This window comes from Camelus ferus, chromosome 30 (genome assembly GCF_009834535.1).
Source record: "Camelus ferus isolate YT-003-E chromosome 30, BCGSAC_Cfer_1.0, whole genome shotgun sequence".
Classification (NCBI taxonomy): Eukaryota; Metazoa; Chordata; class Mammalia; order Artiodactyla; family Camelidae; genus Camelus; species Camelus ferus.
Window position 1 is genome coordinate 20755726 of NC_045725.1, and position 61491 is coordinate 20817216.

The 61491-nt window shown below is 38.6% G+C and overlaps 1 protein-coding gene across 3 annotated transcripts; it reads right to left on the reverse strand.

The window, feature by feature from the left end:
• Positions 1-32814: 32814 nt before the first annotated feature.
• TXNL1 (thioredoxin like 1) lies at positions 32815-60635 on the reverse strand. Of its 3 annotated transcripts, XM_014557672.2 has the most exons (9): positions 60257-60513; positions 53242-53338; positions 51111-51284; positions 46307-46429; positions 44705-44774; positions 42660-42832; positions 40514-40618; positions 35762-35804; positions 32990-34346 (listed from the first exon to the last, which is right to left on the reverse strand). In XM_014557672.2, exons 1-8 carry the CDS (start codon positions 60352-60354, stop codon positions 35766-35768), a joined length of 879 nt encoding a protein of 292 aa, XP_014413158.1. In that variant the 5' UTR covers positions 60355-60513; the 3' UTR covers positions 32990-34346; positions 35762-35765. The 3 variants fall into 3 exon arrangements, with proteins under 3 accessions (XP_006182830.1, XP_014413158.1, XP_032326445.1); XM_006182768.3 differs by lacking the exon at positions 35762-35804 and having other exon boundaries at positions 32815-34346; positions 60257-60635; XM_032470554.1 differs by lacking the exons at positions 32990-34346; positions 35762-35804 and adding an exon at positions 35826-36726.
• Between the last annotated feature and the right edge of the window lie 856 nt (positions 60636-61491).

The window sequence follows — 61491 nt, forward strand, 5'->3', positions numbered from 1 at the left end:
AAAATGATCACCATGATAAGTCTAGTTATGATCTGTCACCATGCAAAGATATTAATTACACTGTTATTGACTATATTCCCCCACGCTGTACACTTCATACCCATGACTCACGTATTTTGTAACTGGAAGTTTGTACCTCTTAATCCCCCTCACCTATTTCTCTCACGTCCCCATCTTCCTCCCCTCTGGCAACCACTTGTTTGTTCTCTGTATCTATGACTCTGTTTCTGTTTTAGGTTTGCTCATTTGTTTTGGTTTTTAGATTCCACATATAAGTGAAATCATATGGTATTTGTCTTTCTCTGTCTGACTTATTTCACTTAGCAAAATACCCTCTGGGTCCATCCATGTTGTCACAAATGGCAAGATTTCATTCCTTTTTATGACTGAGTAATTGTGTGTGTGTGTGTGTGTGTGTGTGTATATATTTTTTTTTCTTCTTTTATCCATTCATCTATCGATGGGCACTTAGATTGCTTCCATATCTTGGCTATTGTAAATTACGCTACAATGAACATAGGAGTGCAGATATCTTTTTTAATTAACGGTTGTGTTTCCTTCGGATAAATACCCAGAAGCGGTATTTCTAGATCCTATAGAAGTTCTATTTTTAATTTTTTGAGGATTCTCCATACTGTTTTCCATAGTGGCTGTGCCAATTTAAAACTAAGTTTTAAAACATGTCCCAGACGACAGACCCCTCAAAGACACTCCTCAAAATACATTTAATACAGTCGAACCTTTAATAATTATTAAAGGTATTAGTGTAGAGGGCTGCTGTAACTGCGGACCTTAAACAACAGAAATTTATTTTTTTACAGCTCTGGAGGCTGGAAGTCCAAGATCAAGGTGTCAGCAGGTTTGGGTTCTTCCAAGGCCTCTCTCCTTGGGTTGCAGACGGCTGTTTCCTCCATATGTCTTCACATGGTCTTCTGTTTGTGCATTTCCGTGTTCAGACTTCCTCTTCTTGTAGGGACACCAATCACACTGGATTAGGGCCATGTGATCTGTGGAGGTCAAAGGCTGCCCACTCACTGGAGAGCTGAGCTCTGTGACCCAGCGGACATTAGGAAACCACCAAATGTCTATGAATGTGAATGGATAAACAAGCTGCAGTGTGTTCACAGCACAGGATCCACTTAAACAGCCACTGAAGTGAATCAACATGAGTAAATCTCATATGAGAATGTTGAGTGAAAAAAAGAAGTTGCCAAATAATAGATATAGTTAAACACGGGGTCAAAACTGAAAACCACAGACAGCTTAGATTTTTGTAGGTACGGCCTGTATTTGTTTTATTCCTCCAAAAAACAAGTGATGCAAATTGGCCTAATGCTGAGATTTTCATAAATCAAAGGTTAATATTCTATACTTGTCTTTGTAATATTTCATGATAATAAAAAGAGATAAAATGAAGTGTTTTTTAACATCACACACACGCACACAAAGCACAAGAGTCCTATTCCTTTGAATCCACTAGTTCTTCATTGATTCTTTAAATGTTTTTAGGCAGTTTCTCCGTACAGATCAGGGGCCACACATGGGGTTGGGCACATGTGTGTTCTTTATCTCATTTCATCCACAGGTCAGCTCCTCCAGGCTGTGTTTCCAGAGTACACTGTCTCCCTCCCCTGCCTGCACACCGCACACACCTACCCTTTCTCTCCTATTCAACAGCTGAATGTCTGCCGAAGACAGATGATGTCTTTGTGTTTGAGTAACAGAAAACTAGGACTGTTGGGCTCATAAAAAGATAATTAAGTCTTTAACCATTATTGAATGTGGCAGGGGGGAAAAAACACAGAGCACTTACCCCGCCTTCACAGAGGCCACACTGGCAGAATGAACAATTCTAGGAAACCTTAGGCCAGACAGGGATGGATTTAGACATTTTTACCTCTCCAGGCTTCCATAAGGATAGAACACTTTTCAGTCTTGTAGTTTTATATCAACACATTCCCAAATTTTCCAAAGGGAAAGTGTCTCTAATGAGGGGCCCTTTCCAAGTGACTAAGACAAAATGTGGGACTCTGGGACTGAAACTCAAGACCTGCATTATTGGACCCTTTAGTCCTTTGCTTCATACAACCTAAGCCGGGTCCACACTAAACACTGGCTTCCCAGACACTCCCTCCACTCTCCCTCCCGCTGCCCTTTCTCACGCTGTTCCCTCAGTCAATCCCCCCCTTCTGCCCAGCCTTCTCCCACACCTCAAGTGGTACAATCAGGAGCAGCTCAAATGTCCCTTTCTTTTCAAAACCTTCCCCACTAGAAGTAACACTGAACTCTGGTTGCATTCTGCCTCTACATCTTCCGTGAATCCACAAACAGATTTTGCTATGTATTACGGTTACTCATTTTATATTTTTTTATTTTTTTATCTTACTGAAAAGAAGGGTAGTGATGTCTTATTCATTTTTTGATCATTCACATTACCTAAAACAGAGCATATAGTACATGCTTAATACATGTTTGCTAAATGAATAAATATTTCGATCTTAACACATCTGTATTTCAAGCTATCTCATCTTCACTTTAGCAGTTGGGAGATGTTGGCCAATCTGCTATACAGGGAATCAGGATAAACCACTTGCTTTCTGGTGACCTAAATAGACCTAATTATAGAAATCAAAGGACAAAGACGATGGAATTGTTAACATATTCTCTTGACCAGTAGTTCTCAACCCTGGCTGCATTTATAATCACTTGGGAGCTTTGAAAAAAATACCAGTATCCAGATCTCTTTGAAGCAGTTAATCTGGGATGAGGCCTGGTATCTGGAATTCCAGAAGTTCCCCGGGGAATTCTATTGTGTAGACAGGCCTGGGGACCAGCGCCCTGCAGAACCGGGCTGAGGTCTGGGAGTACCAGCTTTGAAAGGGAAGTTGAACAATGTAACAAGCAAAGGGGATGGCAACCCTATTTGCATCAAAGACCACAAACTGCTTAAGCACCACCTTCCCAGCAGTTTTTATTCAAACGATGGATGAGCTCATTCAAAGCACATCTTATCTATTTGTTAAAGCATTTACAGGATTCTCTTAAATGCAGAGGCAACTTCCACTTTTCCACTTCCCCTTGTCCTGTCAGCAGTTACTGCCTGAATTTGAAAGTCATAAAACTCCTTTCCTTAAATAAATGTTTTAAAAGTTCTATAAACTATGTATCTTCTAAAAGAATACTGAGTGCTGGACCATGTAGCTATAGGCAAATACGGATACAAAATCAAGTCCAGTGAAGAGAGTAGAATATAAAATAGTACTAAATGCAACTGTATGCAAAGTAATGCAACTCTTGGGTACTTTAATGGAATTTTTCATCAAACAGGTACAACAGACAATGAAGGTTCAAAATTATCTTAAAAGCATTATCTAACTCATTTTCCATAAGGTTGACTTGACCCGAATTAGGACATATTTCATCAGTGTTTTTTACGTTTTCCAAGCAAAAGCTACGCCGCTATTCTGTATTTCTTTCTCAGTTGCTCTATTTTGGGGATCTCCTGACTTAAGGTCTTTAGAAGGTTTTAGTTCAGTGACTTTTTTGTTTTGTTTTTTGGTTTTTGTTCGTTTGTTTGTTTGTTTATCTTTCCTTGAAAGCAGCCCCTCTCTCTTTAGTGATACCACATAATTAGACAATCCTGGAACTACATTAACTACATTCTCCCTCATCTGTCAGCCTGGAAATTTAATTCCTCACAAACTGAGCATTTTTGTCAATTCATCATGGTGAGATGACACACACTTTGCCTTAAAAATAAGTTCTTTAACCTTGAAAACAATTTTGTTAACCTCTCATTTTCAGAAGTTGGACTAACAGTGTGGAGAGGATATTACCACTGAGAGACCCCAGGGTGCCAAGGAGAAGGAGGTGTGAGGTGATGATGTGCTATCAGGGAGGAGGGAGAAAAATGCAGGGTAATTACCCCCACCCTTTACCCCATGACCCTGGTAGTATGTACATCCCACATGGCAGCTCAGGCTTTCTTATTTTTATAGAGCTAAATATTAGGGGTTCTGATGCCAACAAAGGTGATATTCCCCACCTGTCCTACAGACAGATGCCTCAGTGTTATCCTGGACAGACCTGTACTTGTAAAACAAAACAAAACAAAAAAGGTGGGGGGGGCAGGAGATGGTAAACAGCTGAAGAGGATTTGCTTAGATGATCAGTAGGGCCTGGATTTGTTTTTTGGGGTTTTTTTTTTTTTCAGTTTCCAGTTTTATTAGGCAGAATTGATACAATTTGACTGCAAATATACAATATATTGCATGTAAATACATATACACAATATACTGCACATATTTTTAAAATTTACACATACCGTACGGTTCATTGTTTTTCTAAGAACGTTTAGAGCTTTAGCTTTTTAAACTTACATAGTTATCAAACGAATAAAGCTAGTCACAAAATAAGAATTAATTCAAAAAGATACATACACCCTGCTATTAACAGCAACATTTATAGTTGCCAAGATACGGAAGCATCCTAAGGGCACATTAACAGATGAATGGACAAGAAGACGCAGCACAGGTATGCAGTGGAATACAACTCACCCACCAGAAAGAAAGACATGTTGCCATTTGCGGCCAGTAGGGCCTGGGTTTTGACGTTGGTTAGATACACAAAGACTATTAGAATCAGGGCGCACAGGTTCAAACCCCAGCTCCTCCAAGTACCAGTACCACAAGTATTAACCTCTCTGAGTCGCAGTTTACTCATTTACAAACCGGCGGCAGTGATGACTTTCTCATAGGATGGACCAGAGGTCTGCGTGAGAAAATGTGAACAAAGCACCTCCTACCTGCGCTCCACAAACGGACGTTCCCTCCCCGGACACCCGGCATCTGCTCCCAGGCGGGCGCTCAGGCCCCACGCTTCTCCGGACCTGACTCCACCCCCAGCTCCAGGGCGGTCATGTGACCCAGCCCTAAGCCAATCGGCACAGTGCACTCTCCACGCTGCCTGCGATTGGCTCAAGGAGGAGCATGTGACCCAGCTGAGCTCCCGGAAAGCTTAGGCCCCGGCTTTTGCTGCTGGAGGAAAGTAAGCGCTCCACACAGAGAGGAATCCGAACTGATAAAGGCCCGGAGGTAGAGGCCGCTATTGCACTGACACGGGGAGTCCAAGAATGAAGGAATCGCGGAGGAGAGCAGAATGGAGAGATGGAAAGACCCATAACTATTATTGAGGCCGTGGACACACTTATTCCTGTGGCCAGGCTGTCCTGACCTTTCCAGAAGGGAGCCTACAAATTCCTTTCCTTCCTTCGGCCACTTGGGGCTGGGTTTTTCTGGCACTTGCAACTCTAGGAGCCCTAACTGATCTATCTTACCATCTCCTGCTCCTCTAAGACGATGTGTTCCCAAATTTCAGTACTTGTGTGCAAAACAAAAGGAGTTTTTCTCTTTCTCTTCCCTCTTCCCGGCAACAGAGTAGCAACCTGGAAACAGCTTGCCAAGTGGCTCCAACTTCCCTTCCCAAACAAGCACCTCGGGGTCCCGTTGGAAGCGAGTACATCAAGCGTTAAAAAAAAAAAAAGGAAAGAAAGAAAGAAAACCCAAAACAGCCACCTGCTTTTCTCTTCATCACTCTCCTCTTCACGGTTCCTTAGTGCACCCCTCCCCCTCCAGTTTCCGCGCCAATGACGGTCCCCATATGGACACGCTGCTTCTCTGCCGGTCCTTCCTTCTCGGTCTCTTCATCCTGCAGTCTATGGCCTGAGTTGCTACTGCCATACGTTTCCTGTCCTCCTCCATATTTCAGGGCCGGAAAACGCTTGTTAAACATTTGCTCCCAACACCTACCAGTGGATCTTCTTCTATTAAGGCGGGAGCTCTGTGTGGTGGCGAGATGGTTTCAGTCAACCTTGAATTTATAAATAGCTAACACTTCAATTGGTTGTGAGCCTGGCAGAACGGATAACATATGCATGCCCCCCATTTGAGTGGGCCCAGCTTATGTTATGTTGAGCAATTTTTTTTCCTAAAAATGAATAAAAATTAAATTATGACAAAATGCCTTGATTCCCTATTATTCATCTCAGATGCTAGTTTTTAATCATGCACTTGAATCAAAATCCCCTAATTTGAAGACTAATAGCAATTCTCTTTCCATAAAAGGGAGCTGCAAAATATACGAGTGCCCTGTGCTCCGTTACAATGTAATAAAACTGTAGCTTAGGTTTGCTTCCCCCCCCCCCGAAACCTTGAAATAAAAACAAAACGACCAAACATAAAGCAAAATGAATCCTCAAGAACTGAGAAAATTTTTACCAAATTTATTTTTGCTTTACTTTCCTTAAAAATATCATAAATCCTTTGGAAAGTCTCACCAACCTTGCTGTAATCCCTTTTAATTAGGAACCAAAAGGAACTGAACAAATAAGATTCACCAATCCACCAATCCACCTCACCTTATCTGTCCGATTTAACCTCCTCTCAAGAAAAAACAAAAAAATTCGTAACTCCTAGGACTAGCCAAAGTGACTGGCATTGGCTTTTTCCTCTACTCTCTGCCCCTCCAGGACATGAGGAAGAGACAGCATCAGAGAAACAAAGACAGAAAGAGAGAATGAAGGAGTTGTGACCACAGGCCTGGATAATCTGCTCAGTTTCCAAACTGAAAAATCGGTTCCCAGACAGGTGACCCAGCTGAACTGAGTGGTTGATTAGCCTGAAAAAGAACATGCACACAGACCTCGGGGGAAGCCACCAGTTAGCCAAAAAGTTTCTGAGCCAACAGGGGGAAGATTCACCACCAAGGGGAAAAATTTTCCCTTAAAAAAAAAAAAAGCAGTTAGTCTCATTCTTGCAGAATGTGTTATCACTAACTGAAAGCTAGTTATTCCTGTAATCATAAAATACTAAACTTCTGGAGTCACTCAGGTACTTAGTGACACACTGAGACAAGAGTTGGCCTCCTGACCTCACGAGTGGATGTTCCCCCATGATCCTGCTCTTTCTATAAAGCGTTCCCAGTGTTTCAGGAGATTCTGTCTCGGGTCGTGTGCTCTAGCCATTCAAATATTTCTCTCTCGCAGGAGTCCTCAAAGTGAATTAGAATAAGAAAATGGAAGAGAAGGAACCTCCTGTTGAATGCTGGCTCAGCAGCCACTGGGGCCAGTTCAGTGGTGGTTCTACAGGGTGAGCTGAGAATCACCTTCTCCACTTTGTTTAGCTTTAAAATTAGGATTCTATGCCGGAGAGGGTATGGATAAAAGGAAACCCTCCTACACAGTTTGGGGGGAATTAATTGCAGCCACTATGGAAAACAGCATGGAGATTCCTTAAAAAACTAAAAACAGAGTTACCATATGATCCAGCAATCCCACTGGCATTTATCTGGAGAAAACTCTAATTCAAAAAGATACCTGCACCCCAATGTTCATAGCAGAACTATTTACAATAGTCAAGACATGGGAGCAACCTAAATGTCCATTAATAGATGACTGAATAAAAAAGTTGTATATATATATATATATGCAACATATATGTGATATATATATATTATGCAACACTACTCAGCCATGAAAAAGAATGAAATAATGTGATTTGCAACAACATGCACTGAAGAAGGATTATAGCTCCTGACTATATATTTAATTTTACAAATTTTGCATGTGTGCTGAAGGCTCTGAGACAGGAGTCTTCACTGAGCAAATGAGTAGTAATGAGAAAAGGCATAAACAGAAGTCCATTTAAGATTAACTAGAAAATATATCATTGACTTGGACATTGGTGGTGAAATATATGAACCCAAAATATGGCTTTGTCTTAAGGGCTGAGGGAACTACAGCTGTATTATTTTCATAAGTAGTTATACTATGAGCCTATGGTTGAACTTTATTTTTATATTCTTGCATACAAAGACTGCCTTTTGCTTAATGTATACAGCTGTTAAACTATAAATTTAATATCCTCAAACAATTAGCCTTGAAAACAGGCATATGTACATTTTTTTTAAAAGTCAAAGTTACTGGGATCCAATTTGTGAATGGGCCGAGTTGTAAATACTAGTGACATTCAGTCTTTGGCCATAGGAAAAATGTTAAGAAATTAAGATATCATATCTAAACTACTTCATACCCATTTGAGAAATAAGCAGGCCATAAATAAATGCATAGAATATACATAATATATCAAAACTGATTCCCTTCTGGACTTCCCCATTTCTGTTAGTTTTTATTTACATCTGCTCCTGACTCTGCACCCTGCCCACCTCTCCCACCACATTCCCCTGGATTTGTATCCCCCTCTCTTCTCCTCCTCCAGAGGGATGTATCACAGTGCCTAATAGTCTGGATCCTGGAGTCAAATTGCAGCACGAATTCAGACTCCAACTCTGTCTTGCACTGTGTGACCTTGGTCAAGTTATATCACCTTTCGAAGTCTCCATTTCCTCATCTATCAAGGACAGGCAGTAACCATCTCTACTAATAGGATCTTTGTAAACAAACGTGATGTGTGGATCACCATCCTTGATACAGAGAAGGGAACCAATAAATTCTAAGTATTGTGGTGGTGGAGGTGGTGGTGGTAGTGAGGGTTCACTCTTAGACTCCTCCCTGGCATTTGTCTCTGCAGCCTCTGCCTGTTCCAGTCCCTGTGGGGCACTTTTACCAGACTGTCTCCCTTACAAAATCCATGTTTCTTAGCCCATGGAACAGATGGCAGCAAGAACAAGAGAGGGCCCATGTGGACCGTTTTGGGGCCATCCCATCTCCCTGGAGACACAGGCAATGAATCACAGAGGACCTCAGAGCTGAGAAGCAAGGGCAGCTGAGCCATCACCTCCGCCCTCGCCCCCTCTGCCCTGCCCTTCCCCAGCCCTATCTCTGTGGATCCTTGTTCCCGGGATGTGCCTCTTACTTGGCTTCCCTACCTTCAGCCCAGCCTATCACACCACCTTATTGACTTGTTCTTACTGGAGGAGAGCTTATAAATCAGCTCAGAATTGGGTGCAAATAGGAGGTTCTCTAATCAGAACTCAAAGCTGAATTCATGTAACTGCCCCTTCTGGAGCATAGCTTCTTGTAACTGCTATTTGAGGCTTCTAAAATAAGCTATTTTCCCAAAAAGACAAGATCTTTTGGAAAGAGGGAAATAGCCAAAATACATGCTAGAGAAGATCTCTTGTGGACCTCTTTTTTTTTTTTTTTTTTTTTTGAGATAAAGGGACTCAGACTACATGATTCTCTTGTCTCAGGTTGTGATTCTCTTGGGGTTGTGGTGGTGAGGCCCCGCCCAGGAAAGTCCATCTTGATTGTCTTTCACACACAGACGTGCATCTTCATGTTGGTTGATGCCCAGGAAGTGAGGGTCTTGTATGAAAATTCTCACTACTTTTATAAAATAATAATCACAGAATAAGGGTCTGTCCTTATCTTTTAGTCACCTCTTCTGTGTTTTTTTTTGGGGGGGGGGTTGTTTTTTAAATAGATTTCCCGGGTCTAGCAGATACTCCAAAGTTATCCTTAGTGGCTTGTAGTATTTGTCTTTTACCTGCTACTTGTTCATTCTTAAAGTTATAACAATTATTTTGTCTCGTAAACATGTGTATTAAAATATTTTTAAAATAAGCTGCCTATATTTTTGGCATAGGAGGATATTCATACTATAGTATTGAGTGAGAAGAGTTTACAAAATAATAGGTATCACTTGATTTCCTGTTCATTCCTTTTTGCACTTTATGAAATCTGAAAGACTGGTCATTAGGATACCAAAAGTAGTTATTTCTAAGAAGATAAGATCACAGGATTTTTTCTTCTTTATTTCTAATAAATTTATGCATGTTGTTCAGTTACTTGTATAATTAAATACATTTATATTTTCAACTTTAAATAAGCACAAGGAGAATGTTCCTAAAGCATGTTTCCTACCACTTCTCTCTCATTAATTTCCCATTAATTTCCTTTCCGTTTGGAAGGATGCTTCTTGCCCACTGCACAGGAGACCTCTGGAAAGCCCACTGATGTCATCTGGGATGAAACCCTGCCCCTGAGAACAGCTCATTCTTTTCAAGTCCCTCAAAATGAAACATGGTAATGTATTTGTCTGCCTTAATCACCTCATGCCTCTGCCTGTAGGCTGTTACCTGCAACGCTTCTCTCTCAGAAGAAGGAAAAGATTTTCTGACTCTAATTGGCAGTGATTACTCACTCACCCTGCAAGCTTCCGCCTCCCTGACTCTCTGTGGCTGCTCTCTGCCCCAGCAAAATCAATCACCTCCTCTGCTCCTGCTTTAAACCTCTGGTGATCTATTGAGCCCAGCTTGCCTGTCTGTCTCCACCATTACATAGAAGCCCCCTGAGGACAAGGCCTGGGTGCTTGGGTCGAGTTGCTTTACACCCTCCCTCCCAGCACAATGTGTGGCCAGGGCACCAGCTCAGCCTCTGTGGGCTCCATGAATGTTCCAGATTAATGAACCAGTTCCACAGACCTTTCTCAGCTCCTCAAAGTAAACCTAATTACAGGTGAGTAGCATCTGGGAGGTGGGAGGGGTTAGATTCATAAACCTAGAATCATACTTACAAATCACATTTCGAAAATCCCTCAAATCTCCCACAAAGTTTTGTGAGTAAAACCCATTTCAGAATACATAGGTATAAATTTGTAATGTATGTAGTATCGTAAAGAGTGCATATGAAAATATAGTTGTCCAGCATATTAAGGGCAGAGAAAGCAGACCATGTGTGGTTTGACTTGTGAAAATTAAATATGACTCCACTGTACGAATCTTCCAATGCCTGGTGGCACCTGGAGCCTTCTATGATGGCAGGTGTCACACTGTTTTATAACTGTTTGTCTCCATGTCTGTCACTCCATGTGACTTAGTGGAAGGACCCTGTTTTTCTTTTTGTCCTCAAGAACTTAGCACGGTTCTTACCGCAGTTTGGCAATTATACCTAAAGCTTACTAATATTAATAATAAAGCTTATTAATGTGTGTCAGGCACTGTACTAGGTGTTTGTACATTATGTCCTGTGATACTTCAACAACCCAAAAAGTATTATTATCCTAATCTTACAGAGTAATTAATTTGCATGAAGTGTCCCAAGTACTCTGGGAAAAGCCGAGGTTCAAATACAGGCCTTCTGTGCCTCCAAATACCATTCTCATGATCATTGTACACTCCATTATAAAGAATGTGATTTAATGAGCATTTACTATTTCCTAATTACTTAACAGAGAGGCTTGGGGTGGGGACATAGCTAAGAAAGTTAATAACAAAGGTGATCCAATTTGAATCAAGTAAGAAGACATTATTCATGTCTAATCAAAAATAGGAATAACATCAGAAAATATAATTCAGGGAGAAGATAGTCAACTTAAAAAAAAACATGAACAGATCACCACAATCCTTTGGGAACACATCCACTAGCTGAAGCAGGGGATTATATATATAAGAACAATAACTGCTGTGTGGAAAAGCACAAATTCAAGGGGACATAAGATGTTGAGGTGTATTAGAAGTGGACTGAGTGGTGTAGGTATATTTTGTTTTATGTCCTGCTGTGATAGGAAAATAGTAGGTGGCGTCAATTAAGACAGAAAGGAAAGCATCAGGATAGGTTATTAATGTGTTTTATTTTCAGGCAAGGAAGGAGCCAACCAGGAATTAGAAATCAGAAGCACAGGGCCCTGTCTGCCTCTCACACAGTTAACTCCATGACCTTGGGCAATCCCTGAAGTTCGGGTTACCCATCTGTGAACTTGGGATAAATTAGAAGATGCAGAGTTGTTTGTTGACAGCCTTATGCTTATTTTCTCATGTGCATCTTGAACGGTCCTATCACAGGAACCACGGTCCACAGCAGAGCAAGGTGGAGGGCAGCCCAGCTCCGCCGGCCACAGCTCACCTGCATGAAATGTATGCAGGCGTAATTGACTTCCCCTGGACGAGGACATTGGCGAGGTGGCTGGCGTGCTTGCTGAGATGACTCACGTGCAAAGCCTGGTGTGCGTGTGAGCAAGCAAAAGCGAGGACCCATTAAAACAAGTATTCGTGTGCTCCAAGTGCCTTTTCCCCAATTATTAAATATAGATGATATTAAATATATGTGATATACGCCCCTCAGTGCTCTGGTGTCGGCAAAATTCACACCTTCTTGTATTTCATACTTTGTGCTTGGGTGAATTGGCTAAACATAGAAAACGTTCAAAAATAGCTTCTGGATCCACTTAAAAGGCACTAGAGGTCTGTGCTTGCCCGGGGCAGTGACTGGAATACAGAAACCTCTGATGGAGGGGGTGGCGGGGGGTGGGGGCAAAGGGAGGTGGCACATTAAGGAGCAGCTGGGAGACGGGAGGAACTCCTTAGCTCCGGGGTCCCGTCCAGGCTGAGAAGCCAGTCTGAGGGTGTCTCTATGCCTCTTTCCCTTTCCCACCTGCAGCCTCTGCTCTAACTAGCAGACTCCTTCTCAGCACAGCAGGGAGAGGAAAAGAAAGAAATTGAAAACCACATTGATCAGTGTTGCTTCTCGTTAGCAGTTGTGAGAAAATATTTAAGAGGTAGGGAAAAAAGAAGTTGAAAGTTCTAAATATATAAGGATTTGCAGATGCTTGGAGGATTTAGGTACCTAAGCTGCGCTGGACCTTGTCAGCCTGGACTCCGTCAGCCTGGACTCCGTATTGCAAAATGGTAACTGAGACATCAGGGCATATCCACGGCCTCCTCCACCAGCGAAGTTCTCTAGATGTGTGTTGGTTTCACGCCACTTCTTCAAGGCAGCCGAGAAGGTGGTGCCCCAAAATGGCAGGTATTTGAAAACACATTGACAGTTAAGAGAGTTTGTGAATCAGGAGTGCATCTGAGGAAACAGACTTAAACTAGTGATTCTGCCGACGTGCTCCTGACTGGTAACTAGACTCAACTCTACGTCTTTGAGTTTATTAATCATTCATTCCTTCCGCTCCATCATTATTTACCGAGCAAGCATATTGTGCCAGACAGTGTGCTACCCTCGGGTGGCAGCTTCCACACGCATCGAGTCAGAGAAGTACCTCACCAGCTAAAGAAGAGTAAGGATGCTAGAAAACACGGGGTCTTCCACGGGTACCAGTTGGCGCAGGAAACTCTCTGCACCAAGAGAGAAAATCAGAAAATAAAGTGGATGCCGGCTGCTGGGACACGAATGAGTACTGACTTGGGAGCGGTCCTGTTCCATCATCCGTCCGCTGGAGTTTGAGTTAATTTGCTCTTCTTCCTTAGCATCTTTATCTGTAAAATCAGAGGGTTCATTTTACATAGCTCATTTTTACCAAATATTTACCCCGCACTTACTAAGAACAAAGTTCTGTGTTAGTTGGTGGCAGAGATTCTATAAAAAGTATGGGAAAGCACTCAGAAAAGTATATGAAGGCGCTCTTATGATTGTTAAATAGTTTGACAGTTAATGTTTCCAGAACATTCTATGCCACCTGAAGCCATAAAGAGCAGGCTCCAGGCTCCATGTGGTCCGGGAGAACGTGTTATCATAGCAGAGAATCAGTGACTACCCTGAGGAATGACAACAGAGGAGACCCTGAGATGTCACAGCTGGGACACAGATCAGGGGGCAAAAGAAGAGGACTAAAAATTTAGAGTAAAGGAGAAAAAACTAGAAATGCCAACAGAAGACTTTGAGGCAGTTTCATCACTGCCTTGAAATTTCTTTGAAGCTTTTCAGAGCTGGAAGGAACTTTAAATTTTCACATCGTCCACCTCTTTAACTTAATGGATGAGGAAACTGGGGACCAGAAAAATGAAGTGTCTTGCCCAGAAGTGGCAGCAGAACTAGGCCTCGAATGCAGTCACGTGCCCCGACTGGCAGGCATCTTCTACCCAACCTACAGTAAAATCTTAATACTTTCAGAGAGATGGGTATCATTTCATTATGCATTGCAGAGCTAGCATTATTACCTAACCCAGGAAATCCATGCATTTTACGTTAAAAAAAAAAAAAGCTAGAATAAATTCTTAAAATTATGAGTAGGCCATACAAATTGTACAGTAGATGACTGAAGTTTCAAATCTTCTAAAGGCTCTAAAAAATCACTCTGATGGAAAAACAGGTCTAGAGAAAGCTTTTTGGCAGTAAGGAAGGCAAACTGGTATTCTTTCTCTGACAAATATCACCGCTACCATTTAGAAAAAATCTAAATGCTAGGATGCTAGAAGGCTGGGATTCGGATTTTCTAATCTGCCACTGTTTATGACACACGTTAGGGAAATTGTGGTCCCAACAACGGAAACTGTGGAAAGAGAGAGGCTGGTCTAATGCTCAAAAGTAACCTGGAAAATTAATCTAGTGCCATCAGTGAAAATGAGGGGAGAGGGGACCAGATTGACAGCACACTGGCCTTGGTGAAGCCCATCTGCCTGCTGACTTAAGTAGCAGGAAGAAAGTAGACCCCTCCCCATCTTCCTTGAGCATCCTAGGAGTGACCGAAGGAGTCATAGCGTCCTCCCATGGGAAGTAGCTCTCACAGGCCCCCACATCCAAATCCCAGCTCTGCCACGTAAGCTGGGGGCCTTCAGGCAAATGACCTCAGTTTCCTCAATAACAGAATGAAAATAATCACTGCCTACTTCATGCAGTTGAGGATTTTTTTCAGTTAAGGCATGTACAGCACTTAGAAGAGGCTTGGCATACAGAAAACATTCGGTCAACAGACCTTCCGAGCATTAGTTCCTGCCCAGTCCTGAGAATATCTGCTCCAAACAATAACCAGTTACAGGTCTACAACCAGTGACAGTTCTTAACTTGGACTTTCATTGAATTACACAATAAGGATGCAACCATAGCTAGACTGCACTTGCCAGTGAAACTGAACAGTGAATTCCAGGTGTCTCTGTGTAAAACTAGATGTCTCGGGGTGAATGGGGAGACCCAGTCTTCACAGCAAAGATGAGGCATTTCACACCATTTCTCCCAGCGTGCGTGCTGGGGCCTCACCTGGAAGTCACTGGACAGGCTGCCAAGGAGGGTGTCTTCATCCCTGTGCTCTCAGAGGAACTTGTACAAAACTCTCAAGCCCCAGCCATCAGGACCAATTGCCTCTCTCGTGAATACTTACAAGCTCGCGCCCTCTGCTTTCGGCTGTGACCCAGCCTACCTCTGCTGCCGCTGCTGCGGGTCCTCCAACAACTGTGTCAGAAAAAAGGAATTGTTTCTAGCGTCTCAGTTCCCCTGGAAGAGAATCCTGTTCCAAGGAAGAGAACCCTGGGGGGAGAGGGCAGGCCTTTCCCTGCGTGTTGCTACTGTGCTGTACCACTGCGGACTCCTGGGGTCATCCGTACAGGTTAGGGGCAGGATCCTGGGGTCAGTAAGACAGCTTACACAGTCTGTTTGGGACAGAGCTGAGATGGGTAAGCATGCAAACACGGTGACATGTCCTCAAGGCCATCGTAGTCTAGGAGAGACCTAGGGACTCAGGGACGGCTTCCAGAACGAGGTGATAGCTAAGCTGAGATGAACACGGTGGCTGAAATTAGCCAGCCCATCCATCTCTGTTCGTCTCTTTCTGGCTTTTTGCATACCCTGCCCCCTTTCATGATATTTGGCCTCAAAAGAGGATGGCTGGGGACAGTGCTACTGGCGGGGAGTTTCACTGGTGGAAGGAGGGCCCAGGGGACACCCTGCCCTGTCCCCTCATGGTCCCATCATTCTTTTCCTTACCCCCCCTGAAGCAAAGTGGCTGAATCTCACAGCTGAGACTGGAGAGTGGGCCCGGTGCTTCTGTCTAACCTGTGACTGTCCTACTCCACATGCCTTAGAGAAGCAGGATGACTTGACAAAAGCCAATCTGACCTCGTTGGAAACTCAGCCTGATAAGGCTCAGTTCCCCTTATGGCTACCATGTGGTTCGCTGTGCCTCCTGCAGCTGGTCGGCCCCCATGCAGCTCCTCACCAGACAGTCCCCACATCTCCCACAGGGGCTGCAGGTGTCGCTGTTCTAATTTAGACTGCAGCACGAGGAAGTGGACTGGGACGAGCGGGTGTCACACCTCAAGGGACAGCACCAGGACCTCAGCTTCCTCTGCCCCTTGCCGCAGGCTCTGGGTCTGAGTCCTCGTAACTCCTTACAGCACTTTACAGTTTACAAGGCATGCATAGCTCTTGGTCTCTTGCAGACGGAAAAGCCAGGGGCTTTGAGAGCCTGAAGTGAACTGGCAAAGATGACACAGCAGGTAGGCAACAACCTGGTCTGAACCCAGGTCTCGCTTTAGTCCACGCAGTGCTTCAGGCCACGCAGAACTAGATGTGCCTTAGTAACCCATTTTAGAGGAAGACACTTTAGAAGGCTGTAGTTGCTAAAACAAAAGATGCCTCTTATGTATACACATATTCAATTATGAGAGCAATTATAGTTCTTCCAAATCCTTAGGAGTCTGGGGGCTATAGATAAAGAAAATAGTAGGGAATGGTAGAGAAAGAGAAAATGTAACATTTGTTTGATCCTCAATGAGAGCTGTACCCTTCATGCTTGACACACCATTGACACAATAATTATTTGTTGAATGAATAAATAAATCCCTTAAGCATATGCCTTATATAGTAATAGAATTAGTATATAGTTATTTTGGCTGAGGCTTGACTATTAGGTAATGTTGACAGTTAAGAAAGACAGGCAACAAACTCATGAAGTAATTCTCTACCTTTGTTTTTATAGTTTAGTTTCAGAAATGGTGTACTTACATTTCTGTCTATGCTTTCTCCCTTATATAGCTCAAGTTTGGAAGTACCAGCTGAGCTAGGCCGCCCAGTTGTACATGACCCCAGAAACCAAATACTCTTCCTAATTGCTAACATGTTGTTATACCTTAGAGGTCACTTTCGGTCTGTAATCAATGCAGAGCTTGTTAGATCAACAAAAATTTGTCTCCTTGGCTTGAAGTTTAAGCGTAGGCTAACAAATCAATTTATTACTTGTTCTCTGTTGCTGTCAGCATTTGGTCTTTAGCTCTGATCTATGTTAAAATCCATTGTGTGAATGGTGTGTGTGTGTGAACACATACAGCTCTTATATTCATTACAGAGACACATGCAAATTCATGCAGCATATTTTTGATTCCTGGGATCAGTTCTAGTAGCATCTCCTTACACAGCTATTGAGATGAAACGCACATACCCTAAAATGTGTACAGCTTCTCGGCAGGGGGAAAGCTCCAGGAGCTGCAGGAAAAGTCACACCAGCTGCTGAAGACGAAGCTGCCTGGGCCCTTGAAACATGGCTACAACCGGGCTAATGTCTCCGATATTATGTCATTAATAAAAATCTAGCATCCCTTCCTTGTGCATCTGAATCTCATTTTTCAAAATGTGCTTTTAATTTTTGTCTCCAGACTAATCTGCGTCTCCCAGATCTTGTTGAATTCTGGGTGGAAAAAATAAGAGAAGAGACCATTCACTCCTGCATTGGCCCACAGTCCTGGAACACTGAGCCATTTAGTCTGGTTAGGAATGCAGGCAGCTAAGGCAACTAAGAGCTACCTAAGGAAAAGACTGGAGGGTTCCAGATCGTAACAAGTGATAATACTTTAGAGGTTAAAAAAAAAAAAAATAAGAGACAAAGACCAAAAAATGTAATCAGATCGGGTTTTGATGCGTGCAGTTAACTTGTCTCTTATTGGCAGCTAAAACTCATCTTGTATTTAAGAACATTTTGAAATTTGTCCCTGTAATGTTTTCAATTAAAGGCTTTCTCGCATGTGATGCATCAAGGGAAAAACAACACTTCGCATCAGAACGAAGGTACTCCCAGAGACAAATATGATTAATGGGATAATCTTGTAGATTACAATAGTCAGAGGCAGTTCCTGCCATTCCCCGCTCTCCGCGGACTGTGACTACTCACTCCCATACAAACAGCTGCACATTCCTCAATACCATTATTCCAATGCAAGGCCGCCTTCAGCATGTTCAAATTCCTATAATATCCACATTTGGCAGTTTCCTATTGAGCAACTCCAGTTTCAGAAGTTAAAACTTCGAGTTCTATGTGATTACTTGATACCGTTTCCAAACGGAATTGATTTTCTAAAGCATCATTAAAGGTTGCTCTGTGAGAAACCAGACAAAAGAGCCCCCCCACCCCCGCGAAACAGCTTTTATGTGGCTCATTGGAAACATAAAGGGCAGTCCCATCATCTGCCAGTCGGTCCCCCAGATACCCCCTGAGGGGCAGGTGAATGTTTTTATTCCTGGTTTACAGGGAAGAAACAGCCACAGAGAAGTTAAGAGCCTCGCCCCAGGCTTGGCTGAACTGATGGTGAAGTCAGGACTAAGAAGGCCAGGTTCCCTGTCTCTGATTTCCATGCTCAACCCTCCGGGCAAGCCAGCTCCTTCTAAGACAATTGCTCAGCCCCACAACAAGATCCAATGAGGAAAACAGAAATTCCCGTGTCTCCGAAGCAGATGCAAGCCATAGCGATATTGGTTGAGATTTGATTATAACCTTTTTCCTTTTACTTTCTGTGGTGGAGACAAAGCCTTTCAAGGATCCTTAGTAAACTTCTGGACACATAGTAATTCCTCATTATACTTGTCCTGCTCCATTTCCCACGTTAGGGTCTCTTCCTTGCTATTGACATTTTGGGGACACACTGACTAATCTTCACTTTTTCAGCTCTAAGCAAAGACTCTTCCTTGTTTAATATGTTGAATCCTTCAATATTTTTGCTCTTTGCCCAAGAGTTTTTAGCCCCTTGACTTTCCTCTAAAAATCATCTCAGATGTACGAAACATAAATCTCACCTGGGGTAATATTGTGACTCAAAGGAGGTTTTTACTCCATTCCCTGCTCCCTCCTGGTGGCACTATTTTCCTCTCAAAAGCTGGAAAGAACTCTCCCCACTTGAAGGTCAGCTTCTTGAGGGTGTTTTTCTAGCAAAACCAGAAAAATATAGAACTGTTCATACTAGGATATAAATAACTGATGATAGCCTAAAGTGCTCGCAGGTATTTGCGTCTTGGAATATCCAAGCTGTAAACCATAGCAAAGATGTTAGTCCAGTGAAAGCTCAGGTGTGTAACAGGTGGAGGGAGATTTGAACGGTGTGGACTGAGACGAAGGCGGGGAAGTTTCTGTAGTTCTTGAAATCATCATGTGTATCAGTGGTTCCTAAACTTGAATGTCTAACAGCATCGCTTGGAGGGCTTGTTAAACTACAGTCTGCTGGCCCTGTCCCCAGAGTTGCTGATTCAGTAGGTGTGGAATGGGGGCCAATAATTTGCATATTTAACAAGCTCCCAGGTGATGCTGCTGGTTGGTGACTGACGCTTTGTGTAGCACTGACATTGACATTGTGTGTTCCCTGGACCCCAGAAGACAGTCCCATTAAGAACTGTTCATGATGCCAGGAATCAAATAAATTAAGCTTTTAAAGAAAGAGTTAGTACCTCAACCCGAGAAGGTATAGTGACCCAACAGACAGTAGGTAGGTAGATGGAGATGTTGGGTAAACGGCCTTGCTTTGCAGTTGTCTCTGACCCAGGCCACCCAGGAAAGGAGACTCGAGAGCTGGGAGTACTTTATCAAGGACAGCTATGCAGGGTGTTTAGATATGGGGATGGTTAGCCAGCACTCTAATTGACCTCAGCTGTCACAGTGGTACACAAAGAGATGCAGCTCAGTACCTAGGGATCAACCATCAGGGGTTTATAGATCAATATCCACACCTTGAACTGCACTTGAAAGCAAATTAAAAGCCAGTGCAGACTGTGCAGCGTACAACCCAAGGTGCAAACAATGATTTGCAAAAATTCTTTAATTAGAGTCAATAGGAAATTTATCTTGCACTGTTTTCTTCTAGTCCACCTAGCTTGCTAATGATTTATTGTCCTTTAAGACATCATAGATGCTGTTTGGAGGGATGGTGCAACACTGATCATCAAAACCCTGAACGTTAATACATATATACAGATTGGAATGTATTACCACACAGAAAATATAAGAGTGAACTTATGTAGTACCAGACCTCAGCAGAGAAAACAGTTACTAAAATCCAACTGGTCTTCAACGTAGATGTCAGTGATATCTCCCAATGTCTGTATTATAAGGAAGTTATCCTAAAAGAGAGAGAGAATAAATATACAGGCTTTCTTCTCACTGCTCCACCTACTGAAAAATAAAGAAAAAAAGAAAAATAAGGAACATGTTTCCACTGTGTACAGTGGAAAAATAAAGAAGAAACATGAGATTCATTTTCCATGTTTATAGTAGATCCCTTGGTATGAAAATACAGGGGAATGAATTCATCGTCTCCCGTGGAGCTGGGCAGCGCACGGAGGTATTTTGGAGTTGGGAGACCATCCCTTCTCCCTGCTCCTCCCTTTTCCATGGGAATCTTCCTAAGGAACTTGAAAGGTAGGCTTGGCTGTGACTTTTGTGTAAATACACATCTAGACTCTTTGAATGAATATACATCTTTATTACATTTGTTTTCCTCTTTTATTCTAGCTACGTTCACTGTGGTTTCAGGCCTCTCAATGCCAAGTTGCGGGCAATCAGTTTCTACGTCAGTTAAAAGGCCTTTAGGTTAAGCAGTAATTTACACTCTAATAGCCCGTGGTGCTTTCCCAGCACAGTCCCGCAGGAGGAAAGAAAACGGGTCAGTCCTCTGAAAGTTGTCTTCTTTTTCCAGAACTCAAGTGCATTTTAGGTGCCTTAAACCATGAATATCCCAGAATTATACAATTGGGTGGAAATTAGATCAATTCTTTTTTTTTAAGTACTGTGCATATTTTGGAAAATAAATAACTTAATAAATAAATAATAATAAATTGATATACTGATGTGTTTGGGGTTAAAATATTTAAGTTTCCTGAGTCTATTTAGATGTACAAATAAGAGTCAAGATCACCACCATCAACTCATTCTTCTAAAAATCCTTAAATGGAACCTTCTATTCCTCACTGACTTCTCTAAGGTAATATTCATTTTCTTTTGGAGGGCCAGGGACAGGAGATTGAGAAGACTTAAAATTCTAGTTTCCCGGAAATTATCATATAGTAGCTATGAGCATTCAGGAAACAGAGCCCATTTAACCAAATAATTACTTGAGAACCCACTGCGTGCCCAAAATTATGTTAGGGACAGGTGGGAAATTCCAAGCCATTTAAGGAGACAAGATTAAGGGGTTGCAGGGTACAGCTCAGTGGCAGAGTGCATGTTCAGCATGCATGAGGTCCTGGGTTCAATCCCCAGTACCTCCATTAACAATAAAATAAATAAAAAACAAGATTAACCCAAATGCTGGAGAATCAGGAAAGATGGCATCTTACTATGTATGTATCACATTGTGAGATGCTGATTATAAGGAAGAACACGAGAGTTCCACCTTATAAAAATTCCAGGGTTTGTATCTAGAATCCAGATTCACACCCTTTTCTCTTATTCGGCTGAGCTTGAATGGAAAGCAGAGTGGCAGGGAGGGCAGCAGACAGGTTTGACACGCCAGGCTCTAGAGGTGCGAGCTTGATCCAATTCCTGGACTTCTGTAAGCCTCAATATTCTGACCCATAGGAAGAGACCATGATACGTACCTGCCTACGGCACAGTGTAGCGAGGGTGTAGTAACTCAGTTAAAACCCAGAGTGTGGAGCTCATGATAGAAAGTAAAGCAAGCGGTAGCTATTGCTGTTATGATACTGTGGTCCGGTCCTTCTCATCACTCGACCTAACTTGCTTGGGGCAAAGAGTATTTTACCTCCCCAGGCACTGCTGTGGGTGTCACTTGGGGCAAAGAGTATTTTACCTCCCCAGGCACTGCTGTGGGTGTCACGTGAGGGTCGAAGGACACAGACCTTGAACATTCTCTTCTCAGTGTTTCTGTCTGGGATTTTACATACTGAGCATTCCATGCCCTCTTTCCTTCACTTCTTTGCATGTTTCTCCCTCAACACTGGATTCAGAACCTCCCTTCGGTCTTTCTCTTTGGGTCTTACATTTAATCTTTGAAAGAAGGAGAAAGCTCTCACATTGGGATGGGACGTCTAACTTTCCAAAGAGCTTGTAGGCCTCGCCTCACTTGACTCTTATAAAACCGAGTGAGAGACTTAAGACCAGTATTCATTTTCTCCCTCATAAAGTAGGAACGATAAGGCACAGAGAGGTTACACAACTTGCCTCAGGTCACACAGTGGGACTTCAGCCAGGCCTGGATGACAGCCTAGTTCTCCTCATCCGCGGTTCTGGGCAGGCTACCCTAGAATGTTGCATCTAGAGTTCACTGCAAGTGTTTCATTACTTCACCTGGAAACCCTGACGGTCACAGCCTGACGTTGTACAGACCGTCGTGGGATGACTTACGTTCATTCATGTTTTCCCTCAACAAATATTTATTGAGTACTAGCCACGTGCCAAGCATTCTCCTAGGCACTAAATACCGCAGTAAACAAAAGAGACCGTGATTTCTAACCTCACAGAGTTTACATTCTGCTAGGGAAGACAGACAGCAAACAAGTAAAATATTTGGGTTCTTAGATATTGATAAGAAAAAAAATAAAGCAGGGAAGAGAGGTGGAAAGTAGGGAGGTGGGGAGAGGGCTGTGGCCATTTCAGATGGGGTGGCCCGGAAGAGGGCAGTGAGAAGGTGGCATCTGAGTAAAGACTGCAGAGATGAGGGGGCCGGGCTTTGAGACACCCGGAAGGAGAGAGTTCTAGGGAGTGGCAAGAGCAGGCACAAAGGCCCAGAGTTGGGACTGCTCCCGAAAGGACTGAGAAACAGCAGGTGGGCCCGTGTGACTCAATCCACCGAGCTGAAGGTCGGAGTGGGAGACAAAGTTGGAGGAATAAAGGGGCGGGTGGGCAGGCAGGGGCAGGAGTCAGATTAGGGGGTGGGGTGAGGGGTTCACTTGTGAATCGCTGTCAGGGCTCCGCTTTTGCTCGAGTGAGATGTGGAGCCACTGCCGAGCTGGGGGCAGTGGAGTGTTAAATGACATTACCAGCTGCTCCGCTGAGCAGACACTCAAGGGGATGAGGCAGCGTGGAAGCAGGGAGACAGGGAGGAGCCGTTGCAATGATCCAGGTGCAGGATGATGGGGCTTGGGTCGTGCCTTCACCTCACACCTGTCCCAGGATGAACCACGGCTCACTCAGAGAGCGGTACCAACGAAGTCAAGGCCAAGGCATCCTGTGAGTAAGCTTCGGGCCAGCATTACCGGCCTGAGCTCCCAGAGCCCCGGAGGTCCTTTCCTGGTTCCTACACTTCAGTACTCCTAGAGGAAATCATTTGGAAGTTTGCTCAGGCTAAACACTAAGTTCCTTCGCAGTGAGCTGAACTTACATCACCCTGGGTTTCTATGCTGATCAGAAGGTTGAGTTGATAGCAATGCCTGTCTTTAAGGATTTTACAAAAATGTATACTTAACAAAAGGGATTTATTCCATACACCTAAAGTTTCAAAGCACGGGGTCCTGGGGGGAGGGGGTACAGCTCAGCGGTAGGGCACATGTTTAGCATGCATGAGGTCCTGGGTTCAATCCCTAGTACCTCCATTAAAAAAAAAAGTAGAAAATCACAGGGCTTGTAATGTGCAGGGAGGGGGGCGGGGGGGGGGCAGTTCATACACTCATTCCTTGGCGGTAAAATAGTAAGAACCACTGAATATACCCTCTTTCCTCTTCCACCTGGGCATCTCTCTTCCCAATCCATGGAGGGGCAGATGAAGGGGTGTCCTGGGTCAGGGCAGATGTTCCTCTGCACTCGAGCCCTCGTCCTCTGGGAAGGAGACTGTGTGGTGGAAGGACAGGGAGACGCTGGTCAAAACAAGTCACCCCAGGCCTCAGTTCTGTCATCTGTGGAACTGAGATGGAGCTAACTGACCCTGGTGGTCCACCCCAGCTCTAAGCTTTTATGATACTGTGAGTGGTCCTTATCCATGGGGAATGAAGGAGAAAGGATTTCTTTTAACCCTTGGTCAGGAATCCAGGTAAACAGCCCAGCGTTTAACTCTTTGGCACATGTAGAAAATGCAAGCTTGTGTAAATCTTTTTCATTCTTGTCATAAGAAGGAAATTTTAAATCCGTCTTCGTCTAACCATGTGATGTTTTACCAAACTCTGAATTTAGAAAGATGTTATAAAACCTGCTTTTTAGTGGATGTATTTGGATAGACAATCAAGTCATGCTCCTGATTTATACTAGGGTCACACACTCTACCTCGAGGTCTTGGGTGGGCTTAAGTTATATCTCAGCTGTAGTTTTTTGTTTTTTGTTTTTTAAGAGCCAAGAATATGTGGAAATACTTTGTTTTGTTTTTTTTATCAATCTCTGGAGCTCATGTGATACACTTCAAGGGCCAGCCACACTCTGGGGCTTATCCTCTTGGCAGAGAGGACAACGGTTAGGAGGTCAAACAAGGGCTTACTTCCTCTCCTACAGGCCGGCCGAGACCGCCCACTCCCAGACTGACTTTCATTCCTTTCGTTCAGCCTGAAGGCACTGTTCCCTAATAAACTGCAACACACTGGGAAGATGTCACTTGAGTTATTTCCAGATTTTAAAGACAGATTGAGTCAAGATCAACTTTTGGTTAGAAGAGAAGCTACTAGATAGTATGCCCTTGGGATGGAGAGGACTGAGGAACCAGAGGCTAGAAGCACAGAAATCAAATGGTCCCTTCTTATCAGTGTTTCTCAGGGTCCCACAAACCAGAGCAACCACCATAATTCCCATATGGGGCCTGAAGAACCCAATTTTCCTTGGTTAAGGAAACTCAAATACGTATTTGTAGTCACCTAAGCACACATTCTCAACTCTTTTCCTGCTGCCTTCTTGGCTGTTAAATGATTGACCTCACTGACTGTAGAAATGTGACTCTGATGCTCTTGGCCATCACTTTCCACCCCAAAGATTTTCTCTGGCTCTCCGAGAGCCTCTGTGGATCCTGAAATCTTTCCTGTGACGAGGACCCCACTGCTTCATAAGATGCTGTGTTTAAATGACGAGCTATTTTATTTTTAGGAAGTTCTTCCTTATATTGAGTCAAATTCTCTCTAAACTTCAACCCATCCCATCTAGTCTTCCACAATTACTTTGATTAGTGAATCTCAAAGTCTAAATTCAAACATTCTCACCTGATCATTAAGGTCCTGCCCTTTCTTTTTTCACCGGATTAGTTTTATGCAGAATCCTATGACGTCTTGGTGACGGCACACCTGACAGGCCCATGGCTATTTTAAAAGGAAAGCAATGCTAAGAGGTCCTAAGCTAAGCTGAGTACACAGCAGACATTCCTACAGCTCTGGTGCCATGCCACATACACCTGGAGATGCTCTCAACGCTTTAAGAGAATCGTTTCCCAGATTTGATAACCAATCCCATTTTCTAATAGTTTCTAATATCTTACTTAAAATTAATCCACAATGAATATTTTGACACAAAACCCCAAAGGAAATTACTTCCTATCTGAATTAACTACAAAATCAGGAAAAACTTTAAAAGGTTCTGTAACCCACTGCTCTCGGGAGGCTTGCCTACCGTGTTTCACTGGGCTCTTTGTGACATCTAGTGGTGAAGTCTGGAAGGGTGTGCGGGACGCTCAAAGCTACCGAGAAGGCGGGGAGCATTCTTAATCTTCTTTAACATTTGCTCCTTGAATATTTTATTTCGTGATATTGTAAACTAAATTCATTTTTCCATCTACTATAATGATATACTTGTCTTTATTTTAGGCATCTTTACTGCTTTCTACCTTTTATTTCTGGGCTTTGAAATCAATGAAATCTATTTTTTTCACAGATGTGGAAAAAAAATCCTCCTTTAGAAAAAAAAGACGGCATTCTGGATAAGCATAAATAACTGTATTTTGATCTGGACGCATACTACAAAAATGTTTCGCACAGATGTATTCCTCTTCAAATGTGGTTTTTAGACTTTGGATTCCCTGTGAAATCTGAGTCATTTATAGCTAACCTTGAATGTATTGTTATTCACAATTAAAGTAGATAAATTTCACAGGCAGAGAAGCTGACAAGTCTTTAAGACTTCACACTTAGTTTTGCAGGAAGAGCTGAAGTTAATTAGAAGTGATTATACATACACTGCGTGTGTGTGTGTGTGTGTGTTGCACGCAGGCACCACACAGGCCTTGGGAAGGTTACTTTTTTTTTTAACGTTTTAAAAATAAACATAATCTCCTTCCCATGTGTTGCTATAAGCCCAGTAAATCTAGGAAGCTCAGCAGGATTGAACAAGGTCATTTCTTGTCAGGACTCCAAGGGGGAGCAGGAAGCAACCCTGTGCATCAGATGCTGGCGTTCTAATCCCTGCTCAGCGCCGGCTTCCCGGGCACGGGGGCCACGCGGTGCCAGCTCCGCTCGCTGGCAGACTGCGGCTTTGACGCCAGCACGCTGGGAATCGGGACTGTGGCTCTCTACCCACGGTGCCCCTTGTAAGATGGAAATACATTCCTGTCCTGGTAATAAAGGCAAAATTCCAACCGAGTTTGCTCACTCTGTGGTTCCAGTAAACCGGAAAGTAATAAATAATAAATAAAAGTATATCCAGTCACTACCTCAAAATCAGAGAGGCTTTGTTATTTGTAAGGGTTTTGTTGGGTTTAAATATATGTATATTTAATATAGTATATTTTAAATTAAATATAGTATATATTTAATTCAAGGGCAATCATTTTTACCAGTCAGCTGGTCCAGACACTCTGGGTAGGCCGTCCAGCATTGTCCACATGGGACTGGAGAGGTGAAGGCTTGTGGCTTGAGTCCTTGGGCAGGTGGGTCTGGTGCCTGGGTCAGCAGGTGGGGCAGGCCTAGTGCTTGACATCACAGAGAACGGCCCAGAGCTAATGAGAGCCTAGAGCCGGGCCCGGGGAAGTTATGCCTGGATCTGGGTCTGCCACTGGGGTGGCCTGGGAGACTCGGTCCATGGAAGTTAGCTTTGAGGTTGAGGCCGTGGAGGCTGGCCTAGCGCTGAGGTGGGTCACAAGTCTGTGTCCAATAACAAGGGCCTACTGTACAGCACAGGGAACTAAATTCAATACCTTGTAATAACCTATAATGGATTAGAATCTGAAAAAGAATTCTGATTCTTATATGTGTATAACTAAATCACTGTGCTCTACGCCTGAAACTAACACAGCATTGTAAATCAACTATACTTCAATTACAAACAAACAAACAAAAAAGAAGCCTGTGTTCACAGCACTTGGCCTGATGCTGAGCCCCACTTGAGGGCCTGGGTTCGCAGGAGCCCAGCTGGAGACAGGTGTCACAGGAGCTGGCCACCCTTAGGGATTGGGCGGGAGCCTGAGACTGTGGGAGCCCATTGGGTACCTGGGGCCACCGGAGTTGGGGGTGGCTGGAGGCCTAAGTGAGCTAGAGCCCACTGGTAGCCGGGCGCCAAGGAAGCTGCCGGGAGCTGTTGGAATCCGTGGCACCAGGACTGGTGTGCATGTAATTGGACTTCAAGAAAGAAAGAAGAGACAAAATGGAACAGAAGCAATATTTGAAGAGATAATGGCAAATAATTTTTCACAGATGTTAAAAGACATTAAGTAAAAGTTGTAACACTGTATCATAGGGTTTATAACTTGTAAATATATGTGACACAAATGATGGAGGTCAACAGAACTATAATGTTTCAAGTTTCCTATATTTTATGTGAAGAGGCATATATGTTAAATCTAAGTGATGTATGAAAGACACATAATGCATTCCCGAGAGTAGCCACTAAAGAAAAAGTGGTATCAGTGTTATTATAAACATTTTGATTAACATATAAGGAAAAAGGTAAAAAAAGAATAGAAAAACTAAACACAGATGGGACAACTAGAAAACAAATAAGAAAATGGTTGACCTAAAGAAATCATATCAATCATTAATATAAATGTAAATAGAATAATTCCAATTAAAGGCAGAGACTGTCAGGCTGGATTTTAAAAGAGAGACTCAACTAAATGTTTTCTACAAGAGACATATTTTAAAAACAAAGACAGATAAATGGAAAGATAAAAAGTTGTAAAAACTATGCTATCAGAAGAAAGTTAAACTATAGTAAATTCAAACAAAACAAATACGTTTCAACACAGGGAGTATTACCAGGGATATAAAGACATTTATGACTAAAGTGTCAACTAATCAGAAAGACATTATGTATTTATGCTTAAGTCAAACATACAATCATAGTTGCAGTTTGTAACACTACTCTCTCAGTAATTAATAGGATAACAAAAAATAAAATTAATAAAGATATACATCACCTGAGCAGGCATCAACCACCCTGACTCATTGACGTTTATAAAAAATAAACTTGACAACTGCAGGATATATATTCTTTTTAAGTGTATATGAAATATTCACCAAGATAAACTATTATGCTGGGACATAAAACAAGTCTCAAAATTATCCAAAAAGCTGAAAACAGTAAGTTCTCTTACAGAAATAGAAGTAAATTAAAAATCCACAGAAATCGGATATCTGGAAAATTCCCAAATATTTGGAAATCAAGCAATAAATTACCCATGAACTAAAGGATAAATTATAAAAGAACTTTAAAATATTTTGAATTAAGTTATAATAATAAACAACATAGAAAAACTTGGTATGCACCTGAAATTTATAATTTTAAATGCTTCTCATTAGAAAAGATTTCTATTTATGATCAAAATTTTATATTAAGATAAAGAAACAAGTAAATTAAACACAAAGTAGAAAAAAGACAATAATAAAGAAAGGTGTATAAATTAATAAAATAGAAAAATAACAAGGCCAGAAGTTCATTCTTGACAAGATTAATAAAATTTCTAACCCCTCTGCAAGACTGATTCACAGAGAGAGAAATTACCAATAATAGAAATGAAAAAGGGCTAGACAGATATTTCATACATTAAAAGACAACAAGAGAATATTATGAAAAACTTTATGCTAATAAATTTGACAACTTAAATGAAAGACAAATTCCTTGGAAAATAAAATTTACCAAAGTGGACACAGCACAGGGTGATGCAGAAAATTCAATAACTACAATATCTATCAAATATGTATTTAAAAATCCTCCCACCAAAAACTGGTCAGTTCTACTAAACATTTAAAGAATAACCAGCATAACCCTGCTATCAAAAATGGGCCAAGAAATTACAATGTATGTATAGAGCAATATCCTTCATAAGCACAAACACAAAAAATCCTTAGCAAACTAATTTAGCTAATTTAATCCAGTAATAAATGAAAATAATAATATATCAAGACGAAGTGTAGTTAATCCAAGGAAACCAAGGCTGGTTTAACATTTATAAAAAAATCTATTTATATTATTCATCATATTAACAGAAGGAAACACATCATTATCTCAATAGATGCACAAAAAAATACTTGGCAAAATTTATCACTCATTCATGATTTTTTTTTAATTCAAGCAAATTAGAAATAGAAAGGAACTCTGTCAATTTGACAAAGGGCATCTTGCAAACTAACATCACTTAATAGTGAAACACTAAATGTTATCCCCCTAAATTCAAGAACAAAGTAATAAGCATGTGTACTGTCACTACTTCTATTCAGCATTGTACTGGAATTCCTAAGCAGCGAAATAAGGCAAGAAAAATAAAGATGCAATGCTGGGAAGAAAAATGAAAACTGACTCTACTTGCATATGATGATTACACAGAAAATCATAAGGAGCTGGGAAGAAAAATGAAAACTGACTCTACTTGCGTATGATGATTACACAGAAAATCATAAGGAATCTGTTTTTTTTAAGTCACTAGAACTAATAAGAGAGTTCATGAAAGTGGCACACTAACAGACGAAAACTAACTGTATTACTATATACTAGGAGCAAACAACTGGAAAGTGAAATGTTTAAAATTCCATTTGCAACAATGTCAACAAACATTAAACAGCTAGAAGTAAATCTACTGAAAGAAGGGCCTCCATATTGAAAACGATAAAACATTGCCCTAAAAAAGATCTAAATAAATGAACGTTCATAGATTGAAAGACGTAAGATGCCATAATCAAGGCAGTCCAATCATAAAGCTTTAGAAATTGATAAGCAGATTCCAAAACCAAAATGCAAAGGAACTAAACTAACCAAAAAAAAAAAAAAAAAACTTGATTAAGAAGAAAGTTGAAGAATTATACTACCTGACTTCAAGACAAATTATAAAGCTGAAGTAATCAAGACAGTTTGCTATTCACGTAACAAATGGAACAGTCCAGAGTGGGCTTATACAGTTCACTATTTTTAATAAAGGTGATAAAGTTCTATGTCCATTAACCAGCTAAATCCTGAAGCATACGTGTTTAGAGAGAGTCCTGATAACTGCATTAGGGCACTCTGAAAAGTGAGTACATTGGACCGAAGTTTTTAGTATTTCCCAAATTGAGTGGATTTTATATTTTGATTGGTAAGAGGAAACAAAAAACTTCCTGTTATATATAAACTGTGGGTTACAATTTTTTTAATTCCAGAAAATGTTTTCTTATATAGTAAGAAAACTTCAACCCAAATGTCTTCTCCTTGCAGTTGCTAGATTCAAATAAAAAAATCAGATGAAGTGGCATCTATTCGCCTCCCCTTTTAATGGATACCGATTTACTTCTGTACAAGCCTTTCCCAGAGGTTTGAGTTGGCCTGTGCACTTACCCCAGGCTCCATGCTGTTGCCCGGTTTTTAGGTTAAATATTTATTTTTAAACTTAAAAGTCACCTGCAGTCAAAGCTAAACCCACGCAGAAGCATTCCTCATGCTGTCCATGAGTTGAATCCTTTGAGAGAATTGTGTGGCCAGGGAAATGAAACTGCCCCACTATTTTTACCATCCTTGCTCACAGAGAGATTACAGGGACCTAGTGAAGGAATTCTCTATTACTGACTGGAAAACACAGAGTTGTTTTAACAATTTGCACATTCAATACTTCCGTAAAGACAGAAACTTTATCACTAAAGAAACTAAATGACCCAGCCAGGATTCTAACAGAGGAATCATCTTTGTAAAATTAAAAACTTTTATGAGAATAAAAGCAGTCATGAAAGAATGCTCTCAAATGACAGGGACAAAATTTATAATTACAAACAAAATACAGGAGGAGAAGCACCTGATTATAAGAAAAGACTAAAGCCTTTAATGACAACTTCAGAGCAGTGTTTCATATTCTCTCTTATGGAATGTTGCCATCAATCTCCGAGCCTTGCTAATTGTCATGTAAAACTATGTTCAGTGGCAGACTATGAAAGCTTCTAATTTTCTTTGCTGGAAAGATTTCAGAATCATGCTGTCTGCTGATACCCTTTCAACCAAGAGTATTAAAGTAATTAATGATTCTAATAATTAAGTACTACACAGATTGTCTCCACGACTTGGTGGACTGACAATTGGCTATCCTAACTTCACTATTTCTACGTTTGATAATGATGACTACGGGTCCTGCTTAATAGTCTGCTTTCAGGCTTCTCCTTGACCAATTCCGTAATTTTTTTTTTAGCATTCCCTAGTATTTGCTTTTTAGTTTCCTTCTCCCTCTAGATGCTTCCATTCATACATCTATTTCATCACCTAAATGACTCCTAGTTCCCTAATTCTAGCCCTAAGATCTAAAACCACATTCCTGCCTGTGTACCTAAGAGACATCTCCACCTTAAAGCCAGAAAAGCATTTCACTGCTCAAGGCAATGTCATACCCCAAACCACATTTATCTTCCCCTCCCAATGTGCTTTTTCCTAAGAATCAATGTAAAAGCGAAGCACTTGTGAGTCACTGCAGACTCCTCACTCAACTTCCTCCCTCCTCACACACAAAGGGTAGCCTGATCCCTTTCACGTGGCAAGAGGAACTTCATGCTATGGTTTCTCCTTGCCCTTCCGGCTTCATCTCCTCCCTCACCTAAGAAATCGTTTATTTAATTTTCAGTCCTTTAATGTACATGCCATGCACTTCTCCTTTAATTCTGCTAAATTCTCTTCTTTACCTTGCTAAACTGCAAATTCCTACAATCTCTCAGATTTACCTCAAGTATCTTCTCTTGGAATCTGAGAATTTGTTCAATAATTTGTTTATTGAAGACAGAGACCAAAGTAACTTTGGTTGGTACTAGGGACAAGTCCTCGCATCACTGCTCATAAGCTAGTAAATAAGACTACAAATAATTACAACGTCGTTTGCTACATTCCAGGATGAAATAACCACAGGGTGGAATGGCAGCAGAGGGCGTAAACAATCATTGTGTGTTACCTCTATCAGTTTTTCTTGTTCTGTAACAAAATAAGTAAAATCAAAGGAAAAGTTTTGTTGGGGATTTTTTGTTTGTTTTTTTGCTGTCTGACAAAACAATAAACCTAGTATCTGTTTTCCAGAAAATACTACCTTATGGATGGCTTCAGTTAAAATAGCTAGTTATATTTTTTAAATGCTTTCTATTCATTTGGAAAATTCAGTGTTATATATAAATATGTATACATGTGTGTATATACGTATATATACACACACACACACAAACACACACATACTCAGTTTCAGGAGAAAACAGCAGCATTTCAGCTTGGTAATTTAAATAATGTCAACTGGGCATGTTTATTTGTAAAACTTCCCATAGTGAAACATGTTATTTACCTGTAAACATTCACTTTTCACTATTTACAATTTGAATAATTATGAAATTGTTTGTACAAAGCAACCAATTGAGTTATAGAAAAGTCACATAAACAATATAAATCTGATGCCCTGTCCTTTACAAACACGAAATTATTTTCACTGGGTTTTCAAATTGTCAAGTATTAATAGGATGAGGTCGGCAATACGTAAGATGAGGCACTTTAGCAACTACCCAAATAGGTCAAGTGTACCAAAGTGTAAAACAAAATTTTTTTTGGGGGGGGGGGGTGTTAATTACTTATTTTTTTAATGGAGGCACTGGGGATTGAACCCAGGACCTCGTGCATGCTAAGCATGTGCTCTACCACTGAGCTATACCCTCCCCCGTAAAACAAAACTCTTGACATCAATCTTACCCTTAATTTCAGACGTCATTAATCTGAGATGGTCTATATTAAGGAGTGTTATAAACTTTTATTTTATTTCTTGCCCTTCTGCTTCCACTTGATCCAAGGCAACGTAACTATGAAATACATAAGATACACAGACATCACTAGACAAATTAATGTGCTTACATACAAAGGAACTAAACATTATCTAATGACACTGGGGTTTCAGAGAGTGACTATTTTAACACAAAAACTTGTGCATAATTTTTTTCTGAAACATGTATAAATACATTGGTGCCTCAAAGGCAAATCAGTATCTCGACCACACTCCTAGACAAATATGCCCTCAGGTTTATTGTTTAATTAACTGAATCAAAATTAAGTCTTATGTACTCCTTTCAAACACTGAGCTTTTAAAATGCTGAAAAATTTTTAAATTTAATTTAAATTGCAAAAACAGAAAACATTAAAAAATCAAATTTACCAATACTAAAAAAAAAAAAATTTACCAATACTTTCTATAGTTTTAAGATTTTAAAATGTCATAAGGAACAAGTTGCTTTGTTTCACTAGCCTTTTGTGAAAGACCTTTTAAAAACATACATTTGGCCAATTCATTTTCAACCTTAAATCATGTTCTCTGTATATTAACATTGTTATCCTTTGGTTGTTAAAATAATAAATACTTGATTAAAAGATATTAATTCCTGTTGCTTCATGAATTCACAGTACTGTATTTTTCCCTCCTGTCAAATTTCGACGTATCTATTAGTAACGAAAGCGGCTGACTCAAATTTTAAAAGTTTATCCAGAAGGGTTTAAAATCTCTGGTCCTGTTAACTAACAGTTTTAGGTGAAAACCGTTAAATCTCATTTAATTTATTTCTGGTAATTTATAATTTTAGTAATTTCTTTAGCCCAGATACCCAAACGCTGTTTAACAAACGAGTTAGTACTCACTTGAACGTGGTTAGCTGTTTCAAGTCCACTCATCAAAATCACCTGCTCTGTGTGTGCATGTGAGTGCACATGCACTCCTTCATTCCCTAAAACAGTTTTGCTCCTTGAAAGAGAGAAACTGGCTTTTGATCAATATGCTACCAGACACTTAAGACTCTGCTAAAATCAAAAGGTGGCCAATTTTCAAATAAATGGAAAGAGAAAATACTTACTTAGAACGGACAAAATTTAAGCTTGGCAAAGTAGTTACTTTTATTTACATTTGCATGTATCAAGATTACAATAGAAACACTAGTGATACCATCTGAACAAAAGCAATGATTTATTGGTAATGGCAATGAATGAAATGTTGAAAGTCTCTGGCGAGAATCAAGCAGTTATCCAGGAGCTGTAGATCTGAATGCAATATGGTCTTCCAGTGTCTTCTGTACCTTAGTGGCTTTCTCCTTTTTTGCCAACTACCTAGGAAGAACAAAAATAACTTTATATGCACCTCTTACTGATTTAAGAAATGAGTTATTTTCAGAGTAATATTAATCGTAGTCATCTTTAAAACCTGGTATTAATTTTTATTGTTGCATTCTTTTGGCATGCAGTGTATCTTCATTTTGAAGAAAACTGTTACCCTCCCTACCCTCACAGCCTCTAGAAATTAAAAATTAAACACATGCAGGCTATTTTTGGCTTCCCACACTGTTTTAAGAAAAAGTAATGCAATTTTTCAAAACAAGGTTGACAGTTTAGAGAAGTTAATAAAAAGATGATGCTATATGAGTGAAACATATTTGGCACGCTATTTTTAGGCAATTAGATATCAAATGTCGATCACAAAATAATCTAGAATTAAGAGTACACTAAACTTAGGTCTTCATGCCCAAGATGACAGGTTTCTAGACTTTTTTTTTCAGTAAGTAGACATGCAATGAAAACAGATTAAAAATGACTAATTTTGACTAGTTTCTATTTTTAAAAAACCCTGGTTGCTACAATGTACTATTAAAAATACAAAGAATAAATCCTGTTTCTGTCACTGATTAGAAAAATTCTCTACTGGAGGGTTTAAAAAATGCTCTAGTTGCTATAAGTGTGGCAGCATAAAAATGTAAAGAATAAACTTGGTTTCTACCAATAGTTCTAGAACACAAATTGTCTGTAGGAAGGTTCTAAAATTATGTTGTAATCAAATAATTTACTTCAAACCTAACGTTTATCATCAGATAATGTATTCTCATGGCAGAAATGCCTCTAAGGAAATCTACTTGCAAGCTACTGAATATGTATTTGTATATAACAAAATTTCTATGTATGTTTTAAACTGTAATTTTCATATTTTAAATTGATTCTGGTCTAAATGGTAACATCTGAATCAAGCAAAACTCATGACGTCTTCAGTACACGTCTGGTCTAAAACAGAACGTGGCTCGGGTCAATGTCATTCCTGAGAAAAGATTATAAAAACCTCTTTCCACTGAATTCCTAATCACATGATGCTAGAAATGTTGTTTTCCCCATCTTGAGGAAAATCACTTTTATTATTTTAAAATAACTTCTCTCTGATCCAAGGAAACCATGTTTTAGAAAGTCCAAAAAGCCACAAAGATACGAAAAACAGTCTCATAAAAGAGTCTGTGGATGAGAGTAAGAAACTGAAGTTTTAAGAGCCGGGGGGAAGCCTTCCTAGGAAAGAAGCGGAGGTGGCACTATTTGTACAGCAACTGAATTGAAGCAGATAAAAACTGAAAGCATTATTGATCATTGTACCATGTGGGACACACAAAACAGAGCTATTAGATTAAGCAAAAGAAAACAAAAACGACTAATATTAAAAATTAAAATTTTAGCAGATGTGATACAGCAGAAGATACGAATCCGCATACTGTTTCACAGGCTGATAACTCTCAACTTGCCAATGTGTATTCTCTGCAAAAAAGAAGAAATTCAGCATTCCTATACGGAGTTTCTCACCCTAAAACTAAAGATCTTTTATTCACTTTTAAGTCTTTATAGTACACCTTAGACAAATAAAAATTTTGGTACATCAAGATTAGGTGTTAAAAATATTTATTCAGTAAAGAGTCCATTGATCTTCCACGTTAATATCTGAACCCAGCCTAAAATTCAGTCCGTAAGTCTTTGAGCTGGCCTTGAACTCACTTGGGTTGGCAAAGCAGAGGACACACCCACAGTTAATCAGCAAAAAAGAGTTTTGGGCGACAGTTCCAATGAGAAAAGAAAACCCACATCTCTCAACTTCAGCCTAATCAATGTATTACCCTAGTACTACTATAAAAGAACTTGATGAAACTGCTCAGATTTAATTTCCAAAATGAGTCTATAGTTCCTAAAAAATAAAATTTAAACTTCAGGTCATATTAAAACATTATCCAACAACTAGTTAAATCTAAAAACATTTACAACAATGTAAGTTTTACTGTAATATTATTTCTCAAAATGTAGTACAAAAATTAAATATGAGACAGGAGAAAGTAAAAAAAATAACAAAAAGTTGGGTGAGCAATGTAGTATGGTAGTGAAATTAAAGCACCTAGTTGCAAGCCCAAAATAAAAACCAAAACAAAAGGCCAAAAAGGAAACATGACTGGAATGAGATCTGAAGAAAGAGATGGTTGAGGAAATCTATGTGACAAGAAGGCTGATCCGATGACAGAAGCTGTAGAAATCTTGCCCCAGCAATGGCGAGAACATGGGAAGGGTGAGAGCAGACAGGTGCTAGATGAGCAGAGAAGCAAGGAGGGGAGTAGAGTGAGATAAGGTCAATCTTTATATTACTTCATTTTTTAAAATCTTCTGTTTTTAGTTCATTTGAGTTGGATTAAAAAAGCTGAAAAATAAACAGACAAAAATGTTACAAAAATAGCTGATATGGTGAATGGCCAGTTTAGAAAAGTCTATTTTTATTACAGTGATAGAAAATCTGCTCTGCTTTTCACATGCACCTCATTCCCTAAGGAGCAGAAGCCCCTTCATTTTTGCTTCTTTTTGTACACCCTTATTTCTTTTGTATTAAAATAAAGCAATCCATGTAAAGAGCATATTTTAGCAAAGAAAACATCTACTTCCAATTAAAATGGCAAGCTTTTTTCATGCTGCAACACACAGAACACATTTACAACAACAGATAGCCGAAATATATATTACAATCTATGCACAATGCCTCTTACGAGCCAAAAACAGACACGGAGAAGGTATGTTCTTGTCTCCCAAGTCTGAAAGTATAACCTTTTAAAGTTGTAAGAGCACGCAAGATGGTCTAAGATTTTTATCCACATCCAGGATTCATCAGCATCACCTTAGCTTCCGTCATCTTAGTGACATAAGGAGAAGATCAGTGATATTCTGAAAACTAAAATTATCTAGAAACAACTAATATGACATAAAAACGTAAACTGAAAATGACTATGTAATTTCATTTAATCATTCATTAAAATCATTTTATACAGCTCTCTTCACTAACAAAGAGGTATCAAAACTTTCTTCTCTGTGCTGATAAAAGGCATGCTAAATTTTGAAATTTTAAATTCTGATCACTATGTGCAATCCCTTTAAAATTCAGACTGACCAAATAAGGACAGGAAAGAAGTGCCACGCCAGACGTGGTGCCCAAGGTCCCTATTTTCCATTCTACCCAGAGTGCCTGCTGCTGTCTTTTCCTGTATCCGCTTCTACTCCTGCAGTTTAGTTCAAGGCCCTTTCCTCCACAAAATACTCTCATGTTTCCCCAGCCATTCTTGGGAAGAAGGAAATATCACTGGGCTGGGAAAGTATGAGAATATTTTGTGGAAGAAGAAAGCCCTGAACTAAGCTTTGATTAATTTTGATTAACTTTCCAAACGTTTGTGCATTATCCTTTCAGGATATAAACTTGCTGTTGACAGCGATGACGACTCTACTCAGCAGAGTACCACCGGGACCTCAAGCACCATACCATGTATCCATTCTTCCCTTCACCAGAAACCAAACTCACTGATAATTTTTAATAAATGACTCTACACAAGGCCAACTTCAGTTACATATAAACTAGTTTTTCAATTGCAATGTTCCTACGTTGAAGCTGTTGACTTATTAGCACCATATGAAAAATACTAAATTAGCTTACTTTTGAGGAATAACCCTACAGCACAATGAATGACACAAGCAGAGAAAACCTCATTCAGAAACTACTGAAAGGAAATGTAATATTAACATACATAAGGAAACCATTCAACCAATTAAAACTTATCAAACATTAACAGCAAGGGATTAAGAAGTCCGGAACACAATGAAGGGACTCCACTACGTTATTAAAGTATTTTCACAGCAGTTCTCAGTGTGGTCCAGGCTGGGGGCCCCTGAGACCCGTTCAGGAAGTCTTCAAGGTCAAAACTAGTTTCATAATAATACTAAGTTGCTATTTGTCTCCTGAACTCTAATTGTCTCACAAATATACGATGGAGTTTTCCAGAGGCTACAAGACCTATGACAGCAAAACTGACTGAAAGCAGAAGCAGGTATGAGAATGAGAGGATTCTGTTACACTAGATAGTAAACAAATTTGTCCAAGTGTAAAACAATGTTCCTCTTACAAAACTGGTCTTTGTTTCAGAAAGTACATATTTTAATTTTAAAATATTACTTGTGTTAACACATAACAATTTTGTTATTTGTAAATAAATCAGTATTTTTTAAATTTCTCAGTTTTAACTTCTTAAATGGTAAACAGATAAATATTGGTCCTCAATCTTCTTTAATAGTGTAAAGGGGTCCTGGGACCAAAAAGTTTTGAGATCTATTGTTCTACGGAGTTTTCAACAAGGTAAAAAAGTACTCAGTCAAACACACAGCATTATAAACCACACACAAATACTCTCAAGCAAGAAATGAAAAATACCTCTGCTACCCTAAAGACAATCCAAAAAGGTAGTTTGGTCATCAAAAAAGAGAGAAACTAGGCTGGAAGTGATGTGAAGGAGGATGTTAAAAACAAAAAGGTGAAGACATCCTTTGATGAACAATTATTAATGCACAGTAGAAAAACTATAACTGAATGGCAGGCTGGTAAGAAGATGGACAAGACTGAGTAGAAAGAAAAAAATGGAAATCAAGTAGCATAAGCCGGGGTGAGAAGCAGGAAACTAGAGCTGAATTAGTAACACGAGGGAAGAACAGGATTTAGAGTAACAGTTCTTAGGAAAGAATTAAGCTAAAACAAACTCTGCAAGGCACAGTTAAAGCCAAATCCAATGGCATTTAATTTAAACAAGCAAAGTAGGAAAGCAGGCAGCCAAAACGTTTTTGTTGCTCACACATTTTCCCAGTACAGCATACTTCATATCATAAAAATGTAGATGTTTATCTCTGCTTCTTCTGACCTGTCATTACGCATACGTCAAACATTTGACACAACAGATCTAAGTACATAACCCTTCCTACGGCTCCCGAAAGTTAATTACATTGTGAGACAGGAAGATAGTAGTTGGAAAACGACCACTTAAAAGTATCTATTGTCCAGGTTATCAATTTTGTAAAAACAGCATACAATTATGCTCATCCACTGTTATAAAATTTTATGCATTTGTCTATAATCGAATTAAAAGTAGATCTGCAGTATCATCAAAAAGAGTAAGTTTTCAGGATGTTCCACAGCTCCAATTCCCCAAACAGGGGTCCAAGTTGTTAAGCTAGGTGCCAATTCCCTAGGGACTAGCAGCCCTAGGAAGACTCTTCCTCTCTTATAATCTCTTCAAGTTCTAGACTGCCTGCCCAATGCCATCAGAAACACGCTGATACCTCCATCTTCTATGCTGCTGCACATTTCATCTGTATACAGCAACTGGGTTCTATACTGATAAAGTTCTTGGTGGCACTTCTACGATCTGTGGTTGTCTATTTTAAGACTCATCCTAAGGAACTGTTACCAATTAGAAGTAGTTCCAAGAACGAAAAAATGTTCTCATTCCTAAAGGTCCCATGAAAACTATAAATACTTTTGTAAACCTTAGGACTGAGTCCTCAAAAACAAAACAACAATAAAAAAAAAAAAGCCTGTTCACTGAACAGTTATTTGCTGAAATGTGTTCTTTCAGCACAAAGACATAAAACATCTCAGTGCAGTAAAACTGAGTCCATTCTTTTTGATTAAAATTATTTAAATCATTTTAGGGGGTGGGGTATATAGCTCAGTGGTAGAGTGCAGGCTTAGCATGCACAAGATTCTAGGTTCAATTTCCAGTATCTCCATTAGAAAATAAATAAATAAAATAAAATTGTTTAAGTCATTTTAAATATGTTTTCATCAGAAATCATGTAATCAAAATCTTAATATAAGCAAAGTTTTACAATATTTACTATTAATGATTTAACTTACTTCTTTTTCCATTATTCCTAACCACTTTCTATAATCAATTATTTTTTATTTGGATGCCATTCGTTAACAGATACTGTATCAGTAAGACTTATTTTTTCATTAGAGAGTCCTTTCAGTAAGATACCTAACACTCTGATTAGAAGAACCTACTCTTTTGTTTAACCTTATAAAATTTCATGACATGGTTATCATTTTGATCTTTTAAAAATTATTTCTTTACAATAATTATTTTTACTTCTCCTAGACATCATTTAAACAAACTTACTCGTTTGAAGTCATTCATATTTGTTGCCTGGACTGGAGTCCCAATAAAAGTAAAATACGAAATTCTTGTTGTTTCTTCTTCACCTTGATTGGACTGAACAAATATCTATACATACACACCCCCCAAAAGAAAAAAAAAAGAATTTCTACATTAATGATTAAACTCCTTTTCTTATTAAGTGTGCTTTAACTTTAATCAATTTCCCTAGGTTATTCATAAAAATACCTGCTGTTCTTTGTAAAGACTAATCCACATTACATTTAGACTAGTACTCCCAGAGCCCTTATTAATTGCTCTTCCCACCTTCTCCAGGGATGTCACGGCAAGACACTCACATACACAAGTTCTTGATGATTTAGTGTGGTGGTGTGGAAAGGTAATAATTAAATTATTTACAGAGAATGCCGAAAGATTATGGAATTCATGATTACAATGGGCAGAGTGCTACTAAAGTTTTTCTAAAATTATGGCTTTTCACTGAGGAAAATTTCTGCAGTTATATTTTTTTCTGATACTCCTTCATTCTGATACAAGAATATTAAAAGAAAAAAACAGTACTGGAAATAAGCTCCTAAAACTATACTGTGCCTTGCCTATTTTTTAAGCTTGCCTCTTTATACTTTCTGTTTAAACCCTCAGCATGTTAGGAGACAAATGCTTTACTCAAAGATCCTCTTTCAATACATTGGATTTTTTCTATTTGTTCCATTTTAAAAAACATAATACTCTAGATATTACTTAAGAATATTGCCTCTGTTGATTTGGGCAACATACTTTTTTCATTCTCAGATGGCACTCAGCAGTCAGTTTTTGTTGGTTTTACAGGCAACCACAGATTCATCTCAAACTGAGTTTATCAATTAAAAACTCCAAGTCTATAATAAGTAGACTATTAAACTATTTATTTATTTGCAATGCTTTTTGAACCTAAGCACAATAGTTTCTATTTACTGGTTTTAAAATTCATCTACTTACTTTGATTAGATGTTCTGATCAAAACTGTTGTTTTGACTTCAATTTTATCACCAAAAAGTGACAGGGATGCTTTCTGTGTCTTCATTTAAGTCGCTGACTAAAATTTTGACTGAGATAGTACACAGTCCATAAAGACTTGAGCCTATCACAAGATAACTATGTTCAGTGACTCTCAAAGACAGAGGAGATCATTTTAGGATCTCTGGGTTGAAAGGGCTTTTCCCAATAAACAAAAGCCTTCCTCCCATCACTAAATAAAGTCACGGGTGTTACTAATTAAATGTTACAAATATGACAAAAGTCAGGAAAATATTTCATAACCAGTGTCCCAGTCTAATATAACCATTTTCTTTAATTTCGTCTGGGTGGAATATTTCAAACACTGAAAACTTAATATAACCCTTCATCTTACTACTAAGTATATTCTGTGAAAGTCCACTGAAAACTTCATAAAATGAACACGTCATAACATTCTTCTAATCCACAAAAACCAGAATCCACTAACACAAAGAAACCACATTAGTTTGGCATGACTTATTCTCAAGTGACCCTGCTGGTTCCTACTTTTTCCCTAGGTATTCTATTATTCTGTTTTAACCCTCCTACCGCCTCTTCTGAAGGAATGGGCTAGGGTGGAGGGTTGGCTTAGAAGCATGTGCTGGGTTTCAATACTAAAATTCACAAAAACAATTAATAACTTCTAAAAAGGAACTGATTTCTTAATGTAAATTAAGATAACATAAAATTACCTTTTTAAAAAGTCCTTTTTACTGAGATCATGGATACTATTAAAAACTCTATATTCTAGAAAAGTAAACTGGATTTTACAAACATATCATCACTTACCATCAGGTATGAAGGAAGCACAAATACCTTCAGTTTAAGTATAAATGTTCTAGAATAAACTTTTAACAAAAGTTATCAAATATATATAAATGGACTGACAAGTCCACAAATTAAAAAAAAAAAAAAAAAAACCTGTCCTTTCCCTTTGGGGCACACAGATGAATTAAAAAGAAGAAAATTTAATTAGTTTATTAGATGTTCTTACTCATTTCAAACCAATCAATCAACTACTTTAAAGGGTCACTTAGAATCAGCAAGGATATTTAAGACAGCATGAATTGTCACTCACAACCCGCTAAATATATCTGAATGAAACAGTACTTACAGTTACACTGTTAACATTCTGAAACTTAACATAACGAAGTGGGACAATGCCGTCTTCTTTAATATCATCCTCTGTTAGCTCCAGAGCTTGAGTTGGTTCACTTCTTTCTGCTTCTTCAAAATCCATAGATCGGGGTAGATTGATAAAAATTTTTACGTATTTAGGACCCTGACCTATAAAATGGTAGAATAAAATAGAATGCTAAAACCAAATATACAACAGTTGGTTCCCTCTTTCATGATATTCACACTATACAGACAGACACACACATGCACATATCTACCTCTATCTTTAGAAACTGTAAGTCTGAGTATTTTCATAGCCATACTTTTTTCCCCTTTCAATAGACATTAACCAGTAAATTCTTGGCCTGCTACCACTATACTAAGTACTTTGAATACTAGAGTAAAACACATACATACATATGTTCACGCATACACTTACACAGAGTTCTTGCCCTCAACTATAAAAGACACACTATGGTAAGTGTGTAACTACCAGTGAGGAGGTATAGGGAAGGTGGCAATGAAGTTTGCCAGCATATGCAGGCTAACGAAAAGTTTCAAGAGAAATAACATTTGAGCTGGGTCTTGCAGTTGTCATCAATTGGCACATTTTGTTATTTAGGAGAAAAGCATCATCAGTGACGACATTTAGCCAGAAGGAAATTAAACATACAAACTGCTGAATTTCAGTGTAGGGATTAGGGTGTGATCAGTGGTAAGATCACACTTACAGAATGTCTTAGTCTCTTTAACTTCAGACCCATATTTTGTCACTGATTAAAGAATCTCAAGCTTTTCACATTGCTTAAACACTCATTTCTACAGCACTTGCTTTTATAAATACTTCGTATTTTCACAATAAAGAAATAATTGTATTAGTGAAAAGTCATTAATACACAAAAATTTAGAATAATAAACGAGAAGGGAATGCTATCTGATAAATAGGGTAACTACACTAGCAAAACCCCCACAACAGATGTAGAAGAAGAAGGGAGTTGGGGATGGGGGGGTACATAAGGAAAATTCTTTATTTAATAAAAAGAGAAATGCCAAGTCTGTACAGCCCTGTTTACAGCATCACAATTTGTACACAGAAGATGAACATATGAATAGAGCACTCACAGGAAGCTCTAAAGCCCCAGTTCTATCACCTGTAACAAGAGGAGTCTGAAATACATCTCTCCCAGTTCTGGTCCTGAAAAATGGCTGCTGCAGATCTTTAATTTTGAGTTGGAAGAAAAGGTTCCCTCGTGTTCACATTACCAGGGAACTTAAATTCTAAAATAAAAACCCTTAGAAATAAGGTAAAAGTTTCTTTTTCTTTTTCTTTTTTTTACTTTCGATCCAATAATCTCACATTATTTGCCCATTTTATATCCTTTCTTTGTTCCAAGAACAATTTTCACTCTTTCCCAAAACAAGAAATATCTCCCTCTATTTAACAAAAAGTTTTAACCTAAGTGTCCATCAACAAATGAATGGATAAATAAGATGTGGTAAATATATCCAATGGAATACTACTCAAGTTATAAAAAAGAATGAAATTTTGCCATTTACAACAACATGGATGGACTTAAAGGATATTATGCTAAGTAAAATAAGTCAGAGAAAGACAAATACTATATGATATCACTTATATGCAGAATTAAAAAATAAATAAAATAAACTAGTAAATATAACAAAAAAAGAAAGAGACTCACAGACAAAGAGAACAAACAAGTGGTTACCAGCAGGGAGAGTGGAGGAGGGAGAGGGAAGATAGAGGTAGGGGACTATGAGGTACAAACTACTACATATAAAATAAACAAACTACAAGTATATATTGTACAACATAGAGAATATAGCCAATATTTCATAATAACTATAAATGGAATATAACCTTTAAAAATTGTGAATCACTATGTTGTACACTGAAACCTATATTATATTGTTCATCAACTATATCTCAATTAAAAACAGAATTAGATAAAATAAAAGTTTTAAATGTGTACTAATAGGTCTATAGAACAGAAAGTTAAAGAAAAGCTGTCCATTACTCACCATTATCTGGCCCTTGAAATTTCATTGAATAAAGCTTAACAGGCTGATTGAATGCCACAGTAATAAGCAGCTGTGAAGAAAATAGTTTCATTTTAAAAGGGCCATTGAACACCTTGAATAACACAACAGCTAAGCTGAATTAGAGTAATTAAGAAGCAGAAAAAATTTAATGTATCTAACAAAACCAATGTAACATAGAAAATTAGCAAGTTGAAAGTAACTTGAATAGATTGACATTTGAGAAATACAATCATCTGTTATGTGTATAAGGGAATGACAACAAAATTTAATAGAATAAATTAACTAAAATTGTATGCAAGAACCTAAAGGTGTGTGACCTACTAAATGGCAAGCAATCTGCTTTCCAAAAAATCAAACAAAACTCTATATATTTTAGCACATTAAGCTCAATGTTTCCTAAACCAGTTTATTTGTGAAGCATGTACCCACGTCACCTGACAACTTGGAGACAATGCACAGGTTATATGGAGAGCAGAGCCCTCACATGGACTCTATTTGATCCAAAACTCGAGAAGAGGACTCACAGCTCCAGGGGTAACCTCCAAACCTCCATCCTAAACTTGCCTGACTGACTGAATTTGGAAGGCCACGGGCAGGAAGATTTTAGGGAAGCTATAGCTAGTCCTTCTGATAAACATCACCACATTATACTCAAAGCACCATTTACAAGGAGCACAATGTGAACGATATTCTCAAAGTTATATAGTAGGGTCGCACTGGTTGGAACAAAGAAAGATGAGATTTAGATTTATGATTTCAAAATCCCTGTGGCCTGTTTGCCTAAGAAAATACTTAGACTACTTCCTTTGGTTATGTAAGTTCTTTGTATACTTAACCTATAATCGTGTGTCAAAAAATATGAGCATGACACATTTAGGGACTTGAACCTGGTGAAGAGGATATGAGAGTTGGAAGCTAGAAAAACAAAGTCAGCAAGAATATGATCTCCTCTTCCTGAAGCCAGTGAAGAATCACTTAACCCCTTTAAAAAAAAGAAGCATGATCAGATTTGTATTTTAGAAAAATAGCTTTTGTGAACATGTAGAAGATGAACTGGAATGGGGACGAAGAAGTGTCAGTGGAAAAGAAATTAAATTAAGAAAAACAACAGTCAAGATGAAGATAAAGATGGCTTGACCAAAGCAGTACTGCATGACACTTCCTCTGTGACAACGATACAGGAAGTGCAGGGAAGTACAATACGGATTTACAGCTGGGGGTGGGGACTAGACATACGGGAGTGCTCATCTAACCAGGCCCTGTTTCTCAGGGATAAACTCTTCGGGTAGGTAGAAAGCATGGAAGGTGGGTCAGAATGAACACAAGGACTTAAGAATAGTGAAGGCTGAACTCAGCCTTGGGGCCAATGCAAGAGTTCTGTGATTCTCCTCAGTATATCTCACAAAAGAACTGAGAAAGGAGGTGGGTCTGCAGGGTCAAAGGACAGGGGTCAAGTTATAAAAAGGAAAGAAGTGATCATCTGGGAAGGAGAGACAGAAAACCATGAGATGGAAACACGATAAAGAAACAAGAGTGGGCATAAATACTGCTAATTCCTACAAGCCTTAAGCACTCAATTACCTGTTCATCGCAATCAGATTCCAAGAAGGTCATGTCTTTCCGTAAACAGTTGTCAAATCCATGCTCATCACTTTCATTCAGACACTCACAGCCAGCTTTGTTAATAAAAGGCATTAAATCCATCTGAAAAAAGTAAATCAAGACTTTAGGCAAAGTATCTGGATTTGGTATAAAAATCTTAAAAAGAAGCGTAAATATGTGATTTTTTTCTTACTGAGTTATATAGCTGATATACAATATTATGTGCTTCAGGTGTACAACAGCTTTTAAAGATTATATTCTATTTATAATTATTATAAAATATTGGCTCTATTCCCAATGTTGTACAATGTATCCTTGTATATAATTCTCTTGATTAGGCAATTTTAAAGAAAAATTCTGTCCTTTAAAATAGTTTCAAAACTTTTATATTAACCCTTCATCTGAATTTCTAACATCTACTACTAATAATTAAAGCCAAATCTAGGCTTCATCCACTCAATAGGTATCCCAAATCAAGTCTTTTTAACTCATAGATTATAAAATGTTGACATATTTTTCTTCGTAACAGTGTTTTACATTGAGAAATATGAAAATTATCTATAAAATATCCAAAGAAAGCCTACCTCCCTCTTCTAGTGATCATGCACTTTTAAATCTAAACTCTTCATATAGGTTTAAGGTACATATAGGTTTAAAGGTAAACAGCAAAGAGACTTAAAATTTTATTATGGAAAATTTCAAACATACATATATAGACATGTAATACACTGACCCTCAGGTGCCCAGCTCCCAGCTATAATCATCATCATCATCAACTCATAGCCACTCTTATTTAATCTTTATCCTGCAACCAGTCCCAACCTTTCCCTATTTTAAAGTAAATTTTAGACATTTTTTCATTTCATTCATGAACATTCGAGTGTGCATGAGCATTTCTAAGAGATAAAAACTCTTAAAAAAAATCCTCATTATCACAACTAAAACAATGAACAGTACTTTAAATATCATCAAATATCAATGTTCAAATTTCTTCAACTGTTTCATAAATGTTTTATAGCTGAATTTAGTTAAATGCAGAAAAAGAACCCAAGCAAAGTACAAACACTGTACTTAGTTAATGTGTCTCTTAAATCTCTTTTAATCTATAGTCATTTAGCCTGTGGATTTCTTATATCTGGACTTTGCTACTTCCCTGCAGAGTCACTTAAAATCTTCCTTTCTCCTGTATACGTGTTGGCTGGTTCTTTCAACATAATGCCAAAGAGTTGCAGTGACAGTGGGCACCCTGTCTTGTTTCTGATGTTAGTGGGAATGCCTCTAGTGCCTTCCCATTAATACTTTATTGAATGCTTTAGGAATAAAGACGTATTGAATTCTACCAAAGTGCCTTTTCTGCATATTAAGAGATCATGATTTTTCTCTTCTAGATTGCTGGATTTTGTTTACTTTTATTTAAGTTTTATACACCAATATTCTTAGTTGAAACTGATCAGTAGCTTTCTTTTTTGGTACAAACTTTGTCAGATTCTGGGATCAATGTCATACTTCAAAAATTAACTTGGAAATTTTCTTTTTACATGGTCTTAAGTAGTTGCAGTAACACTAGACTACTGATCTTTAAAGACTTGGTAGAATTTCCCTGTGAAGTCATCTTGGGCTTCACAGAAGAGCTCTTGCACTATTTTCTCTACTTCCTCTATGGTGACTGGTCTAATTAGGAGTTCTACTTCTAGTGGAGTAGATTTTGATACACTGTGTTTTTCTAGAAGAGTATACATTTCATCTACTGAACAAGAACTGTTCTTAAAATTAACCAAGTATTATAAATTATCAGTTGCATGTTCACCTGTTTTTGTTTTTAACGGGTTTCAGCTTTTTTTTTAGAGGAAATCCAACACGAGACACAGGAAATTAGAAAAAAACTTTCCATGCTTCAAGTTTTTGGTTAAAGAAAGATCTGTTCTACCTATTACATAATTTAGGGTCATTTAACGTTTGCTCTTATTTTGATAAATGATGGCAAATGTGTAGACCATGTGTATTCAGAGGCTGGAATACTGAAATACATACACAAGCCTCAAGGTTTACAACACACACAGATGCAAGTTCGATTCCAGAGTCGCCACACGCGAACTCCTGGAGAGGAAGACTTGTTACTGATAGCCCCCCTTGTACTGCTTGAAGCCACACTAGGGATTCTTAGCAATTACGGGAGAGAAAAAAAATAAAGTGTTTAAATTACCCCAACTTCAATAAGCATATTAAAAACAAAGCTATGATGTTTACAAAAACACTGCCTTACTTCTGAGCAAGAATCTACCACGATTTTTAACCTTTTGAGTATCATATTCTTCATCTTTTGCAGTATCTCAAACACTCCTAAAAGAGACACATGTATCTCATTAACTCTGGCCTCAGTCAAATCAGGAGTTTCAAAACTTGATGATATGTAAAATCAGTAACTGTATAGCCTTTCAGGGTTAACATCTAATGACAGAAAGTCTTTATTCTAAGAAACCCAAAATTTTATTTGAAAATTGTTGGTACATTTTTGCAATGCTTATATTTAAATCCACTTTAAGACACAGGTTTTCATTCAGTTTTTAAAAAAATTTTATTTAAATAAATGTCTTTAAAAAATTATTAAGGAATACAAATATTTATAAAGAAGGAAACATCCTAGTCCTCAGATGTTACATTTAAATATTCATTTCTTTGATTACAAGCAAGATTCAATGTTTTCATATTTGCATTGGGCATTTCTGTGAATTGCCTCTTTATGGCCTGTGCCCCTTTGTTTCTAGTGTTTATTTTTTCTTAGACTTGTAATGATTCTTTACATATTGAAGATACTAATGTTTGTCTTACATGTTACAAATGTTTTTCTCAGTTTTCCCATTTACTTTTCATTTTATTTATAATTTTATGCATAATTTCACATTTATAAAGTTACATATCTAAATTTTTTAATGGTTTCTGCCTTGGGGTTATGCCTGAAAAGACTCCCCACATAGCCAAATTACATGACTAGTTAACTAAGTTTTCTTCTTCTTCTTTTATTTTTTTAACTTTTTTATTTAAGTATAGTTGACTTACAATGTTGTATTAGTTTCTGGTGTACAGCACAGTGATTCACTTATAGATGTATACTTTTTCATATTCTTCTTCATTATAGGTGATTACAAGTTTTGTATATATATATATATACACATATACTTTATCATATTTTTTACTATAGGTTATTACAAGTTACTGAATGCAGTTCCCTGTGCTCTACAGTAGGACCTTGCTTTATCTATTCTGTATTCAGTTTCTGTTTGTGTTGTGAGGACAATGACGTTCTCAGGAACACACTACCAGGTTTAAATACTTAATTACCCTATAAGACCTATAGTTCAAAACTTTTCATGTCTTGACTGATACCTGATGGAAAAAAACGAAAACGTTTTTAAGTTTTTCACATTGTATTCATAATATCTAGATGAAAACTAAATTTGTTTTATTTCTTAAAAACTTCAAATTTCCCTGCTTATTTTCTACCTGAAGCCAAAACACTAACATCACACTTAGCTGATGTGTCCCTGTAGCTAAGCAGCAGGACTGTTGCACTCTTATAAGACTTTTCATGCAAAAACCCTTAGTATTAAAGGAAAAAAAATACAAAGATGTAAACACAACAGTTTACACGTCAAATGATTTCCAAAATATTCCAAAAGATGTCACAACCCTGACTTACACAACATGTTCGTACTTTCTGAGATTTACAAATTAACATACAACAGTTCTATTTTTAAAAAATATTCATTGAAAGTCCTTAACTTAATGAATGCTGCTACCACACGTTAAAGACACTTTTTAAAGACACAACTCCTCCACCCATACACACAAAAAGAATCTCTCACATTCACCTGACTACAGATTCTCCTCTTTCAACACAAATTTAAAGGCCTTACAGAAAGGACTCACGGCCCCATGACAAATCTGTTTTAATGAACTTGGTACACATACTTTCATATATTAGTTTTAACTTTTTTAAAGTTCATTTTTAAACTGCTAACACAATAACTTTATAATAAGAAAAATTAAGAAATATACATAACATATATCTTCTGGTATGCAGGATTTACCAATTTGCATAATAGTCAGCTACCATGAAGTGCTCCTTCTGAATTTACTTCCTTCCTAAGAGCTCTCAAATAATAGAGATATGAATTAAACTATTCATATTATGTAGTTTTTAAAAACTTTGAAGTTCTCCAGGCTTCAAAAATTAGTATTTAGAATAACTCACTCTTAAAACTCTGAAAAACATATCCAATACTAAAATTACATTTGGTCCTAAACCAAAATCAGTAACAAGGTTTTTATTTTTAATAGAGTGCCAGAAAAGAGGGGATTGCCTAAAAAAAGAGAAAACTATAGGAACTGGCGGAAAAGAGAGTTCTGAATATAATGGTCATATATTAAAATTCACACGTCATTTTACACAATTGCCAAAAAGGAAAATATTTTTCCAAAGCACATTTCTTCACTTTTGAGGGAAAAAAAGTATAAAACAAATGTTTTAAAATGGTTATTAAAATAGTTCAGAAAGTAGATTAAAAACAAGTGGTAGTGAAAATTAGAAGACACTTAGGAAAAATAGTTTATGATGGGGGCTTAAGGCACAGACAAAGCCCAACAGTCAGCTAATACAGTTTTAAAGTTCTTATTGAAAGTATTCTTAATTAGCAAAAGACAAAACATAAAAACAGTCAGTTTCACTTCTATCAAATAATGCAAATACAAGATATATCATGACTTGGCTTTTAAGTGTACATACATAGCCTTTTGGAATATCTGTGTCCTCGTTGCTTCCAGGGTCGTTTTCTAAGTGCTGCTTGATTTTTTCTTCTAATCCCACAGCATCTGCTCCTTGATATTGATCAATTCTCACTTTGTTTCGAAAAAACAGAAATGTAGGTGTTGCTGATATATTGTTGGTGGCAGCTGTTCCCTAGAATTGTCAAGTTAGATAGCATTATGAATTAAAACTAATCTTAAACCACTCTGAATATTCATTCTACATCTTTATGGAAGTTAAATATCACAAGCAAGAGCTAAAAACATGTAAAATAACTTATTCTTAATTATTACTTAAGAAAAAGCAGACCTATTCCTAACGGGCACAACTATGTTACCCTTATGTCCACAATGAAGAACAGCTCTGCCTTTTTATGTTATAAACACTTCATCCAGTAGAATAATCAACTTCCAATACGGAAAGTATAGACTGTTTCTCAAATGCAGAAACCAAGTAGGGTATTGAGATATGACAGCACAAACCACTGCTACGAGGAAAAAGTACACATCTGAAAACACAGTAGCCCATCCATCCATGAAAACAGGGTAACGTCCTTTGCATTGCAATCCTCATCTAGTTCTACTCTTAAAGACATGACTTCCGGTCTCCCATCTAAAAAACACTGCAATAGCTATCTTTTTAAATTCTGCTCCAAATCCACAGTAAGATTAGCTACTGAATGAAAATTAGTTAATTAACCACTGATTCATGGTTTAAATTCTTCATGAGAAGTATAAAGAAAGTAGTAAAGCAAATATGTAACCTTGCACATTCAAACACTAGGAAAAGGTACATTGTTTTTTAAAGGCATAAAGTTCACAGAGACGTCTTCTCTAAGCCTCATAAATTAGAATAATTTTTAAAAATTGACCTTTTAGAATAGTGCTGCCCAAAAGAAATATAATACAAGACACAAATATGAGCTCTATATGTAACTTTAAATTTTTTAGTATTGCAACAAAAAAGTAAAAAGAAACAAGTGAAATCCATTTTAATAGTATATTTTAGAAAACCCAAATATGCATTTTCAGCATATAGTCAATATAAAGAGTTAACATAGTTCACATTTTTTCTTTCACACTAAGTCTTGAAAATCCTACGTATTTTACACTCAGAGCACATCTCAGTTTGGACCTGCCACATTCCAAGTGCTCCATAACCAACCACATGTGGCTGCCATACAGGACAACAGCTCCAGAAGACAGCACTTTCAGATTAGAGACAGAGAGCACTTGAAACAAGGCCAGTGCTGCAGCGACGTAAGCACTGAACAGTAATTGTGTAGCGCAGGGTTTACACTAAATCCCCAAACTACTTATCTACAAATTATATAACATTCCAAGATTTTTTTTTTTCACACTCAGAAATGTATCAAAGACAAAAAACCTCATTGATGGGGGAAAAAAAAAACTACAGAGCGGTTCCTCAGTCAAAAGACCACATTTTTAGTGTTGGAAGGAGCCTTTAAAATTTTTTTTTCCTTAACAACTCCTCCAAACTTCTACATATCCCAAATGTAGAGCTGTCACACAGCCACTCCAACTATGTAACCAGGGCGAGCTGCCTACAACACTGTGGCTCAGTCAACAGGAATCAGCATTTTAAAGATTCTGTTGAGTAGGCAGCTTTGGAGCTAGGGAGCTCACATTACAACTGATCTACTCAAATCAAACTAGAACCAATTCTCTTTCATGGCTTTCTAATCAACCAATGTGTCAGCAGTAGAAGATACAATTCTAGATTTGCAAAAAAGTAAACAAAGAAATGTAAAACACAGAACTGCCATGTAACCTATTAGGTTATTTTTATGTATACATATTATATATATATATATATATATATATAAAATATAATACTGTTATTACAACATTGTATTAATTCCATATCACAAGAGTGTTAATATAAATAAACCCAGAAGCAATCAGAAATGGACTACCCTTCTTAACTAATGTAGTTATAATTGTGATAACTTGTCGTAACTATGTCAACATTATCCTATTGTCAAAAAAGTACTTAGTGCATAAAGAGATAAATAAAAAATGATATTAATGTTGAATCTCAAAACCAATTTGTAAATAAAATTTATTTAAAAAGGACTCTTTTGCCTTACCTGACACTGATGTACATCCACTTCCAAGAAAACTGCTTGTGGATACTTATTACTCATAGAACTGAAGGCTGGGGCAATCCTTAAGCATGGACCACACCTGAGAGAAAGGTAAGATGCTTGGTAAGACAACACCAAGGACTGTATTAATTTATACTCTAAAGATCTTGTCAATTAAGTCATAAAACAAAGACCTACTTATATAGCACAGAGAACTACATTCGGTTTCTTGTAATGAGCTGTAATGGAAAAGAATCTGAAAAAAAATAGATATGTATGTGTACGTATAACTGAATTGCTTTACTGTACACCTGAAATTAACATTGTAAACTGACTACACCTCAATAAAAAATAAGAATTAAAAAAGAGATTAATGGATAAACAAAAATGTAGTATACCTATACAATGAAATATTATTCGACAGAATAAGCACAAGGATATATCGTACAACACAGTGAATGCAGCCAATATTTTATACTAACTATAAATGGAGCATAAGCTTTAAAAATTGTGAATCACTGTATTGTACACCTGTAACTTTTATATTATACATCAACTATATTTTAATTAAAAAAGTTATGACACATTCACATCAGGGATAAGGATAATTTTTACTGTTTAAAAGAAAACTAAGTCTCATGATAAAATGTCCTCTATGACATTAAAAATATGTACTTACATATGCATTTATATGGTATATATGCATATAAACACATATTAAAAAGTTAGGTGGGTCACACAATAAACAATTACTTCTACAAAGTGGGACTGGAAAAAGAAGAGAGTTTAGGGGAGACTTTCAAAACTATACTTCTGTATCCTTTGCTTTTATATGATGAACAGGTATTTTCATTTTAAAATATTAAACAGACTGAGGATGGAGAATTTAATGTTAACAGCACTTAGACAGTAGTCACAAATGAAGCACAGATACCATGCTATACCACAAAATATACTCGGTATACACACAATATCAGGTTTTCTCATTCCTGAAAAACCTTTCTGCAAAAGCATGCACTCAAAAATAAGAAGGCTTATGGAAAAAATAAGATAAAGGCAAACCATTTAAACCCCTGCAACTTTGTAAAAATATTCCTAAGAAAAACAGTAACTAGTACTCAGGAAATACCTGCACAGACAGGCAGGTGGCTCAGACCTGGAGGCTACTACAGAGGGTGTTTTAAGTGAACAAAAAAAGATCTAGTGGAAGCAGCACCGCTTACAGGTGCTGTGAGGATCCAAAGGGAAGCAAAGCTCTGAGTCAGCGGGGCTGCCACTTAGGTGGGGATGGGAGGAAGTGCAACATGAGAATGACCCCGGCTGGAGAACAAGAGCTGGGTGCAGGCACTCAGGTTTAATTTTATTAACTTTAACTTTCTTAAAATAAACCTGAAAGGGAGCCCGCCTCTGTGGCTAAGGGCTTTTATCCTGCTAAAGGTTCTGCTCCTGCTCTCCACTACCTAAGAAAAATAGAATATGAACTGGTACAACTTCCACATCACGCTGACATCATCACTCCATTCATCGGTCATGTATGAGCTAACTGGCGTTAAAGAAACACTTCCTGAAGTTGAACAGACTATACTAAAATAATGGCTACCTTGCGAATAAGTGTTCCCTTACAAATTTTAACCTCATCTAGATCCTTTGTTTGATTTTAGTTAGCCATCATAAGTGGAACTTCAGTCAAAAATAAAAAAGTTATAGAACACAGAAGCATAACTCTACAGCAGCAACTTTTCACTATGATCATTCAAGTGAACTGATTGGTTATTTTAAGTAAGACGTTTTCCTTGCTTACTATTAGCATTTAAAGTAAACAAAGTTCGATTACTAGCTAAGCTCATGAATAAATCACCTGATTTCTCTATAAATGGCAAGGAACTAGATCCTTCAAGGACCCTTTCTGATCTCTGAAACATTATGCCCCAAGTATGCCTAAGCTCAGGGCTGTACTTTTTTCTCTCGTGTAGCCCTTGTTTCACAGACCTTAGACAGTCTCGGGACCTTTGAGCTTGTAACAGACCAGAGACCATCTAGTCAAGAGGTTCAAAAAAGGAAGAAAAAAAGTTATTTTCTGACCTCTGAACCTCCTTCTGATGGAAAGCTTATCTGTTAGATTCGATATGTAAGGATTCTGAGTTGCTCTTTTTTGAGAAAACAAGAACTCAGCAGACAACCCTCTAGCTTCCTGCAATATATAAGGAACCACACCCACAAAACTGAAATTTTAAAATTGACCTAACCTAACACAATTATTCGATAAGTGAGAAGTGAAGACCAGACAAGCTTAAATGACTTGACCAAAATCAGACGCTCTAGTTAATGGCAGGGACACGACCAGAAGAGTTAACCTCTAAAGCCAATCTAAGATTTACTTTCTTTGAAAGCACCACGTTAGGTTCTTCTTAATAAGTAAGATCTGTGTTTACAGTCATAATATAAAGATTCTATTTCAAGAACTTTCTATCCTTCTCTATTTGCTAAAGCAGAACTTGCTATCCTTCTCTATTTGCTAAAGCAGTCAGTGCTCCACCTTGAGCAATAATATATGTAAACACATCCAGCTGGTAAACAGGTATGGAAAATGTACATGCTTTCTAAAGACATATTTTAAAAGTTTATTATTCTGCAGGCATAATTTTAAAATAGGTTATTTCTAGATGTACTGTATTTACTAATAGACATAATCATAATTGGCCCTATTAATAACACAAAATAGCTAGTGTTCATTAACCATTTGCTATATGGTGTGCAATTTACAAAACCCTTACAGCCATTTGTTTTACAATTCCTCATTTTAAAGACAAGAACAATGAAGCACAGTGCTAAAATTTGATCACAAAACCCAACTTTTAACTGCTATTCCAAAAACCTCAAAATAGTGGCCTACACAGTGTTTTTTTTTTTGCTTGTTATTTCTAAATTAACTGCCAAGATTAAAACTATTTATATACTCTTGAAAGGAATCCAGACAGATTACATACTGTATGATACCATTTTTATAAAGTTCAAACCCAGACAAAACTAACCTGCAGTGTTAGAATTCAAGAGTGATGAGATGGGGCCTGCAGGAGGTGGGGGTGGGGCAGGGATTGTGTGACGCTGGCATTCTTGACCTACATGCTAGCTGAACAGGTGTAACCACTGGAAATTTATCAAACCATACACTTAAAAGGTTGGTGTACATTTTTGTACGCCTGCTATACTTCAATAAAAGGTTTGTGTAAAAAAAGTCTCTATATGTTCTTGTGGGCCTCATCATGCCCCAGCTGTCTTACAGGCCCCTGTTTCACTCTGTCTTATATATGCCTGGTCCCTATGGACTGTTGTGCCTGCAAGTCTGTAATATAGTAAAGTATCTTCAGCCCACCGCAATTTAAAAAAATATATAATTAATCCTCTACATATAATGCATTATTGGCACAAACTACCATAACCCATAGATCTCACCATCCTAAAATACACTGACATTCTCCTTGGATGGTAACAATAACAACTAACCAACTACAAAGTAAGGCCTGCTTTAGGAAAACTGAATATGTGGTAAACCTATCTACAAAAGTAGTACACTCATGAATTCAAGGTAAAAATCATTCATGTTGAGTTTTATAGGAAAGAAAATGTATATTCTTTTAAAGTTGGAGTTTACTCAACAGTGATAACAAAACTAGCACTGCTTATGACCACTTAAATGTATCTGGGTAAACTTAAGAAGTAACAGTTTGGAGATACCAGTTACCACAGTATATAACTCACATACATAACTTCATTCTCTAAATAGTATGGTTAGGTTACATGTTATTATCCTCATTTTACAGGTAGGGAAAAGAATAGCAGAGAGTGAACTGAACTGTCCTCCATCAGAAGATCAGTTTGCAAGCAGAGCTTTTTCAAGGCAATATTTACTGAAAAAGAAATGTCAGGCTCTGTGCAACAGAGGTGATCCTGCATGTCCCTTTTGCTCAGGCTGGGAAGAACAAGGACAGCACTTTACAATCCAAATGGAGCATTCAGCAATGGGACCTTGAACAAGTCATTTAACCTCTCTGTGGCTCAACTTCTTCATCTGTAAAATGAACAGAATTTCAAAAGACTATTTTGAGGACTGCAGGAGTCAGTAAGTGCTTAAATAAGTCCCTTACACAGACTAAATAAAAAGTAAATAATGACTATCTTAACTGCTTAAAAAAATACTGGCAAAGGGTGCCAGTTACTGGGTTAAAGACAATTTTTTTTAACAAATGGTGCTAGGAAAACTCGATGTCCACATGCAAAAAAATGAAGTTGGACCCTTACTTTACATAATATACAAAAATTAACTCAAAATAGATCAAAGACCTAAACTTAAGACCTAAAACTATAAAATTCTTTAATGAAAACATAGGGAGGAATCGCCATGGTATTGGATTTGGCAATGATTTTGGGGGTATGACACCAAAATGACAAGCGACAACAACAAAAAAGATAAATTAGACTTCAGCAAGATTTTTAAACTTTTGTGTATCAAAGAACACTATTAAGAAACTGAAAACACAACAAATGGGAGAAAATATTTGCAAATGATATATGTGAGAAAGGATTAAGACCCAAAATATATAAAGAACTATAACGCCACAAAAAAACCCCAAACAATCCAATTCAAAATGGGCAAAGGACTTGAACAGACATTTATACAAAGACAAACAAATGGCCTATAAACACCTGAAAAGACACTCAACATTATTAGTCATCAAGGAAATGCAAACTAAAACCACCAGATACCATTTCACACCCATCCAAGATGGCTATTCAAATATTTTCTAAATGTTGGTTTATGAAGAAATTGGAGTTCTCATGCATTGCTGGTGGAAATGCAAAATTGTGCAGCCACCATGGAAAATAGTTTGGTGGCAGCACTATTTACAATAGCCAAAAGATGGAAACAACTCAAATGTTCATCAACAGATGAATAAACAATATGTGGTATACATATACAACAGAATATTACTCAGCTCTAAAAAGGAAAGAAAATCTGACACATGCTATAACATGGATGAACCTTGAAAACATTATGCTAAGTAAAATAAGCCATAAACAAAGGGACAAATATTATATGATTCCACTTAAATGAGTTATCAAGAACAGGCAAATTCAGAGACAGACAGTAGATGAGAGGCTACCAGAGGAGGGGGCGGGGGGAGGAGCTATCAGAGTTACTGTTCAATGGACACATAATTTGTGTCTGGGATAATGAAAAAATCTAGGAAACAGATAGGGATGATGATGGTACAACACTGTGAATGTGCTTAATGCCACCAAATTGTACATTTAAAAATGGCAAATTTTACTACAATTAAAAAAAACAACTGAAAAATAATACTGGAGAGCTAACTGAAGATTCTTAACAGAAGAGTGACAATTTGTACAGTGTTTCAGTAAAATTAATAGGATGAATAAAGCACAAAAGATGAGAATAAGAAATAAGGCTTAAAGTAGGGATAGTACGGAAATGAAATAGGGGCTTGAGAAAACTGTTTTTGGCCTAAAATGGGATGAAAGTAACTTTTCTCACTTCAAATAAGTTGCTTATTACTGTCATCTCTCCCCCTGCTATGTTATGGGAAAAAGAATGTGTATCATTGAGGGACAAAAGTATAAAGGCTCCCACTGACTAGAATTAAGAAAGTGAACTAAAAATGCAATTCGTTGTGAAAATCATCCCTTCCCTTTTCCAACACTGGCCTAGAACTTAACAAATGTATAGGCATTCCCTCATATTAAGAAAACAGACATTGTAAAATTAACAAAACTGGGAAAACAAACTTTAATGTTCTGCTCCTTTCCAATTCTGTATGATAGAGATTGACAACAAAGTCCCAACTTGTTTTCATCTCTATCTGCATCCCTCCATCCCCTAAAACTATCTAATCTTAATGTCACCATTTAGATATTCAACATTTATTGAATCATGTTCAATAGGTTTGAATTACTTTTTGTTCCGAGACACAAAACACTGCCTTATGTTTATATAATTACTTGTACAATTAAAGGTGTTACATAGTGATATCTGTAGTAGATTTCTCCAAGTTTGTGTAAGTGTAAATAACACCGGGGGGGGGGGGGGTCCAGGTAAATCAAATGGAGACTTCAGTAAATACACAAACTCCCTTAAGTCTTGGTTCTGAAAGTCTCGTTCCAACAAGTCACTCTCACAGAGAACAGTGCACACTCAACATGGAAGAGCCACTAGTTCTGCGACCTATAAATTATGCTGAGACTTACCAAAGCCAGATAACATCTTTCAAGTTCCCTGTCCTCTTAAATCAAGTCAAAAACGGAGTCTATTTGGTTAAACCCAGATGTGGACATCTGCCTACCTGTACTGTATAAATACCTACTTAACTTTTCATAACCACATGCAACTGCATACATAAGATAGCCTAAGTTACAAAGTTACTAACCAAAGAGGTAACAAAAATGTTAGGGGAATTAAAAAGCATCCTGACCAAACATTAACTTAATTTAAAATGCATTAGCTGAGCTTTATGTCCAAGCACTACGAGGATTAGTTGGGTAGCCCCATCTGAATCTTCCAAAGGTTTTCCAGCAATGCAGGTGGTAAGGAGAATCAAAGCGTTCGGTAAATTAAAATTTTTACAGTTTCTAAGATGCAAGTGACAGCTAGCTCCTGGGAAAGAAGTGGAGAGGTGCAAGCAGGAGCGGCTGAGACTCCCACAGATTAGAAGGAATAGAGCCAGGCCACCCCAAGAGCAGAGCTCATCCGAAGACTCAAAAGAAGCGGGCGGGGATCCCCTGGGCTGGGGAGGCAGCCAGGCCTGGCCTCTAGTCCGCCAAAGACTCCCGGTGCACAGACGGGAGGTCACACCCAGGACCTGAGGCCTAACAGGGCAGCGGCCTGGGGCTGCGGCCGGCGCCGGACGTTCCGGAGCAGGAGACCGCAAGGAAGGAGGCGCAGAGAAAGAGAGAGAGGAAAGCACAGACACGCGGGGCCCACTGGGCTGGGGCCCGGCCTCACCCTCGCATGGTGAACTTGACCACGGCGAGTCTGGAGCCCGCGCCGCTCAGCTCCGGCTGGAAATCCGGGTCACTCCCGACCGGCTTCACACCCACCATTCTCAGAGAGCCCTGGAAGGCGGCCGCGATGCCACCGGCTTCAAAACTAAAGAAGAAGACCCGGGAGAGGAATAGGAGAGGCTCAGGAAGGCCTAGGCCTGGACAGGGGAGGTGGTGACCGCGACGTCTTCTCCCGGGGCTCTCAGTGCCGAGTCACGCCAGGGAGCGGAGCGGCCGAGGGGGCGGGGATGGGAGGGGGGAGGGGAGAGGCGAGGGAAGGGAAGGCGTGCGGAGCCCAGCAGCCACCGCGCCGCAGGGCCGACAGCGCTTGCGCACTTTGGCGTCATTTCCGCGCCGTGCGTTTTGGCTCTCACCGCCCAATCCTAAAGCGCGACCCGTGGCTCCACCCTCGACTGGAGAGCCCCTCACTGGCTGGAGCGGCGCAGGCGCAGAAGGGGAGCGGTCAGCCGCGCCGGCGCAGATTGCGACTGAAGTTCAGATATTCCTCCGCGGTTCCAAGACCCGAGTTTTTAACCGAGGAGTTGCCGGGGTGGGAAGGTGAGAAAAGAACTTCTTTTTCTCATGGGTTCTTGTTTACTGGCTAAGGTTTTACGTTCCTCTCGTCCCCGGAAGTACTTTCAGTATAGTCCTGGCTCATATTCGGTACAAGTCGCCACACTAGACAAAAATAGCCTTTAGGAACATTTATTTAGGGGTCTCATTACATTCGGGCTCTCTGTGGGACGTCATCCAGGAAGTATTAGGTACCTTTCACTTGTGCCTTAGAAAAATGAAAGCACCATCCCTCCTTTAGGAACTCACAGTCTGGTGATAGACACAAACAATAGTTAAAGCAACAAAGAAGTTTGCAAAGGAAACGGTGGAGACAAATGAGAGGAGAATGGGACAGGGTAAATTTGCTAGGAAATGTGACCCCGATAGAGAAGAAGGGCATACCCGGCAGTAAGAGATGACAGGGTATTATGTATTACTATGTATTCCAGGCTGAGGAAGCAGCAGTGCAAATGAGTGGGTTGAGAGGACTGATGATAGTAATAATAACAACAGCTAAGTTTGAACAAATTACGTTCCAAATAAGATACAAGCCCTTTGTGTATATTACCTCATTTAATCCTCACGAAGAACCTTAATTTTCCAAATTTCACATATACAGTGCGAGGTCAAGCCAGCATTCAA

What these genes read in the sequence shown, in the direction of transcription:
- TXNL1 (XM_014557672.2), bottom strand. Translation starts at nt 60,354, where the DNA reads ATGGTGGGTGTGAAGCCGGTCGGGAGTGACCCGGATTTCCAGCCGGAG. An exon ending in AGAATGTTAACAGTGTAACT is followed by an intron (nt 40,619 to 42,659) that starts GTAAGTACTGTT and finishes GTGTATGTATAG; the next exon opens with ATATTTGTTCAGTCCAATCA. An exon ending in ATATGAATGACTTCAAACGA is followed by an intron (nt 35,805 to 40,513) that starts GTAAGTTTGTTT and finishes TCTTTTTTGCAG; the next exon opens with AGAATACACATTGGCAAGTT.